The sequence below is a fragment of the Podarcis bocagei genome (genome assembly GCF_964188305.1).
Source record: "Podarcis bocagei genome assembly, chromosome: Z".
In the NCBI taxonomy this organism is placed as follows: domain Eukaryota; kingdom Metazoa; phylum Chordata; class Lepidosauria; order Squamata; family Lacertidae; genus Podarcis; species Podarcis bocagei.
In genome coordinates this window covers 6,427,065-6,499,153 of record NC_138140.1, presented here as the reverse complement: position 1 = coordinate 6,499,153, position 72,089 = coordinate 6,427,065, and the positions used below count along the sequence as shown (strand labels likewise).

Here is a 72,089-nt window from a genome sequence, read left to right as displayed (position 1 = left end):
TGGAGAGCTGCTGGTGGTCAGTGTACAGACTACTGAACCTAAACTGGGCCAGTGGTATGACTCAATTTAAGGCTGCTTCTTATGTTGCTACAGCACAACCACTAAGTTTTGTTTGAAGATTTTTGGGAATGGCTGTAGCTCAGTGATAGAGTATTTGCTTTGCGTGCTGGAGGCCCCAGATTCAATCCCTGGCATTTCTAGGTTGGGCTGGGAGAGAACCTTGACTGAAGTCCTGGGGAATCTTCTGCCCATCAGGCAATGCACTGCCAGCTGATCCAATGGCCTGACTCAGTATAAGGCAGCTTCCTATGATCCTATGATGTTTGATTAGCAATACCCTGAGCATTACAATCTGAATAAACTCTGAACAAGGTGATTATGAGCATTGGCAGCATTTCTTAGTAGTCTTTCCAACATTGCAGCGACAGAGCTACTGGCAAAGGTTAGGGGAAAGCAACTGAGTGCTATGGGATAGCTTAGTCAGTGAAACCAACTGCCACTCTTCCACTTATACAAACATCTTGGAGACTTTTGAACAAAACTGAACCGGGCAGGTGCATTTCTTCATATGCAGACATTTATGATGAAGTGAGCAAAAGATTCCTTTTATTAACCAGCCACAATCCCTGCTCTGGGTGTGAAAAATGTCTCATTCTTTCTTTGTAGCCTGGAGGGGAGATTTAGCTGCTGACAACAGGCGCATACAGAGACAACCCCTCCTCTGTGCTGCTTCTCCAAGCTCTTTACCACACACAAAAAACACTGACATCTTAGGTGGCATTGTGATTCCTTGTTCATTGCTCCTGCCAAAACCAGCTGTGCTGCCCCATTGCCTGTGGCAGGTGAAACAAGGCAGTGAGGTGAGAGATAGCACACCTAGAGACAACCATGCAACTGTCACTGCATTAGCTCTTTCCTCTTCACAAGCTAAAGGCTGGGTCTTTGGGAAAACTAATGCCAAAACAGGAAACATTTTTTGCTTGCAGCCCAAACTAGTGGCGTAGCGTGGGTTGTCAGCACCCAGGGCAAGGCAAGTAATTTGCGCCCCCTAACCTGTGGATTTGCACCCCCTAACTCTAACCCCCAGATGTTGCGCCCGGTGCGGCCGGCCCCCCCTGCACCCCACGCTACGCCACTGGCCCAAACCTAGGAACCTTGGACTCTTATACTGTGACAGACCATCCATCCCTCAAGCTCAGTGTTGTCCACACTGACTGTCATCAGCAACCCAGGGTTCTTTCCCAGTCCTACTTGGAGATGCTGGGAACTGAACTTGGGAACTTCTACATGCAAGACAGGTGCTCTACCCCTGGAGAACCTCCTAAAGGACACACAAAGGCCAGGTTCCTCTAGGCCTCTCCATCTGGCTCTTGGCATTCTGCCCAGGACATGCCTCTTCCCCCAGGTCACACTCCTCAATGGGCTTGCTCTGAATCTTAATCCAGTTTTTTTTTACCTAGCTGGAATGTGTACTGTGCTAATACACCTTCACTTGCCTGGATGAAGAGTGAAGTGTTGTCTGGCCACACCCAGTTTTGCCCTGGCACATGGCCCCAAAGAGGTTGCCCACAAGGTACTGTGGCCCTTAGACTGAAAAAGCTCCCAAACCAGGATGAAGAAGACACTACTGGTAGAATCAATGCTTCTACCACAGTGAACCAAAGTTGTTGGGATCTGGCCTATAATATGATTGACTGGTTTCCATTTGACAGCTAGCTAATCCCCTCTTGGATTCCGGGAGTGCTTGCAATAATCAATAATAGGAAAGTCCATGTCCTCAAGTTTACAATTTAAATGACATGACACAATCTGGCACCATCTGTTGCCCAGGAAAGGAACAACTGCAGTGATCTTCCTGTGAAATGCCCTGAGTATAGGGCAGTATATACATTCAAATCATCATCATCATCTCCCCACCACCATATTATCCTGTATGATAATAAACACTTATAAGAAAATTGTAATGAAGTAGTGCCTGGGTTTACTTTTTTCCTTCTCTATCTCAATTATTTTATCCTTTTGTATTGTGTCATTCCCCTTCATGGATCACTGCCTTGCCATGGCGAAGGGGCTTGAATAACTCAGAGAAGCTATGAACTATGCCGAGCAGGGCACCCAAGATGGACAGGTCATAGTGGAGAGTTTTGACCAAACGTGATCCACCTGGAGGAGGAACCGGCAAGCCACTCCAGTATCCCTGCCAAGAAAACTCCATGGACAAAGACAACAGGCATATAAATGGAAGACAGAAGTGCCTGGCGTGCTCTGGTCCATGGGGTCACGAAGAGTCGGACACGACTAAACGACTAAACAACAACAATTGTGACATTTAAATTGTGAGGACTTTCCTATTATTGATCATTGTAAGCATTCTGGAAGCCCCCTCTTCTTTTGGCCAAAGAAATGCTTTAAGCAAATAAATAAACACACTTCATGCCTATCATGGTCTGGGATATTGAAAGGGTTTCAGAAGCCTTCCAAGGGATAAATAAAACCATCTGTTACTCTTCATTTTGCCTGCTGTCCCTCAATTACATCAGGATCTGAGTCATGATTTGCTATCCTATTGGGTCCAGAGAATGAGCAACACCTGACTTTTAATAAACTGTGACAATCTGCTATCAGCTGTAGGCACTGTAGATCAACCTTGTGTGGATAAGTGACTCAGTTTCTGGGAGTGATGAATCACGAGGGGAGCAAAGATATGAAAATCCTTTCAGTCCATACAAATAAAAATAAGATGTGATTTTTAAAATGCTATGTTTGGGATGTATGAGCCACACTCCCATAATCCATAACCCAAAATAAACCAGTTTTATTTAGCATCTGCGTGACAGCAAAAGAGGACCAATATATATGTGTGTATTTATACACAGTGCACAGTGGCGTGTCTCACTCACTCTATTCTTCCTCTTCAATTTTCTTTTGGATTGGGAGGGTAGTTTTCTGTTTATAACCCCCATATCACGATGGAATGAACACAGAGACTAAACTGAATTAGAAGGGGTGCATGGCTTTTATAACTTGGCACTTTAACTTTATCGTACCACAAACATGCATGCCAGCCATTATTATCATGGCCTTCAAGATCTAAAACATCAAGGCTTTTCACATGCTCTTGATCTGTCTCCTTCTATCCACAGCTATGTATCTACCCTTTACTCACAGTTGCTCTCCCTCTCTTTCTGATCTGGGATAACCTTCAGTAACCCATGCACCATAAACAGGGAGACTTGGTTTCTTATTCTCTTTGAATAAACTCCTTATATAAGTTTGGCCCCGTTTCCTTTTCCCATGAACCTTATGGGGACACTCCACTCTCTAGAGCAAAGTTCCTAACTTACTCAAAATGTGCTCCTGCTGAGTTGGCAAAAGTGTTAGATTCTAAGGCAGCTCTACTGGACCAGCAGGAATAGAATCTAGTTCTGCAGAGAGGAGATGCCCCAATAACCTGCTCTTTCTGAAGGGCTTCCTCCCCTATGTTCTAACTTAATTATCAGAGGCAGTATGTCTCTGAATACCAGTTGCTGGGAATCACAAGTGAGGAGCATTGTTTCATTCAGGTTCTGCTTGCAGGCTACCCAAAGGCACCTGGTTGGCCAATGTGAGAAGAGTGCACTGGGCAATATGGCCCTTTCACCTAATCTAACAGGGATCTTCTTATGTTCTTAATATGGAAGTTGGTTTGACTATTTGTTTGAGATACAAGTGCCAAGCAAATGTGACAATGATGCTCTGCTTGTGGGCTTCCTGGAGGCCATCTGGCTGACCAACAGGATACCAGACTAGATGGACCTTTGGTCTGATCCAGCAGGGTTCTTCATCTGTTCTCCTTAGAGTCAGGGCACAGAAAGGAAAGTACTTCTAATGGTGCCAGATGGATTTTTCTATGCACAGAGCTGCTGTTGCTGTTCCTTCGGCAATTATCAGCTCTTTGGCAGCATGGAGTAACAATGCTAGAAGCAAGAAAAATATCTCCCTTTTCAAGTAATGCTATGCAAAGATCATCTGTTTTATTTGGGTGTAATAATACAGTTCTTCTGATCTTTTAAGGCCCTTTGAAACTGCACACCTCAAGGAATGTGTTTCCCAACCCCACCAGCCCACTGCTTTATAAGATAAGGGAAGCAGAATATCTTCCCCCAACCCAACTGCTTTAGGAGAACCTAAGTGTTTCTCTCTATCTCCACTAGATGGCATCAGAGAATCTCTTTCTGTCCCCTGCCTCTTTGCCCTCCCCCACAAGGAAATAACATATGTATACCATACCAAACCCATTTTTTTGCCTCCAGAAAAGTACCTATTGTGCTGTCCTCACAATTGATTTCTGCTGAGTTGATAAATTGTTGCTCTCTGAGGATTTGGGACAGGGTGGTGGGGCATAGAGGATGAAAGAGAAAATGTCACTACTATTTCAAGTTCCTCTTGAAGAGGGGGGGAAATCAGTCCTTGAACCCAATCATGAATTGCATTTATTAATCAGATTGCAGTAGAAAATCTTGCACTACCCAGTGCACATCTATCCTGTAGCGCATCACTGAAAATTTTCCATGATGCACTTGTAATCATGTTCAGGAGGTGCCAATCTACAGCCTTTGGCTATGTTGTTAAGCATAGTTACCCACTCAATTACCCCAGAGGCCAGAAGACCATCCGGGAACTAACCATGCAGTATTGGTGGCTCTGGCAGATGCTGTCTACATTAACATACAGTACTTACAGATGAGCAGATTTCAGTGTGATCTAGCTGTTTGAGTGTTGGACAAAGGAGAACATGGTCTGCAATGATGAACACTCTGCAGTGTTGCTACATAGGTGACCTTGGGCAAGTCACCCTCTCTCAGTCTAACCTACCACACATGGTTTTTGTCAGGTAAAATGGGTGTATGATCCTTGTGAACTACCCTGAGCTCATTTGATGAAAAGTGGGATGAATATCCTGCCTTTCATAAGATCATAGAATTGTAGAATTGGAAGGGACATTGAGGGTGATCTAGTTCAACCAGCCACAAATCCACCCAACAGTTACCTCCTTCAGCCCACATTTGTTTCCCATTTTTTCTTGTTGTGGTGGCAACTTTTGTGTTTTGCTTTTATCCTGCCAGTTGAGAGAAGATATTGATGTGGTTGAGGACAAGCATTAGCATTAAATTTATGTTGTGAATTAAAAAACAGGGACATAAAGTAGCAAGAATTTTGCTTCTTCTGGGGTTTCAAAGAGGTAGTGTTACTATGCCAGCTCCATGAAAAGTGCCAGGAATGTGCCCCAGTAATGGCTGTGCTGTATATCACAGGGAGTGTTTAATGCAAAGAAGAAAAAAGGTGTGGGGATAAATGAGACTATATTAGAGTCAATAAAACAGAACCCAGTTAAGAGGCAGTCTTTCTTGCAAAGAGTTGACTGGAGAAGTGGCAGATTAGAGCAGAATCCAAGGAGTTAATGTCACACAACGATGAGGGAAGACCTTGCCTCATAGGTCCATAAATGTAGGATGTTGGCTTATGCAGGATCAGACTGCTGGTCCAAGTAGCTCAAGGATGGGGAAACTATGGCCCTCTAGATGCTGTTGTACTCCCATCTGTCCCAGCAAGCATGACCAAGGGTCATGGATGATTGGAATTGTAATCTAGCATCATCCAGAGGACCATATGTTTCTTAAACCTCACCTAGCTGAAAAAATGTCTACATTAATTGGCAGTGAATCTCCAAGATTTCAGGCAGGGGATATTCTCAGCCCCTACCAGGAGTTGCCAGGGATTGAACCTTGCTCCTTCTGTATATAAAATATGTCCTTCACCACACAGGTGTAGCCCTTCCCTTTATAACACAGGAATATGCCTTATAGTGAATCTGACTGTTTACCCATTGTGGGCTTCCAGTTCCCCTCATGCTGGACCATTGGTCATGCTGGCTGAACCTGATGGGAGCTGAAACCCAAAGCACTTGGAGGGCATCAGTTTGGGGAGGGCTGGTCTATTTCAAGTGGCAGTAGCTTTCCAAGGTTTCAGACAGGAGTCTTTCTCCACTCTACCTGGAACTGCCAGGGATGGAGCAGGGGACCTTTTGTATGCAAAACACCAGCTCTATCACCAAACTACGGCCCTTCCTCACAATAACATAGGAAAATAGGAAGCTGTATCACACCAAGTCAGACAATTGGTCCATCTACCTCAGTATTAGCTACACTGCCTGGCAGTGGCTCTTCAGAGTTTCAGATTGGGTTTTTCCCCAGCCCTACTTGGAATTGCAAAGGAGTGAACCTGGGATCTTCCACATGCAAAGCAAAAGCTCCATCACTGTGCCATAGCCCTTTCCTTGATTATTCTGGGATGGTGAGGTGCACTAAGAACTCGTGTCTTGGGTTAACTGGGAAATATAATATAGTTGGGATGTTGCAGATGCCTGCAGGAAGCCTGCAAACAGGATCTTTCCTGGGAGAGTGGTTTCAGATCAAACAGAAAGGGAGATGAGGCTAGGCATATTTCAGGCATCTTGAGTAGCAAGTTGCACAGACTGTAGAAACCAGCCCGTGGACCAACAGTTATATCCAGCCAATAAGGTGCCTACTAGTTCCATAGATTACCTGGCATGTCTGGGGTGATAATCATCAGACCTATAAGGTGATGTCACAGCACAACCAACATCAAGTCACTAACTCTTTCACTAAGAGCATAAGAAGAGACCGATGGGGTCAAGCCAAAGACCCATCTAGTCCAGCATCCTGTTCTCACATTGGCCAACCAGATGCTCCCAGGAAGCCCCCAAAACAGGACCTGTGTGCAACAGAGCTCTCCTCATTTGTGATTCTCAGCTGCTGGTACCCACAGGGATACCACTTCTGACTGTGGACGTAGAATATAACAATTGTGGCTAGCAAGCAATGGTAGCTTTATCCTTCATGAAGTTGACAAATCTTCAGCTTAGATCTGTGCTTTCCCATGTTCTCATCTGATACACCCTCCTCATATACCGCTACAGACTATATGAATATTGGAGCTTTGATGTCAGTGGAGCTAGTGTGAAGTTTCCAAGGTGGTGAGGAGGGACTTTACGAAGTTGTGTCTCCCTCTCTGAGGGCAGAACTCTCACTCTGGCTTTGGAGATGAAGAGCCAAAACATTCTATGGTTCTTAGGAGCCTATCCCAGGGACGACAGAATTTCAGGGTTAGTGCGCTATTTCACTCTGTCCAACAGGTTCATCTATGATATATCAAAGGTGGTAATTGATTATTTTCTCCCCCACCCCTTAAAAAAATATTTTAAAGATAAAAGAATTGTTCTAGAATTCTTGTTGTAAGGTGGCCATCTTTTTTTGTTGCTTTTATTTTCAACTTTATTTCAGTCTAAAATAATATTTAATCCTCCCACAAAACAAAGTATGGGGATATAAATACAATTAATGAACTGATAAAATATTCCATGGGTTCTATACATCTCAGGAGGCTGATGGTCTTCACAGATAGGACAATGTGGAAGTGTATAATCACATTTCAGATAATAAAGGTGATGGAGCGTAGAAGGATGGAGAATTATTCCATAAACATTGCCCTTTGAAGCTAATGAGGAGACCAGACCTGCTTCTACATTTAAACACTTTAGGACAAGGCAATCAATTCCTGGGTCTGAAACAGTTCAACAGGATGGTAGGACAAAGTACAACAACTAACAAAAGAAACTATATTCATTATAACCTGCTTTGATTTCTGTAGGCTGGAGGGTGGTCAATGCTGTCTCCATATTTCTTTAAAAGCTACGGCAAACGATCAAGGAATTAGATCAGCTGCCAAAGCTGAACTTCAATGGCCTGAAAGATAATAGGGAAATTGTTGAATCCATTGAGTTGTGTTGCCCTCAGACACTCAGGTCAACCAGCAGGATGTCTCCCACAGTAAATTGCTAGGCTTTTGGAGCAGGCTTTGTTTGAAATCATTACAACAAATGGATAAAGGTGGACCAGTGGATGTGATTTATTTAGATTTCCTTTCAATAAGCTTTTGATAAAGTACCTCCTAAGAACCTGTTAAGGAAAGCCTAGCTGATTGCTAAGCTGCAAGAGGTGAAGTCCTTTCTTTATATATATATATAAAATTATATGGCAGGGGTGACGAAGCAATACTAAATGTCCAGTTCTCAGCATGGAAAAATAGTGAATAGATAGCTGAGAATCATTTATTCAGTGGAATGGCCAATGGGCAGCCATTGGTGGAATGCCAACCTTTGTTCAACAACTTTTGAAGTTAACTTAAAGGAGTGGTGGGCATGTTGGGGGGAGCCAGTGATGGAAGTGAGCCAGGCTTATAAAAAGTACAGAATAATACCCTTTGTGTGGATCTAAAATGGAAGGTTCTAAATTATATGTAACTTTTCCCCAAAGGGGCGGTGGGGAAAGGGAGGGAGGGGATAATAGAGTCATAGAATTGTAGAGTTGGAAGGTTCCCAAAGGGTCATCTAGTCCAACCTCCTGCAAATGCAGGAATCACAAGAAAGGAGAGGGAGGGATGGAGGAATATTTTTATATAAGTGGATACATTTTCCCAACAAGTACCGCTTGTCAAAGGACAGAAAAAAAGCACCCAACTTTAGGTAAGTAGAGCCTAAGGAAGAAGAAAGGAATTATTAAATGGTGACATTTATAGAAATCAGTGGTCTGGCTTCTGCATGCAGTCTGTGCCTTCTTATGCGCATTGCCCTCAAAAGGTCTGACAGAACAAACCAAATGTGTTCAGAGTGAGGTAATAACACTAATTAGGAGGAGGATGGATCTGGGGGAAGGTGATGCTTTTTCACTGCAGGTTTTGTTCAGGGTGTGGAATAATGGGCTCAGTGAGAAGACTGGGCTTCATCAAAATATTTCTTGAACTGTATTCATGATGAGAGCAGATTACATGGGCAAGGGAAGGTTGCAAAGGGGAGGAAAAATGAGAACGAGCTATAATTGGAGCTGGGGAATCTGTCAGTAACCAACCTGCAGTCTTTGGATTAGTTGAAAAGGAGTCTGAATGCGACAGGGCCCAGTTTGATTAAGGGTGAGCAGATTTCTTCTGTTCTGCTATTTTACAGTGCTGTGAATTTGCTATGCTTTTATCCGAAAAACAACCACAAAATGGAGAAATTGCTACTGGCTGGGGGGGGGGAGAGGTGGATTATTGTGTTTGAGATGAAATTTATTTTGGGTTTGGCATATTTCGGAACAACTCATTCCCTGCAGGGTGAGGGTGGTATTGATGTCAGTGCTCATCAAATGCTTGGCACACTGGAATGACTTCTATGCCTCAGGTGTAATTGTAGTATTTGTTTGTTTGTTTATTCATTTAGATTGATTGATTGATTGATTGATTGATTGATTGATTTCTACCCTGCCCTTCCTCCCAGAGGTATTATTTTTGTTGTTCTTTGTGGTGGTATTACTACTATTATTATTACTGCAACTCCCATCATCCTTGATCTTTGGCTATGCTGGTTGCAGCTGATGGGATATAGACAACATTTGGATGATGAAAGGTTCCTGTGCTAGGAAACTTTTTCCCAGGGGAAAATATGAGGTATGCATATGGTGTGTTGGGGGAAAAGAAGCATGGTGGGAGAGAGCGAGAGAGAGACTAAAAGCCATAAGTGGATTCAAAGAAAGAAGGGAGTAGAACTTACCAAGTCCAGGAATATTTGTGGTGTTCTGATACAAGGCTCTGGCAGCCAGCCAGCTAGCTTTACATGGATCTGGAAAATGCAAAAGTAGTGGTGAGGAGCTTATGGTCCTCTAGGTGTTGTTGGACTACAACTGCCATCATCCCTCACCATTGGCCATGCTGGGAGTTGAAGTCAGTGCTGGCCTTACTACTAGGCAGAGTGGCAAGTGTTTGAGGTGTGAGTGATGGGAAGTAGTGGCAGCTTATCACAGCAATTCCTCCTGATCCCTCCAACCATTACCCTCAGTGAGATCAGAGCTACACGTACCACAGGTCTACCATACACCATTCACTAGAGGACATTGCCCCAGTTGCTAGTGTTGAAGTAAGATTCACCTGCCTGTCTAGACATTTTCTCTACATTGAATGAAGGATACCAACTTGTCCTCTAAAATGCTCTGAAATCTGCCATTAGGGAGAGAGAAGGAGCTGCTTCAGGGAGTAGATGTTGGTTTCCAGTTGTGTGACCTGAGCAATAAAGAAGGGGCTGGTCTGTGATAGTTGAAGATCAGAAAGGAGTAACACACAATTTGAAGAATTGACTCCTTTAAGGTTGCCTAAAATGGATATAAAGTCACCACCAGGATAACTTAGTGACTGCTCCCATCATGCCTTGCCCCATATGCTGCCACGTTATGATCATTGTTCCCACCTAGCCTGACAGACAGCATGCCTTGGCAGTGAGGAACTGTGCAAATCCTGTACAAAGTATGGCAAACAGGATGTGTTTGAGGGAATGAGACTTTGAGGGAAAGTTCTGTGACTTGTGGTGTATGTGGGCACTACAGGGTGAAGCTGTGCAAGTGTGTACTGTAAAATAGTAGTAGGGAGGATGCAACCCTCCATATGTTGTTGGACTCCAACTCCCACCAGCCCTAGCCAGCATCAGGGATGAAGGGTATTAAGAGTTCAACAACATCTGAAGGGCCACGGGCTCCCTGTGCAAAAGGAATGAAGGAAATGGAAGGACAGGTGAAGAGACATAACCTGCATCATCCTTTATTTGCAACTCCTTGGAACTTAATGGACTTAATGGACAACATGATTCCCATGTTGCCTCTGTGCTCCTTGGAGTTTGCTGCAGCAACATTTTAAGAATTTCAATCCAACACAGCAAGCCATGCATGACGACTGCTTTCAAAGCCCAATTTCCTTGTATCCTCTCTCTAAGAGAAGAAAGAGAAGACAGAGCATTGGCAGGGATGTGTCAGCAGTAATTTTCAGTTCTGCCTGTGTCATCTGTTATGTCACTCTGATAGGCAGGCGGCCTGGAGGAAGTGCTCCTGGTCTGTTGGACCAAGGTTGCTTTTGTGCCCTCCATTGCCTTCCCCTGTCAATCTGGGGATGCCTGCTAATCTACCCTTTCTCTGCACGTCAGCCAAAGCTGAGTCTCCTTGTGGGCATCACCCTTCCCAAGGAAATCAAACTGAATTAAGGAGACGAGGACATAGAGAGGTGCTCTATGCTACTTTCTGTGCATGCAGAATATTTTCCTAAGAATATTGCACTTGCCCTAAGATAATGCTGGGGGGCATATAAGAAAAAAAATCTAAGCAACTATGCATCTTTAAACATGAATTTGTTATACCTGTGGTCAGGGGTGCCAACTTGAATAAAATATTTGGTGTGCCCAGGTAAGCCTTGCCCCACATAACTGATCACAAGATGCGGTGCATGCACACCATTTGAATGGCAATGCCCAGCCCCCTCAAATATTGTATTGGGGGGGGCGGAAACCTCTCGGCCCCTAGGAGTTTACTGCTATGCCTGTGGTGGGGAACCTCAGGGGCCAAATGCAATCCTCTAGGTCTCTCTAGCCCTCCCCAGGATGAACTCTTGCTTCACATCATCATTGAGCGCTTTTTCCTGACTGGAATATGTCCTTGAATTCTGATAACGACTTGCATGTCTGGATGGATGTCAGGGACTGGCTGGATGATGAGGAGTAGTAGGAGGCACCAGCTGGGAAACACCCCCCCCCCAGGGAAGTCCCAGAAGAAGTCTCAGACCCCGGGACTGGTGGTGGGACAGAGGGTGAAGGTGGGGAGGAATGGTTGGATGCTGAAGAGGCAACAGGCTTTAGTGAGCAAATGGAGTCAGATGCAGAAAGCAGTTCAGACTCAGAAGATGAAGCAGAGGAGAAGGGGTCAGAGGTTGCAGAAGCATGCGCGAGCAGCGAAACCCGGAAGTAACGCACTCCACTACTTCCGGATTGCCGCAGAGCACAACCCGGAAATGCTTCACCAGAAGCTACTTCAACCCAAGGTATGACTGGAGTTCCTCCACCCACCTTTGCCTCTGGACTGGCCAACCATTGGAATATAACTCTCTTAAGGGAATGCATCCCTTAGGCTAAAAAAGTTTTCCTACAACTGTTCTACACAGTTCTTCCACACATGTGGCTTTCCCCATGAAGCACTGGTTGGATTTTGTGAATGAGAAATACAAATTATTGGTGCCTCATCTATGTCTAGTGATTTTACTTTAATGCCAATGTCAACTGAGATCTATTGTCCAATGTTTGTTTGGAACTATAGACAATTGCCCAATAAAAACTGCATAAAGAGCCATATAACATCTTGGCCAAGCTCATATCTTGGCCAAGAAAGCATAAGTACTGACAAAGCCTGTAACCTTCTATCATTCATGGTCTATTGAATTGATCCAATGAGACAGGAAAGGGTCAGGAATTCTGTTGGCTGTGACACTTTGCCAATTACATAGTGTTCCACTTGGGAAGGAAAACGGAAACACTCAGTGTGCCAATATCTTTCAAGATAACATTGAATGGGAAATCCAAATGAACAGTTCTGTCCGTAGTGCAGAAATGGTGTTCTAGCAGTAGGGGAACCAATGTCTTCACAATCCATGAATTTTAGGAGCATCTCATGACTGGACATCTTAAAAAAAACTAATGAGCAACTTTAAATCAGCTTCTAATTTTACAAGGAACATGGCCAATCCATCTTGATCACTCTATTATGTGTTGTTTGTTTGTTTGTTTGTTTGTTTGTTTATGCATTACCATCACAACTTTGTGAGGTAGGTCAGGCTGTGAGATGAATTTCATGACCAAGTGAGGATTTAAACCCCTGATCTGCCAGATCCTAGTCCAACATTTTAACTTCTACACTACACTGATTGCATCAAAACCACAGTTGGCCACACTTGCGAAAAGAGTAAAGGTATCTGTATTTTCCCTCACTAGGGCTAATACCAGCTTCTGATGGGCGCACAATTAAGGTAGAAGGGGGGAGTTTAAACAACATTTCCACTAATCCACCATAAAGTTTGTGTGTTGTATCCAATGTTAGTCTTGGCCATTGAAATTGATGGGTGTGACTAACTTAGGTTCATTCATTTCAGTAGTTCTACTCTGAGTAGAACTTCGTTGGATAGACCCCCCTTTTAGGTTAGGTGATCCAGTGATGAATTTCCTTCAACACACATAATTTGACCAAAACTTCCTAGATATAAGGCTTTCTTTCTTTTTTTGCAACCTGTGTCCTTCTGTATCTTGAAATTATTAGTAATGATGCAGAATCATGTAATTTCCTTTTGCATATAAATAACAAGCAAACAGTATATTTTGCAAGGTTAAAATCAAATGAGAGATTATCCAGGCAGTAAACAGTATATGAATGTACCCATTAATGCTTGGGACTTTTTTATTATCCAGGGAGAAATACAAACATAAGATGCAAACGGGAATCATAAGTGGACTGGCCAAACAGAACTAGGACAACTTGAGCAAAATGTCCCATCCGAGATGTTTCCTATAGGAAATATAAAAAGGTAAAGGTAAAGGGCCCCTGACAGTTAAGTCCAGTTGCAAACGACTCTGGGGTTGTGCTGCTCATCTTGCTTTACAGGCCGAGGGAGCCGACGTTTGTCACAGACAGTTTTTCCGGGTCATGTGTCCAGCATGACTAAGCTGCTTCTGGCGCAACCAGAGCAGTGCACAGAAACACTGTTTACTTTCCCGCCAGAGTGGTGCCTATTTATCTACTTGCACTTTTTGGCGTGCTTTTGAACTGCTAGGTTGGCAGGAGCAGGGACCAAACAACAGAAGCTCACCCCGTCACGGGGATTCAAACCGCCAACCTTCTGATCGGCAAGCCCAAGAGGCTCAGTGGTTTAGACCACAGTGCCACCTGCATCCCTTATATGCAATATAGATTGTCAATAATAGTATTTTGAGCTGTGACTACAGAGTTTTGCATGTTTTCATTTAGAAGGACTGTGAGAGCAAGTGGGTGAACACACAATCTTTCTTTCTTTCTTTCTTTCTTTCTTTCTTTCTTTCTTTCTTTCTTTCTTTCTTTCTCTCTCTCTCTCTCTCTCTCTCTCTCTCTCTCTCTCTCTCACACACACACACACACACACACACACAGAGTTTTAAACGTCATAGCCTAGGTTGAAGTTCATTGAGCACAGACAAATGGGGGCAGACATTTTACACCTCCCCTTACACTGAAATATGCATCCAGTTCCTAGATTTAGAGCACAGTTGGGGAACCTTAGGCCAAAGCACTGAATGTGGCTCTCCAGGCCTCTTTATCTGGCCCTCAGCACTCTTCCTAGCAACACTTTTACAGGCCTTACCCCTTTTCCTCTGACTACACCTTTCACCAGCCTTGTCCTGCACCTTCTTAGAGTGCTTTTGCCTAGCCAGGGGTGCCAATAAAATATTGTGGGGGCCCAGGTAAGCCCCACCCCGCATAATCAATCACATGACACAGTGCACACACACCATTTGAATGGGAATACCCATCAACTTCGTGGGGGCCTGACCCTCTCAAATATTTTACCATGGGGGTGGAAGCCCCCACAGTCCTTAGGAATTGGCCCCTATGTGTGTAGCTGGAATGTGTTATTGAACTGTGACAATGTTCTGTGGTTATCAGGATGAGGTAGGGAAGAGAGTGGTAAATATTTGGCAATGTAGCCTATTTTACAAAGATAAAGCTCATATCTATTGCTCTGCCTTCTTTTGCTTCTGGCCCTGTCCACCACTGGCACGTGCCTTTTGGAAGGTTAATCATGAGGGTGTGCAGTCCTTGGGTTGAAAAATACTCCTTACCCCTGATATAAGGTAGGTATAGAAGGCCTGCCCTGTGTGTGCCTGTTGTGATGGTGCATGTACTGTAAAGCAATCCTAGAGAATCAACAGGAAGACTTTTAGCTCTTTGGAAAATGCCATACCTCAATGGCAGAGCACCTGCTTTTCTTACAGAATGTCCTTAGGTTCATATCTTAATGGAAGATTATATGCCTATACAGACATACCTCTTGCTACGTTTGCTTCAGGTTACATCTTTTCAGGTTGCGCTCCGCAGTGACCTGGAAGTACCGGAAAGGGTTACTTCCAGGTTTCGCTGCTTGTCACAGGCATGCGCAGAAGCGTTGAATCGCAACCTGCGCAGACGCGGGTTGCATTCTGCTCATGTTGCGAATTGGGCTCTGGAATGGATCCTGTTCACAACCAGAGGTACCAATGTATATATGAGGACTGAGGCTGAATCCTACAGCTCCATTTCTTGACAATGTTTGGGTCCCTAAAGGCTATCACTCCAACAGCTGTTCTCCCATGAAACACAATGTCACATCAGAATCAATCCTCCTCCTCCTCTCTCTTTCTTACTTTTTAAAAAAGTTGCATATCTCTTTTAAAAAGAAGCAATGTGTCATTGAAGAAGAGGGAAGGAACACACACATGCACACAAGTTTTACAGGCATTTTTTTGCAAGGGAGAATTAAGAAATAGGATGAATGGAAAGAGAGGCAGTTCCCTGCTGAGAGCAATTTCCATGTATGCCGAGATACTCAGCTCAATTGCTAGGCAAGATGATTGCATGAATTAAGACCAATTTTACCAAAAGAGGGGGAAATCTCTCTGTTTTGCATGTTATTCCAGCTAGTTGCATTCTGCCCTCTCTCCCAAACCACCATCCAAAGGATCCATGTTGTCTTGGAGATCTACTTCCAGGTGTGCCAACTTGAATAAAATATGGGGGGGGCAGGTAAGCCCCGCCCCACATAATCGATTACATGATGTGGTGAACGCACACTATTTGAATTGGAATGCCCATCAATTCTTTGGGAGGGCTGCCCCCTCAAATATTTTATTGGGGGAGCAAAGCCCCCTTGGCTCCTAGGAGGTGGCTCACCTCTATTCAAGGAAGTAAATGAGTATGCATTTGCTATATTAAACCAGGCTTGGCCCAATACGTTTTGGCAACTCTGTTCCTATTGCCATCCCCAGAAGACTAGAGCTTCCAAGACTCTAACTCAGGTCCCTCAAAAGATCAATGGGAAGTGTTGCCTCAACCAATCCTTCACTTCCATGGTCTCCCTCAGGCCACTCCAGGCCAACACTGTATAGCCTGGTTTTAAAACAGCCTGCATCCTCTCTACCAGCAGCTCATACTTCAGCTCTTCATCCATGTGCTTCCTATGTGTGTCTCTGTGTGAGTACATGTGCAAGCTGGTAACACTCACCGTCATTTTAAGTGTTTGTACTAAAAACAAAACAAACAAAAAAACTAGTAATTTCCAGGTTTTGCAGGGTCCTTCATAGAATAATAGAATTGTAGAGTTGGGAACCTGACCATCATCTAGTCCAACCACTTGCGCAATCACAGCAAAAGAATCCCTGGCAGGTGACCATCCAAGGAAGGGGAGTCCACCACTTTCTAAGGGAGTCCACTCCACTGTAAAACAGCACATTCCACGGGCTTTCCTGCCCCCCTCCATCAGAAAAATCTACTACCTAGAGATGGTCTGATCTGATAATTTCAGTTTATCTTAATTTCTATTTTTTAAAAAAAAAAAAAAATAGTTCCTCACATTTCTACACCAGTTTGTACTTTTTTATGTATTCAGAAAACACCATCAGCATTTTAGTGCAGGTTTCCCCTAATAAATATATTTCTGCAAGCAATTTCCCCAATATTGTTCATGCATTTCTGTATCATATGGTCATGAACATATGCCTTTTCATGCACACTTCCCCTAAGACAAATATCTGGTTGGAGGGAGAAGTGCATTGCAAAATTCAGAAAAGTGTGAATTTCAAAGGATAGCCATGTTTTGGTTTTGTGCTGTTTCAAGAATGGTAATTAAAATGTGGAGCCCCTTTTTTCTGCATTGCTATGCATTTAAGGGAAGGCCCAGTGTTCAGTGATAGAGCATCTGCTTTGCATGCAGAAGTTCCCAGGCTTGGGAATATATCTAGCCTGAAACCCTTGGAGACCTGCTATCCATCACTGTAGATAATACTGAACTAGGTGGACCAAAGTTCTGACTCAGAATGAGTCCTATTGTTCCTATGGAGTGCAACAGCTCTGATGTATAGGATTGTGGACCCTTGAGATATATCTTTCTCTAATATGTGGTGATCTCTTGTTTTGTCTGCCATATACAGATTGGCAGAGGTCCAACTGCTCCTTCTTATTTATATAGATAGAATTGTGTTACTGAAGTAGAAAAAAAGAGAGAATCTGGTCAGTGAAACCTCTCTAGGAAATGGATTTTGTCTTCCCTCCAACCAGAAGTTGATTAGCTTTTTGTCCCTTTCGTATTACAGAAATTCAATTTTATCTTTGCAAGGGTAGAGTTTGCACAACACTATAGCAGCAGATGGTAGGGAATTTCTCTTTCTGTTGCTACCTGAGCATACATTTTCCTTTTCTCCAAAGCAACACAGGGCAAGGACAGGGGAATTAATGGCGCATTACTAGAGGATGGCAAACAGAGGATCAAGGCTAGGGATTCCAGTGAGGCAGCTGGCACATGTGACATTTGAAGTGGGCCATAAAGTCTGTGTAAGTGGCAGAAACAATGTAGGAAGCCATTTTATACTTTGGCCATTTGGATATTCTAGCTCAGTATTATATACAGTGATTGGCAGTGGCTCTGCTGGATTTCAGGCTGGGGTCTCTTCCACACCTACGTGGAGATGCTTGGGATTGAAACTGGGGCCTTCTGCATACAGTGTGGTGTAGTGGTTAAGAGCAGTAGTCTCGTAATCTGGTGAACCGGGTTCAATTCCCCGCTCCTCCACATGCAGCTGCTGGGTGACCTTGGCCTAGTCACACTTCTCTGAAGTCTCTCAGCCTCACCTACCTCACAGTGTGTTTGTTGTGGGGGAGGAAGGGAAAGGAGAATGTTAGCTGCTTTGAGACTCCTTAGGGTAGTGATAAAGCGGGATATCAAATCCAAACTCAAATCCAAACTCGTCTACAAAGTCGGGGCTCTACCATTGAGCCATGGCTCTTACCCAAGATGTGGACCCAGCAAATGTACTTGAAGAATGTAAGAAGATTGTATCTATCAAATTGGACCATTGGTACATCTGAGTATTATCTACACTGGCTCTCCAGCATTTTAAGGCTGGGGACACTCCTAGCCCTACCTGGAGATGCCATAGGATGAACCTGTAGTCTTCTGTGTTAAAAGATGATGCTCATCCTATGAGCTCTGAGGTGGCAGAGAAGTGTTTCTAGCAGTTTCTGGATGGCTAAAAGGGGAACATTTTCAAGGGTGTGTGTTAATCTGGTTAATATGAATTATGTTGTTTCAGTTAATACTGAGTACAACTGTACTGCCACTTCATATTGATAGATGCAAAGGGCAATGTGCTAGGATAGGATAATTGGAAGGACAGGAGCTCTCTCTATCTCCAGATACAAAACTGCACCTCTTCAATCATAGAATCATAGAACTGTAGAGATGGAAGGGACCCTGAGGTCCACTGCAATGCATGAATCACATCAAAAGAATCCCTCACATATTGTCATCCAGCTGCTACTTAAAAACCTTCAATGATAGGAGAGTCCACCACAGTTTGAGGGAGTCTGTTCCCCTGCCGAACAGCTTTTACTGCCAGAAAGTTCTTCCTGACATTTAGTCCGAATCTCATTTCTTGTAACTTGAATCCATGAATTTGGCTCCTACCCTTTGGAGCAGCAGAAAACAAGCTTGCTCCATCTTCTGTGAGGCAGCCCTTTAGATATATGAAGATGGCTTCCCCATCTCCTCTCAAGTCTTCTATTATCCAGGCTCCCTCAACTGTTCCTCATATAAGGCTTGGTTTCCAGACCCTTTGTCATTTTTGTCACCCTCCTCTGCACACCTTCCAGCTTGTCAATATATAGCCAATCTGCCTTTGAGCATGGGAATAACCAAGGAAGAACATTATTTTTACAAAAGAAACTTCCGGTTGAGCACCATTTTTTTTAAAGCATGGAAGGAACTGAAGAAAATGTGTCTTGTATATTTGTAACCTGCTTGGGCTTTGCTGGGACTGACTAGCTGTCATCTGCACATGTTCTAGCCTGCTAAAACTAGGAAACCCTAGTTTTGTTTGTGTGGATTTGTGTGTCTGGGTAAAGAGGGAGTGAAGTGGCATTGTGATTCCAATTGGAAATTGCAAGGCTACAGAGAGCCAGGGCAAAGCCAGTTGCTGGCCCGCTGGCCCACCATCAAGCCCATGGACTGTCTGCCATCACAGTTCTCTGGGGATCCCCTTTGAGACATTGCTTTCACCAGCAAATGAAAACCAGTAATTCCACTATGGCACGCATGTTCTCTAGAAGGCAGCTTTTGTGAGAGGAGGAGGAAGGGGGGGGCCTTACCCAGAAATGAATGCAATAAATTTTTAGGCAATGGTCAAGGGATGCCAGATGGAAACTTTTGAATTGGTCTATCCCAGTTGCCTGTTTTGTGGGCTTTGGGAGGAGGAGTTGAAAGATGAAGAGGTAACAGGGCTTGGTGAGAAGGGAGAGTCTGTGGCAGAGAGTCAAGAGGCAGAGTGGAGGCAAGCTGCTGAAGAAGCCAGGGAATCTACCCTCCTGCTGACTCTTCCTGACTCCACCTCCTGACAGGAGAGTTCCCACTCCAGAACTTTAACCACTAATATCACATTCATTGAGATAAGACTGAACACACCACAACATAGTGCCTCTAGCTCACATCCGAGTCAGTCCAAGTGTTGTTGTTATAGCACAAATCTCAACATGGGGCTCATCTGGATTGGAACCATAACATACAACAAAGGATTAAATCATCCCATCCCCTTTGTGTGTGTGTTCAATCAAAATTGGCAATTAAGAGCCAGGGTGGTGTAACATTTAAAGTGTTGGACTAGGACCTGGGAGACAAGGGTTCTAAACCTAAGTCAGTAATGACACTCACTGGGTGGTCTTGGGCCAGTCAACATTTCTCAGCCTAACCATCCTCACAGAGTGGTTTTGATAATAAAATGAGGATTAGGATAACCACATACACCAGTTTGAGATCCTTGGAATGAATGTGACATTCATGGCTAGCTGGCTGCATTATTTTCTGTCTCAGATACATTCCAATCTGTAGGCGATTTCTTATTCATCATTGCTAGCCAAAAATTTATCTCAGGCAGTCCTTCACCTTGCAAACACCTGTAAGTAGCATAGGTTACATCCTGGCACATGGGGATTTGATAGGATGGAGGATTACACTTTCCTTCCCCCACCTCTGTCCCCCTGATGTGCTGGGTAGCAATGTGCCAAAGTTCTCTTGGCAGATGCAGATCTTCCAAGTACTATTGCGATTGCATTCCAAATAAAAACTTTGGAGAGTTCACCTATCTGCGCCCTGTAGTGCCAATTTTTAAAATGTGGAAGTTCCTTTTGGTTCTCATTTTTCTGTACAGTGCTATTCACATTGGTTAACTAAATAAAAAAAAATACTTTAAGAGATAGAAATCAATAGCTTACAATACAGGAAGATAGAAAGCTTCCACATACCAAGACAGACCATTGGTTCATTTAACTCAGTTAATGGGGTGTACTGGGTGTTAGTGGAGAGGTAGGTGGGAGACACGTCATGCACCTTCAGGGATAGTTTGTCCACCTTTGGTCTCCACCCTGCACTCAGCTCTCACTTGTGGCTCTGAAAAGCTGCCAGCGTGTGACAGCAACCACACCCCAGGAAATGGCTTTGACCTGCCACCTAAACCAAGTGAAGGTAGCTGATGGGTCTCAAACCCTTGATGAGTTAGGGACTCATCAAGGACAGGCTCAGGTGGATTGAGTGGAGAAGACCAATAGTGGGGCAAGAAGGCGGTTTCTTCATGTGCTGTAGGGGGGCAGATGGGGCTCCTCAACCTGGGAAGGTAGCTCATCTAGAAGAAGGAAGACTGATCCTAAACCTCTACTGCCTTGTGGAATATCTTCAGAAGAAGAAAAGGCTAAGGAGTAAATCCTACACAAGTCTAAAGTTGAGTCCCTAAGATGGTTGGATGGAGCCTAGTACACCTCCTTCTGGCAACTCCTGCAGCCAAGCCAATTCTAAACATCTTGCTTTGCTCTCCTTTGGACCACATCAGCAAGACTGAGAGTCTTGCCACCAGGGAAGCCCAGGACCTCCATACACACTACCCAGGCTTGTGCCCCAGAGAGGTCACTTCAGTGCTGCTAACACTGTGGTTTGAATTCATCCCCAGAGGCGCACAACATCAACATCTACACAAGAGATGGAGAACTTGGGACCCTCCAAGTGTTGTTGGGTTTCAATTCCCATTAGTCCCAGCTCCAAACCATATTTAGGGATGATGGGCCAGTAGATGAGCAACATTAGGAGGAACACAGGTTCACCTCTGGTCTACCTTGACTGGTTTTGTCTCTCCAGGGATTCACATAGAGTCTTTCCCACTCCCAGCCATATCTGGAGATACACTTAGAACTTTTGCATGCTAAGCAGACACTCTACTATTGAGCTACAGCCCTTCCCCAAAAAAACATAGGAAACTGCCTTACATTGGTTCATCTAGCTTAGGAACTAACTGGCAGCTGCTCTCCAAGGTATCACATGGGGCTCTCTCAGTATCCTACCTGAAAATGCCAAGGATATAGTCCACGTTGATGTGAGATGGATATCCCCTTTCTGTTTTACCCACTCCATCACCTGGATCCCATCTGGCAAGATGTCTCAAAGCTCTGGGATGAGAACAACACAGGTTGTATTGATCTAAAATATCAGCTTCACTCTCTTGTTGCATACCGTCTCCTACCACAGTATTAATTGCCAAGCCTCTGGCCCAGCATGTCATTTGTTATCCAAATATAGCCGCACTACAGACTGTCATGAGGGATCCATTTTTCATTAACTCGAGTGACCAATCCCTTGATAAGCTGCCTTCAAGCTTTGGGATGACGTTCAGTTAAACACTGTCTCGTAGATCGTAAATCATTGCCGTGTTATAGAAAAATATCCTTCTCAGAGCTGCGGGGAGTAAAGCTCTGGCTGAAGGTTTTTAATTGAATAAAACAAACACAGATGAAACCCTCTTTAGATACTCTCAAGCCATTTCTGCTGGATTATATTGAACTGAAGCCACAGAGGCCAAACTGAAGGAAATGTATTGCAACATGTTTTCCCTCCTGTTTCCATTTCCCTACCTGCAGAATGGTTACAGCAACACCATGACAATATAAGATTAGCCCCTCAGGATCAGGCCAAAAGCCTATCTCAAGTCCAGTAATCTGTTTCCTATAGTGCCCAACCAGATGCCTCTAGAAAACCCATAAGCAGGACACAAAAGCAACAGTCCTTTCCAGACCCTCCAAGTGTCCCTATGTTCCCTGATTTAGAGAAGCCATCCAGGTTTCTTATTTGATCCTGAAATGTCCCACTTTTCCTTAATATGTCCCTATGTGAATTAGAGAAATGTTGGAGGGTACGGCGTTTGAAGGCAATTCTCTATAGAGAAGCTTTTTTATTGTTTAATTATGTTGGAAGCTGCCCAGGGTAGCTGGGGCAACCCAATAAGTTGTGTGGGGTGTAAATAGTAAAAATATCATTATGGAAAGGGAAAGGGAAATTTCATCAGAGAAATGTTGGAGGGGATGCCTTTCTTGCTGTCTTTCCCCAGCAACTGGTGTTCAGGGTCTTCTGCCTCTGATGCTGGAAGTAATTTGGCCATCATGAATAGCAGCTACTGATCTGCTCTGTTAATTTGTGCAGTCTCCTGTTAAAGTCATGCAAGGGCTCTGTCTTTTGTGGCTTTATGGAGTGGTAGAGCCACTGCTATGTCCAGAGTTCTACTGCTCATGGGGCAGGCAAAAATCACTATGTTTCAGGGACTGGCTGGATGAGGAGGAGTGATGGCAGCCAGCTGTGTGTTAAGATCCCAAGGAGTTTCCCAATAATAAAGACACAATCGACATGGAATTTAGTTTTAGGTTATTGGCATAATTTTGGTCACAACTTTATTGATTACAGATAGTGAGTGGTTTGTTTAGGCATTGGTTCCCGACTAGCTGCACCTGACCTCAGCAGGACAGCACTGACGACTGGGCCCCACCATATCGTCAGTACAGGTAAACACCGTGGGGGAGCATTGGTATGGTCACGTGACTCAAGCTCACCCCAAAATGCTCCCAGGGACTCTTGTGTGGCCCTACCCCCCGAAAGGGGTCGGCAAAAGCATGGCAAGTCCCTGGATTCCTTTAATGGAGTACCTGTTGCACATTGGAGGGGCCAGGTTCTCTGACCTCCCCTCCAGACCACCTTGAACCAATGCCTAACTGCCAAACCTTACAAAGTTGTGATGATTTGCTACACAGCAGGCGAAACCCAAGTGGCACCAGCCAATCAGCCAAATGGGAAAATTCCTTCTGGGCCCCTGCCCCAACAGCAGATGACCCACGACGGCGTAGATAGGTCATAGCAAGACCCTAAATATAGGGAGGGTGGGCGGGTGATCTGGTGCACGAAGTGAAAAGTGGAAGCTCTACGCAATGTGCAGCGGTATATATAAAAGTCCCTCGGTTAATACACAAAAAATCCTATTGGCCAGATCTGCCCAGCAACTGAGGGACCACCAATCGGGTTGTTGTGGCTATCCAATCGCTCCCCCACACACAACAATGAGGTCAGTCCTGATGTTCTCACCACAACATGTGCCCTCTGTGAGGAGGACCCGATTTGCCAAGGAGGTGCCTGAGTGACACTGGGAAAGAAGATTTTGAACCTGATGCAGACTGGTGGGACAGGAAGGAGCCATCGACAGAGGGAGCCAGCAGGGAAGCATTGCAGCCAGAGAGTGTGGGTGCAGATTCTGACAGGGAAAGAGCAGGGGCTGCATCTTCTGCTCTGCAAGACAGTCCTGTTCTGGGCCCCTACCCTCCCGCTTTCACAGCTCAAGAACAGAGGGCAGAAAAAAGAGCAAAGCAATTGAGGAGGGCTGAGTCACAGCAGAAGAATGCTGGGAGGGAAACATAAATGAGGGGAGATGGGGCTAGAAACCTAGCTCCTACAACTCACTTATCTAAACTGTGTTTGTGTGTGCTGGCTCTCTGAGTGTTAGGCAATAAAAGTTAATTGCCATCAAGTCACTTGCCCGCTTCTGATTTACAGCATCAGACAATGGTCAGCAGGGCTATTCTGGCAGCCTGACACTATGCTGGCATTCAGAGGGCACAGCAGCTGGATTCAAATTGGCCCAATGCTGTCACATAGTGGCAGTGGAGCTGGATCAGCTCCTCCCCATCCCCAGAATGCCCCAGTAGTGATGCTCTAGTGGCTGGAATGAGGACCTCTGGCAGCACTCTGCAGGCAAAGGCCAGCTGGGCAGAGCAGAAGGACATCTCTGTCCAATCCAGTCCCCCAGTCTGGCACAAAGCAGGTTTAGATTACACCCTAGGCAGGTGCAGGGGCATAGCATGGAAGGGGCAGAGGGGCCATGGCCCCAGGGGTGGATTTCTGAGGGGGGGGGTGAAATAGGCACCCCCATGCAAGTGCCCCCAGTGCAGTGCAGCCCAGCGCTCTTCTCCCAGTGTTGGCTGGCCGGGCTCCCCCCTGTAGGAATGGGCAGGCAGCGCAGTGCAACCCTTATTGGCTCCGGTAAGGGACAGGGTCATTCTGGCAGTGTTAGAGGTGAGGACTGGCATGCCAAGGGGGGCTCCTTCACCCTCTGCATTCCCCAAGTGCACAACCTCCAGAGCGCCTTCCCTCCTCCCTAGTACATGTGTGTCATGAGTTCACACAACGCCACTTGGCTGGTGGCCTTCCCATATGTTGTAGAAATGGATTCCATAGTTTAACAAAACGCACTGTGAAGAAGTCATTCCCTTGGTTTGTTTTGAAACATCTAGAATCCAGTTTTATTGGATGACTCCAGGTTTTAGCAGTAAAATCAGCAGCAGGTTGGAAACAACCCCTGTTTTGTATCATTATGCTTTTTATATTCACCATGGTATAGCCAGTTTCCAAAGGGCTGTGTTGTCCCGTTTGAAATGGCAGCATATCAGAGCACAAAAATAAGTTGGCTGGTGAACCTTCGGAGTAAACTAAGGAGGGATAAATAACCAATGCCACCCAAGAGAAATAAACTAATTTGAATAATGATGCATTAAAATTGACCTCTACACAGTTTTTTTATTTACCGTATATTTATTTTAAAGGTTTAGATACCATTTGATTGTAAAAACAAACCCTCAAAGCAGTTTACAAAACAGATTTAGCAGTACCTGATTCAAAGCCATCCATTTGGAATTGTCCTATTCATCTGAGCCACAATCCAGCTCCAAGCATGTTCCTATGAAACTGAATTCAGACGAAGAGACTTATTTATTTATTTAAAAGCATTTTTTAAATTGCTAATTTATTTTTTTTAAATATTCAAGGAGTGTACAAAAAGGCAAAGTGAAAAATAATAAAACAGTATGATAAAAACAGAGATTACAACCTAAAAAATACTACTGGGGAGGCCAAAACAGATTAAAAACAGGCATTCAGTAATAATAAATCAGTCTTATGGCATGGCTTATAATTGCTAATTTCATTTAGATGGCTATTAGGACACATGGGCTGCTTATATTAATTTATAAGTTTACATTTAAATTGATGGAATATTTTTACTGCCAATGTGAGCTGGCAATGTTCCTTCCTTCCTTCCTTCCTTCCTTCCTTCCTTCCTTCCTTCCTTCCTTCCTTCCTTCCTTCTTTCCACAATCTGTCTCTCTCTCTCCCTGTTTGTGTGTGTGTGTAAAAGGTAAAAGGGATGTGTGTGGTGCTGTGGTCCAAACCACTGAGCCTCATGGGCTTGCCAATCAGAAGGTTGGTGGTTCGAATCCCTGCAACGGTGGTGAGCTCCCATTGCTCTGTCCCAGCTTCTGCCAACCTAGCAGTTTGAAAGCACACCAGTGCAAGTAGATAAATAGGTACCACTGTGGTGGGAAGGTAAACGGCCTTTCTATGTGCTCTAGCTTCCATCGCGGTGTTTTGTTGCACCAGAAGCAGCTTAGTCATGCTGACCACATGACCGGGAAAGCTATCTGTAGACAAACAGGGGCTCCCTTGGCCTGAAACCAGGGTGATTGCCACACCCTCCTTTGACTCGACTTAACAACCCAGGGGTCCTTTACCTTTAACATATACACACTAATAGTAGTAGTAATAGTAGTAACAACAACAACTCCCATCATCCCTAATAATGGAGGCTGATCCATTTGGGCAAGTGGGACACTGCCCCACCAAACTTGGGGTGCTCACAGCAAGCCCCCACCTTCCAGCTCTCTTACTTAAAACCAATTCAGACTGGTAGCACTGCCTATCTGCTTTCTCCTCCTTAGTCTTAGCATTGTCTCTTGTAGAACTAAGCAGGCGAAAAGTTGGGGCTAAAACTTGAATTAGTAGGCTCAGTCTGTCCTTGGCTCTGGCTCCAACTACTCTTGGGCTCCCTGTCTTACCCCCTACCATTCCCAATGGCCACTAGTCACAACTGATCCCTAATCACTGGCTACACTAACTGGAGCTGATGTTCATATGCTATTTCTGGGTTTCTAAAATCTGAGTCACTCTGATAGTTCTTGGTTCATACTTTACTCTGAGCTGCTTTCTTCAATCAGAAGAATGATCTAAGAGATCATGGGGTCCTGAGGTGACACCATTCATGAACTCTGAAATGACCAAAATGTAACAGTGAGGTCTCCACTAGTGAATACAGAGTCACTTGGGAACGGAGTATGGCAATTAAATCTAAATTTTGTCTCAAATATGAGATTCTGAAATACTGCAGATGAGTGTTGACCTGGACCAGGTATAGTCAAATTAAAGGAGAGATATGTCCCCTTACCCTTTTGCTTCCTAGTCTTCAGAAACAATAGCTAGTTTTAGAAGGCTGGAGAGGGGATAATAATTCCTACTTCCAGTTTGCATATTTTCCAATGTAACTTCACTTCAACATGCATATTTCACTTCACTAAGTGTCAGCCTGGACACTGAGGTCCAGCTTTGAGGGCCTTCTGGTGGTTCCCTCACTCCGAGAAGTGAGGTTACAGGGAACCAGGCAGAGGGCCTTCTCAGTAGTGGCGCCTGCCCTGTGGAACACCCTCCCATCAAATGCCAAGGAAATAAACAACTATCTGACTTTTAGAAGACATCTAAAGGCAGCCCTGTTTAGGGAAGTTTTTAATGTTTGATGTTTTATCGTGTTTTTAATATTCTGTTGGGAGCCACCCACAGTGGCTGGGGAAACCAAGCCAGATGGTGGGACGTGTGGAGAGATCAGAAGTATCCAGTATAATGGTTTAATTGACATAGAAGTTTAAAATGGTATAATCTATATTTTAGAAGGTTTAACATGGTTTTTTCCCATGAGCCTATATTGAAAGCAAGGAGAGCAGTTTGAGCTCTTGCTAAGTTAATGACTAACTAACTGATTGTTGTTCTCTGGTAGCTAACATGTGAGAGCTGTAACCTTGGATCATGTGAGAGGTATTGGGTTGCAAAATCTCCATTTTGAAGGGAGTTGCCTTTGGGTCTTTCCCCCCAAATTCAATGGAGTGAAGATGTAAAAAGGAGCTCTCCTGAAGGGAGAGCTAACAGCCTGGAGGCTTGGAGCAGGCTGGAGAGAAAGAGAGACCTTTGCTTTTAGGTCTATTTGGATCATTCCATATTTTTTTAAGATGCTGAGTCTGTGCTGGGCAGCACAAGAGATTGTACTGATATTTTGGATGTTTCATTTGATGTATTCTATTTTATTTTTAAGAGTTCTGTCAGTAAAAGTTTGGACAATGATTTATTCCAAAAGGAGTCAATTATTATGCTTCCAGTTGCTTCAAAGTGCAGAATATTAATATCTGCAACAAGAAGATGGTTCAGCCTTGCCTCATTTCACCTGGCTCAGTTTGCCTTCTAGTCAGCAAAGTGCTGCATTGATGCGTTCATTTGGAAGCATCTGCTTCTGGATTCCGAGCGGCCATAGATTCTTGCTTTTCTCCTCCTTGCTTCCTCCAAAGACATATAAAAACCCCATCTGTCTCCCCTTTGCCATAATCAAAGCCTGTATCTCTGAGTGGGAAAAATGGAAGCCATGGCTGAGAACAGCGGTCTCCCTTCTGAAGTGCCATTCAGCAGCCAAAGTAAGCTATGGTTGGATGTTGTGACAGCTTCTTTCTTGCATGATATACAAACAGTTTGCACAGACACAGCTCTGTGTAGATCACGGCGGTGGGGGGTGGGGTGGAGAGAAAGATCAATGGCAGGAATTTTCAAAAGGAAAAGAAAGTCACAGGTTTGCTTCTCCCCTCTCTTAAGTGGCTCACCTGCCTGCTCAATCACCACCATCTGAACTTGCTTGGAAGGTAGAAGGTGGAACCTCATGATTTCTGCTCTTCTTTCAGTGCACGTGCATGCATTTCAAGGCATGCTCTTCCCATTCTTGCCAAAACAAGCCGCCCTTTCATTCTCCAGTGGGGACACATGTGATTAGTAGCTTTGGCTAGAGACTCAGGGAACACAGCAGGTGATGTGTTGTGACAGATGCCTTTTGTGGCGGTGCTTGTTCAACACAATGCCCTGTCTGCCTGGCTGTGTTTTCCCGAATCTGCTTGCAGGATCTCAAGACCTAGGCAGAAGGCAAGGCTGGTGATGGGGGTGGGTGACAATAAAACCAGCAGGGCTGCAGAGAGGACAGTTGCTAGCAGGAGCACCAAGTGGGGAGGGCCATGGGGGCCAAGGCTCCCACAAATTTCTAAAACAGAGGGCTTTCCCCCAACTTCTGTGGCATGCTGCAGAGCATGTGCAAGTGATGTCAGCACACTGCCAGGTGTGCACATTTGACATCAGTACACCCCACACCATGCATAAGCAATGTTACCATGTCCTGCAGCATGTGCATGCAATGTCAGCATGCCCCAGGGTTGTGCACATGTTGTAAGGCATGCACACACAGTGCACTGATATCACACAGCTCTGGGACCCCTCTATCATGGGGGCAAGGTGACACACATAATTGTTATTCTCCCCACCAGCTCTTTCTGGGGAGGGCCATCATTGGGGAAGATCCATAAGCTTAGAGGCAGAGCTCATGCTTTGCATTATGGGTGGACAGGTCAGCCAATCTCCATTTTCTGTCAGTTTTGGATGTGCTCAGCTATATCTCATCTATTTGTGTGTGTGTGTGTAAAATACCAAAACATGTGTTTAAATTCTATGCATTGTTGTATGCCCTGTTGCTTAAAATACACATTTTGTACACATTTTACCCCCAAATATGCATTTATGTGTGCTTTCTCCCTGAAATACATATTTTATATGCATTTCCCCCATAAACCTCCCATAAATTCCCCCCCTTTTTGAAGTGAAACCAAAATTTGTAGTATTTTCACATTTATATACTGAACCAGTTTGATGCAGTGTTTAGACCAGGGCTCAAATCTTTGCTCAGCCCTGAAATTCACTGGGTGGTGAACTTGGGCCTGTCACAATTTCTCAGCCTAACCTGCCCCAAAGGGTTGTGAGGATAAAATGGGTTGGAAGAGAACCATGTATGCTGCTGAGCTTATTGGAGGAAAGTTGGAATATAAATGTGATAAATTTAAAAGAATTCTTGCTTGCAACCTTGCATAATATGCATACCTTTGCAAGCAATTTCTCCTAGTATAATGCACTTTTGCATGTTATTTGCACAAATATATCTATTTTATGCACACTTTATAAGCACAGTTTTGTGCATATTGTTGGGTTGGAGAACTGTGCCACAAAATTTGGAGAAATGCAGATTTCAAAGCATAGCTGTATTACGGGTTGATGTTCACATTGAATAGGTTGCTATTCACATTAAAAATGTGAGTTAAATGAATTTCTCCCCTGCTCCTACCTCAGAGGTATCTCTCGTTTTAAATACTGACTGACTTGCTCCAAACCTTGAAATATACGAAGGAACAAAGAAAGAGGGATGAAACGACTAGAGCTGATAAGCCAGCCATGTACCTTTCCCACCTAGAATCATAGAATCATAGAATCATAGAATCCTAGAGTTGGAAGAGACCACAAGGGCCATCGAGTCCAACCCCCTGCCAAGCAGGAAACACCATCAGAGCACTCCTGACATATGGTTGTCAAGCCTCTGCTTAAAGACCTCCAAAGTAGGAGACTCCACCACACTCCTTGGCAGCAAATTCCACTGTCGAACAGCTCTTACTGTCAGGAAGTTCTTCCTAATGTTTAGGTGGAATCTTCTTTCTTGTAGTTTGGATCCATTGCTCCGTGTCCGCTTCTCTGGAGCAGCAGAAAACAACCTTTCTCCCTCCTCTATGTGACATCCTTTTATATATTTGAACATGGCTATCATATCACCCCTTAACCTCCTCTTCTCCAGGCTAAACATGCCCAGCTCCCTTAGCCGTTCCTCATAAGGCATCGTTTCCAGGCCTTTGACCATTTTGGTTGCCCTCCTCTGGACACGTTCCAGTTTGTCAGTGTCCTTCTTGAACTGTGGTGCCCAGAACTGGACACAGTACTCCAGGTGAGGTCTGACCAGAGCAGAATACAGTGGCACTATTACTTCCCTTGATCTAGATGCTATACTCCTATTGATGCAGCCCAGAATTGCATTGGCTTTTTTAGCTGCTGCGTCACACTGCTGGCTCATGTCAAGTTTGTGGTCAACCAAGACTCCTAGATCCTTTTCACATGTAATGCTCTCAAGCCAGGTGTCCCCCATCTTGTATTTGTGCCTCTCATTTTTTTTGCCCAAGTGCAATACTTTACATTTCTCCCTGTTAAAATTCATCTTGTTTGTTTTTGCCCAGTTCTCTAATCTGTCAAGGTCGTTTTGAAGCGTGATCCTGTCCTCTGGGGTGTTAGCCACCCCTCCCAGTTTGGTGTCATCTGCAAATTTGATCAGGATGCCCTTGGGTCCATCATCCAAGTCGTTGATAAAGATGTTGAATAAGACCGGGCCCAAGACAGAACCCTGTGGCACCCCACTAGTCACTCTTCTCCAGGATGAAGAGGAACCATTGATGAGCACTCTTTGGGTTCGGTCAGTCATCCAGTTACAAATCCACTGAGTGGTAGCATAGTCAAGACCACATTTTACCAGTTTCTTTACAAGAATATCATGGGGCACCTTGTCAAATGCCTTGCTGAAATCAAGGTAGGCTACATCCACTGCGTTCCCTTCATCTACCAGGCTTGTAATTCTGTCAAAAAACGAGATCAGGTTAGTCTGACATGACTTATTTTTCAGAAATCCATGCTGACTATTGGTGATCACAGCATTCCTTTCTAGGTGCGCACAGACTGTTTGCTTAATGATCTGCTCCAGAATCTTCCCTGGTATTGATGTCAGACTGACTGGGCGGTAATTATTTGGGTCCTCTCTTTTCCCCTTTTTGAAAATAGGGACAACATTTGCCCTCCTCCAGTCTGCCGGGACTTCGCCTGTTCTCCAGGAATTCTCAAAGATGACTGCCAGTGGTTCTGAGATCACATCTGCCAGTTCTTTTAATACTCTTGGATGCAGTTCATCTGGCCCTGGAGACTTGAATACATCTAAACTGGCCAAGTATTCTTGTACTATCTCCTTAGTTATTCTGGGCTGTGTTTCCTTTGCTGAATCATTTGCTCCAAATTCTTCAGGTCGGGCATTGTTTTCCTCTCATCCTCCCAACCCCTGGCCGCCTCCTACTTTAAGGTTCAGCATATGCTGGGAACAAGCCCCCAGGGCAGATGAAAGCCAAGCATTCCTGTGCTTGTTGGCACCATGGAACAGATGGTAATAGTAAAATGAAGTGTGTTAATTAGTGCTATTATTTTGAATGGAAACATATTGCACGTGGTGTGGCTTTTGTGAGCAGCCTGGCCCCCACAGAGTGAGTGTGAAGGTCCCTAACTAGTTGGGAGACAGGAGGAACTGGCTGGTGGATCAAAATGCAAGAGTGGGGCTTCTCAGGTTGAACACAGTCACAGAACCCCACAATACAAGAATGCAATGAGGTTGACTTCCAGACCTAAGGCAGACTCCTCCATCATCTGTGTTTGGTGGGGAATGTGCCATAATAGGCAAACTGCTGCAGTGGAATAGAATCCCATAAAGGGCTTCTTCCCAGAACATTCTCTGACACATGAGACACATACTCCTAGGGATCAGTTAGACAGTGTCACTGAAGGAATGCGCAGCTAGAATAGGAAACCTTCCTGACAAGGACACAATGGCCAGGTAGTGTGCTGGGGTCAATTTGGAAGAAACTGCAGTTCAGTGATTCAACACATGGGACAGCTTTACACAGATCTAGCAGTGGCTCTCCAAATGTTGTTTGCATCCAGTCCCCATCGGCACCAGTCAGTATGGACAATGGTAAGGGATGGTGGCAGTTGTAGTCCAGTAGCATCCAGTAGACCACAGGTTATCCATCTCAAGTCCATTGTTTAGGACAGAGCTCTTCACCACCTGCTACCTGGGATGCTTTGTAACTGAAGTGACAAGGGACTGAACTCAGGACATGCAAAGCTGGTGCTTTACCACTGAGCTATAGCCCTTCCTACTGGAAAACACAATCAAAGCAGAGTTTTGGAGGTACTTCACTAACTGCCAGTGAGTAACTGCGCAGAAGCTCCAATATAACAACTAGAGAGACAGCAAGACAGCAACTTGCTTGAGGTAAAGCTCTGTATGCAGAAGACCTTCGCTGAATTAATCAGAATAGTCATGAGCAGCTCCTGCAAAAAAACATGATAATAATAATAATAATAATAATAATAATAATAATAATAATAATAATAATTCATTGAGCATATTACTCAAAGCAACCTGAGTAATGCATTCATCAGATTCTGCTCAATGAACTCTGGTGGCTTATTTCTGTTTTCTCATCTAATTTCCTCAACCGGAAGTCTGCCAAAAATGGTAAATGATGCTATTAAATAAAGGAGACCAAGGTGTCAGTGGGGCTGTAGCCAAATGGCTGAAGATTCTTGACAACACAGCCACTTAGCGGTAACTTAAGTCAAGGGCTGGTTTTGTTTCTGGGTTTTTTTTGGGGGGGGGTTCAGTTTAGGAAGTGATGGGTTTTGATTGGACTGGGGAAATGGGGTGGAGAGATGTATTTGGCAAAAGGTGGGAATAGACTCAGAGGTGGCTTCATTAAGATGGATGGATGGGAGGTGGCAGCTCCTCTATGCTGAGCTATTCAAAGTGAAATGGGATAATTGCCACCGTTGCAACGAGGCTGATCAAGCTGAGAGAAACAAGGTTTAAATTGTACCAATCACTCCTAATCCGGCAGAGTTATTAACAGAGTTCTACCCTGGTGAGACTGCATCTGCTAACTTGAGATAATGATTTATATCACAATTTATGAAAGTTCCAATTTATCCTAATTCAATAAGTGAAGAGGCAGCAAGCTCTGGGGAGCCACAGATGCCGATTCAATCACGGCCTTTCTCCCCTACCTCCAATGACTTTCTCCAGCAAGGAGGAGGAGGGGGAAGAAGCAGCACTTCCTTCACATTACACCTTTCCTCTTGGTAAACCCATGAACAACCAAGTATTTGGGAAAGGATGCATTTCTAGGGTTTGGATGTGGGTTGTTTTAGGGTAAATGTTTTGGCATAGGAACATAAGAACCATCAGGTCACAGGTCCATTTAGTCCAGAATTCTGTTCTCACAGTGGCCAACCAGATGCTTATGGGAATTATACAAGCAGGAGCTGAGTTCAACAAGGAGAGAATGCAAATTTCAACTAGTAGAAACGCTATTCAGCTTACATTATTTTTATGATTTAAGAATAAGGATGGAGAATCAATGGCTGTGTGTGCATGTGTGCGATGAGGAACCTGTGGTGACTCTCCATCAGACCTGATCAACAGGCCTTAGAAGGCTGACTGATAAGAATTAGGGCCCAACAACTTCTGGAGAGCCACAGGTTACGTATTTCTGGTTTTAGAATGTAAGGTTCATTATGTTGGATGTTAGCATCCAAAATGCACATGTAAAGGGTTGGAGAACCCTGTGATGTCATACACTTTGTGAAAGTTATTTCAGTTGGTTCAGTTATCAACAGTTTTATGAGTCTTAACAGTCAAAGCGGCAGGAATGATGTGTTGTGCTGCTGTCTGCCTCAAAGTCAGAGTATGTCAGTTTGTAAATAGTTACAGGTAGGTAGCCGTGTTGGTCTGCCATAGTTGAAACAAAAGAAAAAAATTCCTTCCAGTAGCACCTTAGAGACCAACTAAGTTAGTTATTGGTATGAGCTTTCATGTGCATGCACACTTCTTCAGATACACTGAAACAGAAGTCACCTAGACCCTTATATATAGTGAGAGGGTGGGGAGGGATGTTACTCAGAAGGGTGATGGGAATGGGTGATTGGCTGATAGGTGTGGTAAACCTGTTGAGGACTGTTAACGACTGCAATTGGTCTTACAGGAAAAAGCAAGGGGTGAGAAGGTGAGAAATGGCTTAGTCATGTATAATGAGATAAGAATCCAATGTCTCTGTTCAGACCAGGTCTCTCCATGGTTTTAAGTTTGGTAATGAGTTGCAATTCAGCAGCTTCTCTTTCCAGTCTATTTCTGAAATTCCTTTGTAGTAAAACAGCTACTTTGAGATCTTGTACAGAATGTCCTGGGAGATTGAAGTGTTCTCCTACTGGTTTCTCTGTCTTATGATTCCTGATATCCAGATTTATGTCCATTTATCCTTTGGCGTAGGGTTTGGCCTGTTTGTTCAATACAGAGAGCTGAAGGGCACTCTTTCAGTTTGTAAATGTTAGTTAGTCTGTAACAGTTTAATCTATGTAAAATACTTTAGCAACTAAAAGAAACATCCACCTGCATTGTATATGTATTTAATCTGAAAGTGCAAGTATATTAAGTAAAAGTTATATGTTCTTTAAACTTTACACGAGAGTGTCTTGCGTAGGTTTTATAGGAGGGAAAAAACTAAAGGGTCAAACAACCCAGAGCTGCCTTCTGCATACTCTGCAGATGGGAACTACAGTCTAATTTCCACACACTATCCATTATGCATTGTCACATTTCTCCTAAATAAAGGAATTTGGGTAGTTTAGTCTGGAAAGGACTATAAGAGTTCTTTGATAGCCCTTTGCAAATGGCTATCACGTGAGGGAGAAAATTTGTTTTCGCTTACTCTGTAGGGAAGGTTCCAAACAAGAAAAGGATGTTTATCAAATCAGTAGGATGAACTTTCTGATGGTACAAGCTGTTTAGACAGCAGAGCAGTATTTCGGTTCTGCTGACAGGAGTGTCAGCAGTTGGTGATTAGTCTGCCATTTCCCTCCCAGGAACCCCCTCTAGATGTTTTGGATGATGACTTCTACCAGCCCCAACAAGATTTTACTTGCTCATCTTACTTACATTTGGGATTTGTAATTGAGCAGTATATTCAAATGGGGTTTAGGAGTCCACCGCCTACATCAATTTTGTGCTGTGTTGAATGTGGAAAACAAAACTGAATGTTATTGGTGTCGAAATGGAATGCTGATTTAAAGAAACAGTCACATTTTTCTGGAAGCAGAGACTGTCAAGAGGGAGTATAATAAAACCCAAGATTGCAGAAGCACCGCTGAATATCTCTTTGATTGCCGGTATTATGTAAAAATTACTAGACAAGCAGTTGATAGAATTAAGAGCTGGGATGTGTGGCATGTTAAAGGAGATTGGGTCAGAGAAATATCAGACTGAAGAATGTACAGGACCTGTGGAAAAGGATGGTGACCCAGGACTGCTTGAACCTGAAAAAGTAAAGTCAAATGCACAGCAGCAGATGTTGGAATGGAGTGGACATCCACATAGCTGTCTGGAGGATTTGATCAGACAAAGGATGCCGTTGTGCTGGAAGAGAAACAACCCGAGATGGCAGAACACATAAATGATGGTGTTGTGCCTCTGGAAGAAATGCATGGAATTATAACCAGAAACATTAATAAACAACTATAGATGGCAAGGCTGAGAGAGAAATGCCCTTGTGTACAAGCTAAAGTAAACACAGAAGATGCTCCCAAAATTTTGGTGATTGACTTGGGGAAATAATTGAAAAAAATGGGAGGAAAGTGACTTTTTCTTTTCTCTTTAAACCAGAATACAGAGTCATGGCCAACAGCAAATCGGACTGGAATATATGGAATTGGGTATGAATCAATGAAGAGAGAACAAATAACTATGGACTATCATACTGTTGGGATTTGTTTGAACCCTTGGAGAGAAACTCATCATACTGGATCGGAAAATGACTATGATTTAATGATAATAAAAATTGAAGAGCTTCGATTGGACTTTTTGGGGGGGAAGGGTGAATGCGAGAGGACTGGTAATGAAGACTGGAAAAAAATCATCTAGCAGATGGAGAAATAGCTGGACAGTAGTACAGCCAGATGTTATCCTGGAGTGCATAGTCTGAATATTTTGAATAACTGTTACATACGTAATTGGCAGACAGAGAACTGGAAGCCTTTCTTATTTCTTTTTCTTTAGTTCCTTTATTTCTTGCTTTTCTATGACTTTCCTTTTTCATTATTTATATTTACATTTTGTTTTCTAATTTGAAGTTCTCTATCTTGGATTAAGGAAGATACACATAGGAAAGTGCTAGATCACAGGTAGGTAAACTAAGGCCTGGAGCCTGGATCCAGCCCAATCACCTTCAAATTCCGGCCCGCGGGAGGTCTGGGAATCAGTGTGTTTTACATGAGTAGAATGTGCCCTTTCATTTAAAATGCATCTCTGGGTTATTTGTGGGGCATAGGAATTTGTTCATTTCCCCCAAAAAAATATAGTCTGGACCCCAACAAGGTGCGAGGGACAGTGGACCGGCCCCCTGCTGAAAAAGTTTGCTGACCCCTGTGTTAGATTGAAGATGAAAGCCCCTGTGTGAGGGGCAGGGTGGAGAGGATCTCCTAGAGTGGGAGGCTAAGGGGAAGAGGGGGAAGCTCCCAAGTGGGAGCCGGGAAGGTTCACTCTTCTGTGTGTGGAATAAGGGTTAAGATTTCGTTTTAATAAATCTGATAGAGAGCTTTATAATTTCCTTTTATTCTTCTGTTATTTTCTTCTCCATTTCATTTCATTTCATTTCATTTCCCTATTCCTTCTTTTTATCTTTATTTTCTAGATTAGTGTGACTTTTATTGTATTTTATGTTGAAACTGTTAGTAAAAAAGTATTGAAAAAGCAAAATGAAACATCTGAAGGGCAGCAGGCTATCAAAGGCTGGACAAGAGAAATAAAGAATTGTTTGAAACAACTTTATTTTTGAGAACCTCTCAGGAAAAATTGTGAAAAAACTTCTAGGTTTAGGGAATAACCTGGATTTAAGGCAAGCTGTAAAAATTACCAACTTCGTAATACTAAGGGAATCTCCAAATTAAAATTTTATATCATTACATGGATTAGATTATGCACTTTAATTCAGTATAGTTGAATAGCAGTCAAATAGTAGAATTCTACACAAGCCATTTAAATATTTTAAAATTTTATTTGTTTAAGGTGAGAGCTTTTTATTTTTCTGCTATTAGCAGCATTGGCAGTGGAATCACACCACTGAACTAGTGTGCTGTTTTGCAAATGAATAAAAATAAAAATAAAACAAACTCTTGTTTCATAATTTTTTTTGTAAAATATTCCAAAGTACTGTTTATTGTTCTACGCCACCATGATATGAGCAGGAAACAATTTCAGAAGCACAGAATCAACAACATCTAGGTGGAATCCTCCAGTGGAAGGGGATTCTGTTACTAATTTTTTCTGTATCTAGTTTTTTTCCTGTAAGTTGCCCCAATGTCAAGGATGCGCAGGAGCCTGAGGAGTGGACAGGTTGTGGGCAGAGGAGACAGGTTGGGAGGAGGGTGTTTTGGAAAAGGGGCCAGTAATTTGTGGAGTTCTGTGCCACCTGTGCAGCAGCTGCCAGTAGTGGAGAAATGGGGTTAGGAGCAGGAAACCAGGTGGCCAGAGACAGGGTGAAGGAAACATGAGAAGAACTGTAGGATGTTCGAGAGCCACAAAAGCATGCAGAACTCCAAGAGAGAGTCATGTCTGCAGAATCCCGTAGGTCACCCCCTCAATTGTTGCTTGGTGTTTGAGCGCATCATGTCAGTCAAGGGGTCTGGAGTGGGTGGAGCTAGGCTGTTGCTCCATCAATCCAAGACAGTGGTGGAACGCTTTGTCACAAGAGACTAGGGCCCTGCGGGACTTGACGTCATTCCACAGGGCCTGCAAGACAGAGCTGTTCCACAGGCCTTTGGCCAAGGCACAGTCTGACCCCCTCCTTTGGTAACCCTCATAGAAGTCTAGTCCAATGGTTGCCATTAATTTGATTCTGAATTAATTTTAGAACGAATTGATTTTAGAATGCTGTGCTACTTTTATTGTTGTGTGGGATTCTCAGGCCGCAGTCAGAGGTAACTGGCCACACTCCAGGCATTCAGCTTGAGATCCTTGTTGACCTCCCCGTCTGCGTCTCCCGGCAGGATACAGGCAAGGTCACTATCGGCGATCCCACTCAGCGTGAGAGGGACACACCTCTCCTCCCTCCTCCCTGCTTCCCTCAGGGAGGGGAAAAGAGACAGACAGAAATCTATTTACATGTCTTTATTTCTGTCATTGCAGCAGTGCAGAGAAACATGTCTGCACTCTCCAGTCTCCAACAGTAGAGAGAGAAACTCCACCCCTGTACTTCCAGTACAGGTCATGTGACACTCTGAGCTAACATCCGGTGCTCAGTACAGTGAATAGACTGCCCCTTTGTTCCAATAGTACAGTCCCAAACATCAACATCCTGTTTTGCATTCCAGCAACTTGCAGCTCGCTCTTGCATTGCTGCTTTTTCCTGACAGTCTGAGCCCGGCTTCAGCTAGGGAGGGCAGGATATAAATAAAATTTTATTATTATTATTATAGCACACAGGTCAGGTCAGAGGTTGCCTAGATAGCTAGTTATTGGGGAGTGATGTTGTATATTGGGAACTGATGTAACTGAGCACTTCACCAATAAAGATCTGGAAATCCAGTCACTTGTCCTGGTTGGTCTGGGTATGAATCTGAACACCCAGACACACAACTAAATACATTAAAAACCTAATTTGCTGGGTTGGCAGAAGGGATTGCCAAACCCTCTGTGATATGCAGATATTGAGCCTAGTTTTGCAGAAGTCCAGAACAGTTCCTAAAGATGTAAAATAGGGATAGAAACAGAGTATTCTGACTTATACAATATATTGTGGCCAAAAACAAAGACAAAAGAAGCACCATCTTATGCTTTGTATATATCCTAACTGTTGAAATAAAAGAATCACACAATCATAGAATTGTAGAGTTGGAAGGGAACCCCAATGGTCATCTAGTTGATCCCCTGCAATGCAGGAATCACACCTAAAGAATCCCTGACAGGTGGTCACTCAACCTCTGTTTAAAAACCTCCAAAGAAGGAGAGTCCACCACTTTCCAAGGTAGTCAAACAACTCTTACTGGCTGAAAGATCTTCCTAACGTTCAGTCAGAATCTCCTTTCTTGTCATTTGAATCCACTGGTTTGAGACCTATTCTCAGGAACAGCAGCACTACTATTCCTTCCCTTGATCTGGACACTACTTCTGTTAAAGCAGTCTACAACAGCATTGGCCTTTTTTGTTGCTGCATCACACTGCTGACTCAGAATCACATTTGCTACTATGCTTGCTTTTATATCAGACCCTGGCCACCTCTAGAATGCAGCCCCTGAAAAGTTGTCTGCAGTGAATAGAGACATTGGCCTGAAAAGGTTTCTACAGTCCTGCCTTGGGGTTTCAGCCAGGAGTCTTTCCAAGACCTACCTGCACATTTTATGGACTGAACTTCGAACCTTTTGCATGCAAATCAGCTGTACTGCCATACTACCAATGAGCTACAGCCCTGCATTGGGCAGAACCAAGGCCTTAGTATCTTCTTCAATTTGAAAAAGCTTCACAGGCTCTCCCTCACTCTCAGATGCCTCCTCCCCTCCCTCCTCCTCCTCTCCCTTTCAATCCAAGTTTTGAAGTAATTGCTTTCAGCTCGTCGTGTGCCAGATGTCACCACCGTTAGACATTCAATCTGTAACAATGAGGGAGACATTAAAAAAAAAACCCCACCAGTGACTATTAAATATTTATCAAGATTATCTTGCTGACCTTTATTTTTATAACTGTTTGCACACTCACAAGGTGCTGGCAAGAGAGATAGAGAGAGAAGGAAATAGCTTCCAATGCACCCACGCCTGTTTTCTGCGCTCCATGGTCTCTTTTCCCTTTCCTCTTTCTGAATCCTCCTACTGTTGAGTATGGAAAAAATCCCACCAGGCTGACAACTTGGCAACATCAGAACAGGCTGTACACTAAATGGGAAAGAGCATTAATTACTACTATTACTTTTAGTGAGAACATATTGCAGTAGCAGAGGGAGGAGGCATCGTGTCAGAATTCTCTGTAGGCCTTGAAGAGGCAACATAGCGGTCAGCAAAGCAGGCAGAAGTTTCCTGATTCTCCCAGATGTTTGGTTCCCCCCCCCTTGATGTGCCCTTGAAATAAAGTTCATCCTCCCACCCTATAGCAAAATCCTGCCATGTTTAAATTGGGGCACTCTGCCTCTCTTCTCCGTGCATTAAGACTTAAAACTGAGAGAGAACTGGAGAGATTTAAGTTGACCCCTCCCCCCGCTTCTTTCTGGTTTGACCGTCATACCTAATTGAATTGCTTTCAGTCACTGCCAGACTTTGATGACTGCCTTAAGAATAAGGCTGGCAAAGTAACAGAGAATGACAGCTGTTTTTTGCAGCTGGTTCTAAACTATGGAACAGGTCAATGGGCAAAAATGAACTGGAGCTTGAAAACAAGGAAAGCATAAATTTAACTCTTGGCTGTGCACTGCCTGACAGGAAACTTGCACAGTCTCTCTCTCTCTCTCTCTCTCTCTCTCTCTCTCTCTCTCACACACACACACACACACACACACACACACACACACACACCAGTTGGTTAGGTCCCAGAGAGACCTGTGGATAAGAGCAGTCCTTTTGAGATGTGTTGCCAATACTCGCTTCCAGTAGCACTTCATGAAGGAGAAATTCAATTCAAGGCAAAAATTGTCTAATTCACACTTTCCAAAGCACAACCATTCTTTCAAAATTTGCACTTCTTTAAATTTTTCAATGCAGTTCTCCAGCAAGCCAATGTGCACAAGGGTAAAGTGTACACAAAAATACATATATACATGAAAACAACATATGAAAAATGAATTATGTATGGGGAAATTGCTTTGCAAAAGAAAAGTGGGCATGCTGGGAGGAATTTACATGAAAATACTTTAATAAAAATAATTCACAAACTGACATGTAAATGTGAATTTAAGATTAGAAAAAATGATTTACTGAAACAGGGTGCGGGGCTGGGGGGAGCTGGGGGGGGGTGTCATGTTGGTGCTTCCCATTCATACAGTCCATTTCATTGGGATGTTTAAGACTACACAGGCCTCATTTGATTTCTGTAAGGTCTTAATGATGGTTATTTACCTTAGAGTTGCAGGGGGTTTCTAGCCGGTTCTTCTTGCAGGTAGCATTCAATCATGTACCAGCAAATTCAGGTTGCACAACCGAAGTTGATCTGGTGTTCTTGCCAACAAATCTTCTCTCACCTTCAAATCACATTTTCTGTCAAACGTGGTACACTGGAAAGTGTGAGATAACATTTGCTTGATGCAACATCATTTTGATTGTGAGTCCTGAAACCATATTGGCTTTAAGTCCTGGAAGACATGTTCCATGTCTTGCAGGCTCTTTTCCTTCTTGCCTGGGAAGGTGGGTCCCTGACTGATTCTAGCTACAAAAGCTGATGCAAAAGTTGAGCAGACTATTGGGCTGAGGTACTGTTTGGTGGATGGGAGGGAAGCGTTCTTACATTTATTGATATTAATTTTTGTATATTTATTTTAGATATTAAGATTTATGTGGAAATTGTTCCGTTTGGTTGTGTACTTTTTGATGTGTTTTATTTATTGTTTATGACTACTTTTGTTATGTTTGTAATGATGTAATTTGTTCATGTTACAAGCTGCCGTGAGCATGGTTTTAACTATGGAAAGGTGGCATACAAATAAAATTATGTGTGTGTATGTATTCATATATGTATGTATTTAACCTCTCCTCAAAACAAATTGGAATGAATACTCGTTAAATAGCTAGTGTCATCCAATGTCTCAAAATGGCACTGCAAACACACACAACACATAAAACTGGGTGGTAGTGTGGAAGAGAGTGCAGAATTGCAGTGAAAACTGGAAGAACAGTCAAAGTAGTGGCAATGGGCCCTTCAAGCATGCTGAGCTTTAGGTGTTGCCTGACGATAAGGACTTAAGAACACAAGAAAGGGTCTGCTAGATCAGGCCAATGTCATCCTCTTCTCACAGTGGCAAGTCACATGTCCATGGAAAACCCAAAAGCAGAACCGAAGTGCAACAGCACTCTCCCTGCTTGTCAGTCTCAGTAACTGCTATTCCGAGGCATACTGTTTCTGGTAGTGGAGCTAGAACATTGCCATAATGACTAATAGTCACTGATAAACTTATCCTCCATGGATGGTACCAGTTTTCCCAAAAGTAATACATCACCCGAATATAAGACCTACTTCCAGTTTTGCCTCTTGATGTAATATAAGCCCCCCCCCTGGAATATAAGGCCCCCGAAGCTACCATAAGGCATCTGACTCCTCTAGACCGTAGCGGTGGGCGCTGCCACGCAGCTCAGTGATTAGCCGCAGCGCAGCTGGAGCTGTTCAGGCAGTGCGAGGACTCTTTAAATCAGAGAGCCCGCGCCGCTGCCAGGAGAAGCTGTCACCTGCTGCTCGCTCTGCCCTGACGGAGTCTGGCTAACTCACAATTAGACAATAAATGTGTACCGTATTCTTCTTCATGGAAAAATAAGACATCCCCTGAAATAAGGCCTAGAGCATCTTTGAGAGCAAAAATTAATATAAGACACTGTCTTATTTTGGGGAAAACAGGGTAGGATGATGTTATGTACTGAAGTTCTCACCCTGGGCCAGCAGGGGGATACTGTAGATAGTTATGCAAATGAAGGATCGAAAAGTGACGTTCAGTGATTGGATAGTTTGTATGCAAATGAAGGATTGAAAAGTGACGTTCAGTGATTGGGTAGTTTTAGAAAATGGCAACAGTTACATTGTTCTGGAGCTCTACTAAAGCAGGCCGACTGAGCTCCTCAGTTTAGTTCTGTTCTGACATCTGAATAAAGAAGAGCTGTTTGAAGAATCGCTGTGTCGTCTGATATGTTCGCCCACAACTTAACAGATGACATCCTTTAAAGTCAGCTCAGGCCACTTGGGGACTTGAAGGGTGAGCTGTGGTCTTCCAAAAATCCTACAGCAAAGCAAATTATTTTCCTCCAAGTGTTACAGGCATAGCACTGTGGCCATCCAAATACGTTTGCTAAATCTGAAGGGAGGTGAAGAACATGCAGGATCTTTTAGCAATACCAGCTCCCTCCTACTTTGGAGAAGAGCTATAGCTTAGTGGTAAAGCATGTCTTGTGCATGCAGTAGGTCCCATGTTCTATTCTTGATATATCCAGGTATAGCTGTGGATGTAGATGACCTGAAACCTTGGAAAGCCCCTGCCAGCCAGTGCAGGTAATACTAAGTTAGATGGACTGTACAAGGCAGCATCCTATGCCCTTCCTTCCTTCCTTCCTTCCTGCCTTCCTGCTTGCCTGCCTTCCTTCCTTTCCTTTTTCCAATAATGTTCATTATGTTTCTTGCAAATATAACACATACTGAAAAACAAATAAAAAATAAAATAAAAAGAGAAATGAAACAAATAAAGCAAATAACAACAAAAGATATAACAACAAACACATAAATACAATACAAATTAATAATTGATTAAACTTCCAACCTCATAAACATATTACTTGACTTCCTCTAATCCCTCCCATCTGAATTTCCTTGTAACTAAATGTAGCAGCTTTTTAATATCATTATTCAAAAACAATATTCCAATTATAGTCAAGTTTCTTAACTTTTCTTAACCTTCTAAATCTCATTTATTTAATTAAATCCTAATTTAATCCTAGGCCTAATTGATACTTTCAGGTAACTTCTAATTTTTAATGTTACAGTATCTATTCAAATACTCTTTAAATTTCTTCCAATCTTCTTCATATTCCTCTTCTTTCTGGTCAAGATTCTTCCAGTGCGGTCAGCTAGCTCCCTGAAGTCCATCATCTTCATCTGCCATTCTTCCACAGTTGGTAATTCTTGTGTTTTCCATTTCTTGGATATTAAAATTCGAGCAGCAGTTGTGGCATACAAAAATAATTTAACATCTTTCTTGGGCAATTCCAAACCTATTATTCCAAGAAGAAAGGCCTCTGGTTTCTTAATAAATGTATATTTCAACATTTTTTTCAGTTCCTTATAAATCTTCTCCCAGAAGTCTTTCACCTTGGGACAAGTCCACCACATATGGAAAAAAGGTACCTTCTTTTTCTTTACATTACCAACAAAGGTTAACACTGTTGCGATAAATCTTTGCTAGTTTTACGGGGGTTAAGTACCATCTATACATATCGTCATAATATTAATATTAATTAATATTAATATTAATTAAAATAATATAATATTTTCCTTTAACATCCATCCTTCCTTTCCTGACTGGATGATTTTAAGGAGAGGGCCCTCCTCTAAACCAGGCATCCCCAAACTCGGCCTTCCAGATGTTTTGGGACAACAACTCCCATCATCCCTAGCTAACAGAACCAGTGGTCAGGGATGATGGGAACATCTGGGGGGCTGAGTTTGCCTAAGCCTGCTCTAAACCCTCAATCTCACTCAGATTGTTGTAGCCAAGAAGCTCCATTCCAGCTGTGTGAATGCACTTCAATTTTAAAATTTAATGTTGTAAATTTGTTTTTATGTTGTAAATCCTATGGGCTACATTGTATGATCTTAGAGGAAAATTTTCTTTTTATTCTGTGCTGTCCATTGTAAAGGCCTTTGGCTATATACAATAATACTGACCAGATCACTTGGATTGTGCTCACTATGTTAAACTTTCTACTGGTGGGCCTTAAATGATTGAATACTTCTCCACAACCACACATAAAAAACTATACACTCTTCCAGCATGACATGGAGAAAGCTAACTGGATCCCTTCTCCCTAACATGCTAGTGTCTACACGGAGGGATTTTTGTTGTTGTTTTAGTGTTCACTTTTGACAATGTTCACTTTTGACAATACGAAGAAATGCGTTTGGTTGTATGCATGGAAGGTCACTTGACTTGAGAGCTCCATCCAAGATCAAGGTCAAGTTTGAGACTCACAGGCAAAATCCAGCAGTGTTGGTTCAAGAGTTTAAAGACCCAGAGTGCTTGTAGGACCTTGGAAGTCTCCCAGGATTCTTCTATGATAATGTAAGCAGGTACCTAGCTCCAACTGAGGTCTTACATATTTTGGCAGGACTATAGTGCAGTAAGCCCCACCTCCCCAGAGGAGCTTGTTGGCTATTAAAGGCACCTTTGCCTTATTCTGCTGTCTTGGGATTTGCAGGACTGAAGAGAAAAAGACACTGCAAAAGGATCCTCTGAATCAGAGGAGAGAGGCAACCCTATTCTGGTTCTGAGGGTTCTGAAAATGGTCCTGACAGATCCTCCCCCAAGGATAGAACTGTAGCTTCATCCTCCTCTGAGTCAGTTACACAGTTCAGGTTCTCTGGGTTGTATGCCATGATACTGGGACAGAAATCCCATGATAAATTTCTATCTTAAAGCCCATGTTGAATGGGCACTCCAGTGCACAGATCCTAAAACACAAGGAGAAATGGGATGCAAACACACACTGTGTACAAGAATGTTGTGTGCTGCAGAAGTGGTTAGTGGTGGGTTAGAGGGCTTGGAATATAGAGAAAAATTAGTAGTAGGGGATCAGTTCAAAAAAGTTTGAGAAATGATGAGTTAGGTGTTTGGTGCAAATGTTAAACATAGTGGGCCTGAGTCTTATTATTTGATGCAGCCATTTTTTCCTGTGCAGTGGCAGACCAGGAATCAGTAATCGAAAAAGGGCTGCTGCTGAAATCAATTGCAAAAGCCATTAAGCATATATATACACACACACAGCAAACTCTCCAGCTAACGCCATTCATTCCTTCTCCTCAACAGCTTGTTGTTCTATTGGCTCTGATTGTCTGGTTGGGACTCTATATCCGGAAGATCCATTGGCTGCACTCAGGCATGACAAAACCAGTCACCTGTTAAATTTAGATTTCTTGAATCTGCCAACAGCCTGACACATTGATAAACAGCCGCGGTTTTTAGAAAAGGTTGGGAAAGCTCGCTCACTCTCCGTTAATTGCTTTGTGGTACTGAACCATAAAAACAGCATTGACTCAGTTCTGAGCAATCTTCCCATAACACAGGGGAATGGTGGCTCCTCATAACAAGACGAAGGGCTCTCCATCACTCTCCAGACGGTGGGGTCAGCTGACCCTTTGAAAAACAAAGGCAGTTCAAATTTACTGCCAGCACAGCTGCTGTGTCAAGAGAAAGGAGGAGCAATGGCCACCAGGCCACTGTTAACAAAGAAATAGACTTTCCAGATGGTGACTACCAGTCCATCCCATGATCCATGAGAAAGAAGAGGTGACTACAGGAAGTATTCACTACATTTATGAGATAGTTAGAAGGCAGATTAGGCTTTTGAGAGGCCTTATGGAGTGATGGGGTGATGTAACTTTACAGGTAGAATCATAGAATCGTAGAGTTGGAAGAAGAAGAGTTTGGATTTGATATCCTGCTTTATCACTACCCTAAGGAGTCTCAAAGTGGCTAACATTCTCCTTTCCCTTCCTCCCCCACAACAAACACTCTGTGAGGTGAGTGGGGCTGAGAGACTTCAAAGAAGTGTAACTAGCCCAAGGTCACCCAGCAGCTGCATGTGGAGGAGTGGAGACGCGAACCCGGTTCCCCAGATTACGAGTCTATCGCTCTTAACCACACTGGCTCTACTTTGGGAAGGGACCCAAAGAGTCATCTATTCAAACCTCCTGCGGGAAATCTCAGCTAAAGTATCCATGGCAGATAGCCATCCAACCTTTGCTTAAAATCCTTCAAGGAAGGAGAGTCCACAATCTCCTGAGGGAGACCATTCGCTGTCAAACAGCTCTTACTGCCAGAAAGTTTTTCCTGGTATATTTAGTCTTCTTCCTTGTAACTTGAAGCCATTGTTTTGAGTCCCACCCCCCAGAGCAGGAGAAAATAAGTTTGTTCCTTCTTTCATGTGACCACCCTTCAGATATTTGAAGATGGCTATCATATCTCCTCTCAGTCTCCTCTTTGTCAGACTAAACATACCCAGCTTCTTCAATGACTCCTCTTAAGGCTTGGTTTCCAGACCCTTGATTATCTTGGTTGTCCTCCTTTGCACATGTTCCAAATTTTCAACATCCTTCTTAAATTCCTTCTGGGAATGGAGTTGAGAGACGACCTAACCTGGGGAGAGAACAGCAAAGACCTGGTGAAGAGAGCACAGCAGAGGTTATATTTTCTGAGAATTCTCCAGAAAAACAATCTCTCAAAATACCTGTTGATGGCATTTTACCATTGCACTGTGGAGAGCGTACTAACTTATAGTCTGTGTGTGTGGTTTGGGAGCTGCATGGCCAGGGAAAAAACAATGCTATCCAGGGTTGTAAAGACTGCAGAGAGAATTATTGGGTGCACTCTTCCCACCTTAGAGCAAATCTATGCTGCCAGGTGCCATAAGAAAGCGGCAGAGATAGCACATGATAGTACGCACTCCGGAAATGATCTCTTTCAGCTTCTGCCTTCTGGAAGAAGGTATAGGGTTATAAAGGCCAGGACTAGCCGCCTGAGAAACAGTTTCTACGCTAATGTAATTCTGGTTCTAAACGCAGCATAAGGGGTCTCTGTAGTACAGTGTATTTTAAAATGGGGTTTTAAGAGTTTTTAGGGGTTTTTGAATGTTTTATGTAGTTTTTATGCAGTTTTATGTAGCTTTGTGGTAGTTTTATGTAGTTTTTCAATTTCATTGTTCCGCAAGGGACAATGACAATAAAGATATCGTAATCGTAATCGTAATCGTAGTGCCCAGAATTGGACACAATATTCCAGGTGTGGCCTAACCAAGGCATAACAGAGTGGTACTATTACTTCCTTGAAGGGATGCGGATGGTGCTGTGACCAAACCACTGAGCCTCTTGGGCTTGCGATCGAAAAGTCGGTAGTTTGAATCCGCGTGACAGGTGAGCTCCCATTGCTGTGTCCCAGCTTCTGCCAACCTAGCAGTTTGAAAGCACACCAGTGCAAGTAGATAAATAGGTACTGCTGTGGCAGGAAGGTAAATGGCGTATCTGTGTGTTCTGGCTTCCGTCACGGTGTTTCGTTGTGCCAGAAGTGATTTAGTCATGCTGACTACATGACCCAGAAAGCTGTCTGTGGACAAACGCAGGCTCCCTCGGCCTGAAACAAGATGAGTGTCTCACCGCAAAACCACCTTTGACTGGACTTAACTGTCCAAGGCTCATTTACCTTTTTTAAAAATTATTACATCCCTTGATCTAGATGCTATACTTCAGTTGAAGCACCCTAGAATACTCATATTAAGCTTGTGGTCTACTATGACCCCTAGATCCTTTTCACATGTACTGCTAGTAAGCAAGGTGTCCCTCATCTTATATTTGTGCATCTGATTCTTCCTGCCTAAGTGCAGAACCTTACATTTGTCCCTATTGAGATTCATTTTATTAGCTTGTGCCCAATTTTCTCCAATCTGTTAAGGTCGTTTTGAATTCTGATTCTGTTTGGATAGGGAACAAGGGGGAAGTAGCTGGTGCCTCTAACGACACCTTTCTTGTCTGTTTGTCAATGAGGAAGACTTTACAATCTTCAACAAGATTGAACTATACATGCAGCAGAATGAGATGGTCTAATCCTGAGCAGGAAGGGTAGGTCATATCACATCATATTGTTGGCCCGGAAGGCCTGGGAACATGGAACACCATTCCCCTACCCACTGTATTATAATACCCTTCTGCAATTAAAAGTCAAACACACCAGAAAGTAATGCTATAGCCTAGAACCAGAAGTCTGCCTGACCACCTCATTCTTTTGCATACTCTCCCAGTGTCCATATTTTCCAGAGTCAGTCACAGAATTACGGAAGCCATCCCAGCTTCTGATTTGATAGTGGAATATCCCTATTTCCAACACCAGTGAGCTCAGGGAGGGGGATGAGCTAGCACTTGTCCTGAGCAGCAACATTTGTGGCAGTGGCAACTCTGAAGGAGCATCACATTGCCTCTCCATGGCTGCTGCTGTTGGCCTCCTCCAATGGGCAGCTTGTAGCAGCTGCTAGAGAGCAGGTGAGGAGGAGGAGAGGCTGCCACCACCGGGGGGGGGGGTTGAAGAGTCTCAGTTGCGGAGTGAAAAATGTCAATATTTTCATCTGACCAAAACTGCTGGGCATGTTGTTGCATGTGTAGATTAAATCTCAGAGCTTGGCTCGCTGATTTCTTCTGGAGATGGACCATGAGACTTGTTGCTTGTGAAGTCACAGAGGATGAGGGTGGAAACAATACAGTTTAATATTCTAATCCAGCTTGCTTGCATAGACAGTTGAAAAGTCTTGGGTTGATTAAGTTGGTCAGTCATGAAAATGTGCTAATGATAAAGCACAGCCTGAACCCAAATGGACCATTTATCAATGTGATACAGACTTTTTTTGCAAAAAGTGAACAAGTGACAAGGAGAGTGTACTTAGTAGTAACACACTGATTCATTGCCCCTTAGGGAGTTTGCCAAAGTTACCTGCTATTCAACAAAGAGATTCAAATGTTTTGAAGGCAGTTCGAGGGAGGTCTGTTGCTCAGTTGTAAAACATCTGCTTTGCATGCAGAACACCCCAGGCTAAATCCCTGGCATCTATAACTAGGGTTGGGAGAGACCCCTGCCTGGAATCCTGGAGAGCCACTGTCAGCATACACTAGGAATAGGAACTTCCGGCCCTTTAAATGTCACAGCACAACAATCCCCACCAGCCTCATCGAACACACCCAATGGAAGTTGAAGTCCATCAACATCTAGTGGTCCACAGGATTCCCACCCATGTTGTAGACACCAGTGAGCAAGAGGGACCAATAATATGCTTCACTATAAAGCAGAATCCTAGGCACCTAGTGGTAGATAAACAATCAGACCAAGGTGAGAGATAGTAATATCAATTGCTTATTGTTAGAGTTGATGCATACCTGAAAGCACATCACTCAGCATCTGATCACACCAAAACATCCTACACATTGATTCACTGAGAGCACGGGTGCCAATTTAAATAACATATGGGGGGGCAAGTAAGCCCCATCCTGCATAATCAATCACAGAATGTGATGCACATATGCTATTTGAATGGCAATGCCCATGAGCTATTCAGCTGCAATTTTAACAGATGCAGGATTTGATTGCCTTAAGGGATGATGGTGTTGTCTCACATGGGCACTCCCAGTTGTTGATGATATTGTGGTACTGTAGTATCAGCCTGTGTTGTCCTGCCCAATATTTGTGAGTTAAAGGGTCACTCACTGGGTGCCGTTGACTGTATATTAACTGAAATTATTCCTTCCTCATATACAGAGGAGTATTGACCATGCTGAAACAGGACTGCAACAGGGTTCTGCAACATATTACTGGTAGTTCTGACTTCATATGATTTTCAGCAGATGATTCTCAGAAGACACAAAATGCAGGAACCTTGCAGAAACTTCAGAGAATGGAAGGACTGAGCATTTGCTGGGTCCCTTAAATAGCCAAACAATGCACTGCATAGGACACTTTAGGAAGAGACTTTAGAAGACAATTCCCATTCTCCACGCCTCCTTCTTTTGTAGGTTAAGGAGGCCCAATGAGGATACCCCAGCAGGCCCCCACCCCACGCCAGCACAATATACAGCCCTTAATAATGCACTGGACTTACTACTCCAATTAAGAGCAAAAACATTTCAGCTTACCAGTGCCTTATTTCTGCTCTTGCAAAAAGGATTGGTAACAGAAGCTGAAGTTTACTTAATTAATGCCTGAAATCTTAGTCTTCAGGCAGGATTTAAAAGTTGGTGAATTATTTTTATTGGTTGTTGTTTTTTAATTCTTGAAATAAAATGGATGTTTGGTTGTTCATATATGATGATAGTACTGAAAATAAATTGAACTTTAAAGTGGTAAAAAAAATAACTTTGGGGACCCCAGCCATCTCAAATATTATATTGGTGGGGGCAAAGGGACCTCAGTCCCCCAGAGCTGGCTCCTATGATGGAGAGATTTCATGGTTCAATGGCAGAGCACATGCTTTGCATACAGAAAGTGTGGTGTAATTAACCTCATATAACCTACATTATAAAGTCAAATTGATGCCTCAAGGGGTTAATGCCATAGAGTAAGCTCTCCTGCAAGCCTTAGCTAGGTCACTCCCCCTCACCTGGCAAAAAAAGTAATCAAACATTTTGTTCCCCTCTCAGTCTACCTGAGAAGCTCAGTGTGTAAAGAGGTCTAAGCTGGTTGCTTCAAGCTTAGACTGCATGGCTCTTAAAAGCCCTTATTGTGTGCTTATACCAATAATTTAGGAACTTTCATGACTATAACTAAGCCAAGTTTTACTGCCTGTGTTTTCTGACTGAAAAGCACATGAATCTGACCTTTGGAGAGTTTGTAAGCCACGGTAACCATTTTTTAACTTACTAGATGTGTGGTCTTTTTCTATGTTGGGGGAAGAGGGAACTTCTGGAACTGACAATGACATATTTTAAAGGTCCAACAGCCTATATTTCCATGTTTTACCTTGCTGCATATTTTGTGATTTTTAAATCTCTGCTGGGATTTAATCTCTCACTAAAGAGTACTTGTCCCAAACCTGGATCTTGGCATTCAGGGAATTCTATTTTTATATCTCCTCCCCCCTCCTTGCCACCAAACAGCAATTCAGTGGGGAAGGGTCACCGCACAGTGGGAATCTCATTTGCTTGCAGAAGGTTCCAGATTCAACTCCCAGTATTACCAGATTGAGCTGGGAATGTCCTCGGTCTATGTCCTTCAATGTCCTTGAGCATTAAAAGTTTGGTGGTCCCTGCCCTATCTAGTGTGCTAATTTACTGCTTTAAAGGAGGAGTTATTGATTTGGTAAAATATATCACCACTCACTTGCAGTCTGAAATGGTACAGTCCATTCTATCTCCCTAGAATTCTGCCACTCCGATCCCAACTCATTCTAGTCCATATGTAGTAGGGCAGGTTCTATTTAGGCAAATATGCCTTTCCTTTATCAATTCGATCTCTTGGGAAAATCTTCCCTTTCCGTTCACCTCCTTGATTTCTGTCACCTCTTGGCACTAGAGTCTATAATTCTCCATCTCTCTCCACATTGATGGATAGCTTTTTAATCTCCCCTCTGTCCTCTCTGCCACTATGCCAGGTCAAAGACTGTTTAAAGGCCCTGGCAATTAAACCAGATAAATAAAATCACATTGCTTATAATTACTGGGGACAATTTGGTTTAATTAGATGTTAAGCTAGCTCGCCTCTCTTCTTTACAGGCCCAGATAAATACCTGAACCTTACATTGGAAGGCGGTCACTTGGAAGCTGTTACGGCTTTGTTGCTCTTTGTGTAATTAATGACCATTAAAATCACTAATTAGGTCGTAAGTTTTAAATAAGTTGCTCTAATTATCACTGGGTGCACAGTGAACTGATTCACTGTGGACAAGGCCTTCAAAAGATGAAGAATGCCATTCAGCGGCTTTGAGGGTTATTTCAACTTCACTATTTGTAGGTCTGCAAAACAAGAGGGTCTGTGTTAGTAAGCTAGTGCAGGGATGATTTGCACAGTTCCTGGGTGAGGCACAGGAAGTAGGGCACTTAAACAATGTCAAGAGGGGTAATGCAGTGAGCAAGGTGGAATTTAAATGCTGACTGAGGAAGGGGAGATAACTGAGGATTGCCAGTAGGCTTTGTGTCACTTCTCTAGCTCTTAGCTGGGGACAACAATGGCATAGTATGTGGCAGGGCCAGAGGGGCAGTTGCCCTGGGCACAAAATTGTTGGTGGTGAAAAATATCAACACACGGTGCTGCCTCAATACAGCTGTTCACTTTTGTCACTGGACTCCATTGAAAACAGCTTCTCCATGAGAACCAGAAAGTGACCTCTCCAGACAACAGAACAACTCTTCTTTTTTTATGTCTGCAGCAGCACTCTCCTGGGTGATGTGGGCACCATTAGGCAGTTGAATGTCCATGCATATTCTGTCTATTTTCCTCCCTTCCTCCCACCCACCACTTCCGCACCGCCCCAGTGCTGGCAACCCACGCTATGCCGCGGGGGGACAGTGTTTGGCACTTTCTTAATGCTTGAACGAGAAAACATTGAGGAAGGATCATGGTGTTCCAACACCAGTTGGCTAATGGCACACACCCGGCATCCTCCTGTAGCTGAACATTGTAGCAAGCAAACAATATTTCAGGCAATCTAATTTGTCGTTATTAAACCTTCCATATATCTTGGCAAATGTTCATCAGAAATATTGCACATAGACTCTCTTGGAGAATTGAGATCCAACTTGCAACATCTAAATTAGTAGCTCTTCAGCAAGGACACACAACTGCTGTTGGAAGAGCCACTTCATATTACTTGCACCATTATGATAATGATGGGTGAGGAAAGCAGAGATGGCAGAGGGGAAACAAGTGCTCAGTATAATTGGTTTAATTCACACTGCAATGGGAATGGCTATGTGTATTGGTGAAAGGGTTTGATTGGAAGACTCCACTGAAGCTAAATTAAAAGCAAAAAAAAGGACCCCATAACTTTCACCAAGTTGATAATTAATCAGTGTTGTTTTCTGCTAGCTAACTTGTGAGTGTTTAACCTTAGATCAGGTGATTAAGGTAATGAATTGTAAATCATTATGAAGGAAGTTGCCTTTGGTCTTTGTTCTCAGACTCTATGGGAGTAAGAATGTAAATGAAGGTCTCCAGGTAAATAGCCTCAGGCATGATGCAGACTGGAATACAGGCGGTGGGAAGAGACAGTCCTCTGCTTCTAGGTCTTGCGTATTTCATATTTTGTAAGATGCTGAGCCAATGCGTTGGACTGGTATATGTCTTAAGGAACTGTTTAGATGTATCATTTGATGTTTCTGTTTTGTTTTGAAGAAAGTGCTGCAAGTAAAGTTTTAATGACACTTACGGCACTGGTGGAGTTTCAAGCTCCGGCACCAGGGGGCGGAAAGCAGGCGGGGTGGGGCTGGCACATGTCCCAGGGGTGTGGCATGCCGCCTGCAGGGGTGTGGCGTGTGTCCTGGGGGCGTGGTGCACCACCTGTGGGGCATGGCATCCAGCGCGGGTAGGGGGGCAGCTGCAATGGAACCCCACCGGGATCGCACTGCTGGGGGCAGTGCACTCCCCCACACTCCTCTTCCTGCGCCAGTGATTTATGGGCCTTGACAATGTTTTATTTCTGAAAAGGACTCAGTTTTCATGCAACCAGTCTCTTCAAACTGCACAATATTAATATCTACATCAACAAGATGAATAGGTCATCATGGCAATGGAGGCCTGCATCCCATCCTGCCTTAACAGGAAACCAGAAGTGAAATGGGACTAAAAGGACCACGTCACTCATGGACAATTTTCTTTGGACAACATTCCAGCGGTGGGAGGGGTCAGAGAGAAAAGTGGCTGAAGCAATAGATGTGGCTCTTGCCTTTTTACAGTAGGCTACTTGTCAACAACAAGGGACATGGGTGGCGCTGTGGGTTGAACCACGGAGCCTAGGATTTGCCGGTCAGAAGGTCGGCAGTTTGAATCCCCACGACGGGGTGAGCTCCTGTTGCTCGGTCCCTGCTCCTGCCAGCCTAGCAGTTCGAAAGCACCTCAAAGTGCAAGTAGATAAATAGGTACCACTCCGGCAGGAAGGTAAATGGCGTTTCCGTGCACTGCTCTGGTTCAGGGGTCCCTTTACCTTTACCTTTACTTGTCAACAACACACTTTTGAATTCAATGCAAGATTCCATACACAAGTACACCTATTGTGCTACTCAATTCTTGCAAGCAAGATGCATTATTAGAGTGCAAAAACACATTCCAGCCAGGCTAAAGAACTTGAGAAGGCTGTAAAGCAAAACTTGTAAGAGGTGTGGCCCTGGGGTGAGGGAGGGTAGCTTGACGATGGGCATGACCTGGCGATAGTCTTGGGGGCTTGATAGGAATGCATAGGGAGCCATATTTGGCCCATAGAACTGAGGTTTCCCACCCACAAGCTAAGTAATGAAGGGTTGAAATTAAGCTGGCATCATGTGAGATGATGGTAGTCAACAAAGCTTTCTTTGGGGGAAACTGAAGAAACTGTCACTTCAGTCTCCATTTCCCTAAAGTAAATAAAGCAATCTGTATTGCAACGTATTGTGTGTCTTTGCCAGGACACACAGTCAGAACATCTTCTTCTACCTTGGGACCACTTCTGGTATTTCATTTTGGGAAGAAGCTGGCAGGAGGGAAGAGGGTTTTCAGAAAATCTCTCTGACCTTTCAAAGAGGTCCCTGTGAGCCAAAGATGTTTACAGGAGTGAAGAATTCAATTACTTGCTACGTGATACTGTTGCGAACTTAGGCTAGATCTCAACACAAGGGAGAGAAAGATTGTTCCAGATAGATAATATAATTATATCATCACTTGGCTCCTGCATCAAGGCTCCCAGCTAGGATCAAAGCTGCTCTGACAATAGGGCAAATGATGAATTTGCACCATGCACAGTCCTAATGGAGTGTGGGTATGGGTGCATATCAGAAAATAGGGTATACTTCCAGGCTGCTGACGACCCTAATAACTAGGGATGTTGAACAACAGGAGTGGGAGTTTCTCCCACATTACTTTTATGGTCTAGCTCCAGCCAAGCTAAGATTTTTAGCCCTAAACAAACAATGTATATCTATAGGAGACCAGGTTTGGGAAAGCTGGTCTAGAACAGTGTGCAAATGACCTTTTGAAATTTTGCTCCCTATTTGTAGGCAGAAATTGGGAAGGGGGCATTTCACCAAATTCCTCCAGTGGAAAATGCCCCAGTAGCACAATGGGTCAGTGTGTTTTTCTGTTAATCGAGTCACTCAGGTTCTGCTGCGGGCAGGATTCCTGCATTTTAGGGAGTTGGACTAGATGACACTTGGGGTCCCTTCCAACTCTACAATTCTATGATTCTCCAACAGTTGCTCATGGGCCAGGCTCACTATTAGCTATGGCAATAGCACAGATTCTTCATTCCCCCCCCCCCTGATTTCTTCCGGTTCCTGCAAGTGCCAGCAGCAGCATCGATTGTGCAGCCTGCCTGACCCCCAGTATGCATCCCCTCAACAGTGCCTTGCACCTATCATCATCCATGAACATCATGGTGAGGAATAATAAAATTGTGGAGAATATTCAAAGGACAATTCTGCACATTTAGCGTCAGGAAAGTAAAATAAAATTGCAGAAATTTTCTCAAGAGGAAAAGTATTATGACAAATTTTGGATCCGTTCTATATTAAAAAAAACTGCTCAGTTGTGTGGCCTGGTTGCGTAATTTTACAGCCATCTATTAAAGTTTTATCAAGAATAAAGGAGAAATGTTAAACTAGACTTTTGTACATGCATTTGTAAAGCTTTGTCATTCATGTAGTTTCATTGTGATCAATGAGGAATTATAGGGAGTAAGGAGCTGCCAGTTCAGTCTGGATGTTGGCTACACCTTCACAGAATCTTATTTTTTTTTATATCCTGAAATACAGCTCCCATAATTTAGGGATGGGGAACCTGTGTTCCTCCAGACGTTGTTGGACTACTACTCTCATCATTCCTGACCATGGACCATGCTGCCTGGAATGATGGCAATGCTGGATGGAAGTTGGGGTCCACTGTATTATTTTGGACCGATTGCTGTATAAACCACCTTGGGAATATTGTCGCTGAAAAGCAGTATATAAACAGAAGGAGAAGGAGGAGGAGAAGGAGAAGGAGAAGGAGCAGCCGCATTCAAGTCCAGCTTTATCAGATGCACAGATGTGTTCAGTGGTGTGCAGTGAAATTTCTCATAGGGGAACTGTTAGGGCCAGAGTTGCCAGGTTGCAAGGGCGATGGGGTGTGTGTGTTGTTGTGACATCATGCATGTGAGCATCACACCTTCCTGCCTAAGCCAGGCAGAAGCTTCTCAGGCTTTGGGAAGGAGGCACCAGGGGAACATTTTAGGGACTAGCCTAGTCCCCCTAGTCCACTGACCGCACGCCACTGGATGTGTTGTTTACAGAGGGAAGCAAAACACATTTCTAAAGACTACTCTTTTCTGTTCTGGCTGTCTGTAAGTATATATGGGTCAGTATATTTCTATTTTGGTCTGCTTCCCAGTCATAGTTCCCATCTATCCCATGTATACAATTTCTGCATCAGAAGCATGTTGATGTTTTTAAAAATAGCACATGACCATGTTATGCTTGTATTTTTTAATCATATTTTTGGTCCATATTGTATGCATCTTGGGTTATATTTTGCATATATTTTATGGGAATCTATGTATAAATGAAATGTAATGAATTAATATTCCATGCACATTTTTTGCAAATTTCTGTATTTTTTTTCATAGATGACCAGCTGCAAATTTCAAATACGTGGTATCTGGCCAGTATCTGGCTTTACTCTATGCGGTGTTCTAGATGGTATGAATCTGTTTGGTCTACATCAATGAGCAGACAGAATGAAATTCATAATCATCCTCAGCCAGCTAGGACCTCAGATTGCTTCCTTGTGTCAGTGAACACTCTCCACAATTCCATGAAAGCTGGAGAGGTTGCATACATTGCTTGCCCTTGTTAGTTGGTCTGTCAGCTCTAGGTCCATTTGGTGCAGTAGAGCAACCCATGTAATTACTCAACAAAAGTGCAATTGATTTTTTTTTTAAAGGTGAAAGTAGTGCTCTGCAAAGGAAACAATGACTCATCACTCATCCAGCCACCCAGCCACCCCTGTGATGGTCAGGAAGGACTGCCAGGCTTAGAAGGAGAAACATTTTCACTGGGAGGGTACAAAAATAGCCAGTGTGTTGGAATGGGACCACTTTTTTCCACTTGCTATGCTCTTTTTGTGAGTCAGTCTATTTTAAAAGGGGACTGGTGTCAATGCCTGTGCAAAACTGAAGTAGTTCTTCATGCTCAGAAGAACAGTTTCGCAAGCAGTTAAAAAGTCAGTTCATATAAGCTTCCTCATTTCCTCTCCCTCCCCCCAGCAATTTACAACTTGTGCCAAGATAATCTGAATTCAGCCCTTTCCAATGAGGGCCTTGATACTCACATCATACAAATCCCTCCTCATCCTCATGCTAACGAACACATAAGCTGGGACCTCTAGGGGAGAGAGAGATATTTAAGTAGTATCACTGGGGAAAGTGTTCACTTGTTTCCTTGCCATTCTGGGATTCTGAAGATTAGTGAAATTCATGGAGGTTTTCAGTGGCTACCTTCTGTCTCCACTGCTGGAAATAGTATGTTTCAAAATACCTGTAGGTGGGAATCATGTCAAAAGAGCACTGTTGTGTTCAGGTAGTTTTATGGGCTTCTCATGGGCATCTGGTTGGCCGCCGTGAAAACCAGATGCTAGGCTAGATGGGCCCTTGTCCTGAAGCAGCCGGGCTCTTTCTGTGCCTTCATGTTCATGCAATTCAAACACCTCCACTTGTGAAGGAGGTTCAAAGCAAGTTATAAGGCTGGGGAACTTGTCGCGGAGCAAGGAGAAGTTGTGAAGTAACACTCCCTGCACTTGCAAATAAACAAGGAATCAAACAAGCAAAAGGCTTTACCATGTTGTTGTTTTTCAATGCAGTTTGGAAATTGTAGTCCAGCAATATCTGGAGGGCCACAAGTTGCCCATCCCAGTGTTAGGTGGGAATGATCCATAAGCAATAAACACAAGATTTTCTAGGATCAGACAGAATAGTATCTGATGGTGAGCAAGCTTTCAAAACTCAAAATGTTTGCAACATTTCTGTCAGTTATAGATAAAAGTATTTCCCTACAGCTAGATGAGAATATAAAGACCACAAATGGCAAATTGTCAGTCACTGAGCTGCCTTTGAAATGCATCTGGAAACGCAATTTCGTATCAAATAGGGATGGGGGAGTTGTAGCCTTCCAGATGTTATTGAACTATAACTCCCACCATCTCTGATCATTAGCTGTGCTGGCTGGGGCTGATGGGAGTTGGAGTCCCCCAACAATTGAAGTCTGTTATGCCCATGCACATTACGGCCTGCTCAATTCAATATGCCTTATTTCTATATGCAATTCAATATGCATAGGATGGGGGGGGGGTACCTTGAAGGCATCCTCTGATTTCTCAGTTACGTTTAGAGAATTCAATGAACTGAACAGTTACAAGGAAACAAGATGAGCAATTTTTATTCACTCATTTCATGAGAGCAAACAAATATAAGGTAAATTAGATTCCAGAGGAAGGAAGGCATATCAAATGAAAACAAATTTAGGGATTTTTTTTGTTTCATTTTTTAATTGAATTAAAATAAATAATTTGGAGTCAAGGAACATCCTCAGAGGTAAGGTGGATGTAAACCATTCTTAAGGATAAGTGAACATTCAAGTCTAATTTTGCAAAATTGGAATCCTTCATTCTTACTGAATCTCTGCAAATCAAATCCACCTCTGTGACTTTTCTGCTTGCTTCGAATGACTCATCCTGGTCTCCCATCAATGCACTCAATATATTTATTTTTTCAGAAACAAAGCATAACTATTTCCAGTAAATTCCCTTAATTAGTTAATGCTTGCAAAGTGCACTGATCAACTGCAGTGCGATATAATTGCAGAGTACTGCTAATATAATTGAGCTGAATTGTGTCACTTCTTCAGCTTGCTTGAAGCTATGAGAAAATCACCTTTCAATATAAAGCTTTTAGCAGATGAGGGAATCAAGGGGGGAATAAAAACTTGAAAGGCCTCAGTCCTGATTACACTTATCCATATGTTGCATTGGCTTCACAGCAGTCAGTTCATCACAGCAACTAATTAATCCCATGCCATATTCCCATAGCATTTCCATATATGTGATGTCCAGTTGATGTGATATATAGAATGTTTATCAAGATTTTAACTAGTGAAGAGTAAGATCCAGATTTATGTTTTTTAAATAGTACTGCTATTGTCTGTAAATAGTTTCCAAGACTGGGTGTAATGAGTGGAAAAGGAGTTAATTAAATGAAATTAAACTCATGAAGTCTCAAGGTAGGATTGAGACGCTCCCCTTCCTGAGCCCTGGAGAGTCTTTGTCAGCCAGTGTAGAAAATACTGAGTTGATAAGACCAAGGGTCTGACCCTGTATGTGGCATGGGAGCATGTGGTGCTGTGGTCTAAACCACTGAGCCTCTTAGTCTTGCTGATCAGAAAGTCGGTGGTTTGAACCTGTGTGACAAGGTGAGCTCCTGTTGCTCTGTCCCAGTTCCTGCCAACCTAGCAGTTCGAAAGCATGCCAGTGCAAGTAAATAAATAGGTACTGCTGCAGTGGGAAGGTAAACGGTGTTACCGTGTGCACTGGTTTCCGTCATGGTGTTCTGTTGCACCAGAAGTGGTTTAATTCATACTGACCACATGACCCAGAAAGCTGTCTGTGGACAAACGCCAGCTCCTTCAGCCTGAAGCAAGATGAGCCCAGCACTCCATAGTCACCTTTGACAGGACTTTGCCATCCAGGGGTCCTTTACCTTTACCTTTTTTTACCTGGATATGGCACCTAATTGCTTTAATAGGGAATATGTATATAATCTTGCATGCAGATCATTGTGTCATGACCATGCATGTGTATAAATCACTGGGGTTTTGGGGGGTTAAACTTTTTTTTATTCAAAATTAAAACAACACATATTATCCAGAAGCATATCATCCTTATTTGTTTCTCCATTTTTCCTCCCTCCCCCCATCCTCCCACAGAAAACCCACCCACCCCCACCCTCCCGGCTTCCCTCAGTTCCAGTCTTTGATTTCTCTAAGAATGCTGTTTTCTGCATGTTACACAGTTGTATAGATCCTCAAATTATTTAGCTGATTATCATCAATAAAAAAGTTTGTGGATGTTTATTCAAAGCCAGCCAAGGAGTCCAGTTCACTTTGTTGTCACTTCAAATACTTTGTAAAGGGTTCCCATTCATCTTTGAAGTCACAGTTATCCTTTTCCCATAGCTTATATGTCAATTTTGCCATTTCTGCATAGTCCATCTTTTTTTCTTGCAATGATTCTTTAGTTGGGGTTTCTTTAATCTTCCATCCTTGTGCTATTAGAACTCTTGCGGCCGTTGTTTTTCAGCTTTTTTGGCAGATCTTTCCCTACAATCCCTATAAATCACTGTTTGAATACACTATGAGCTTTATCCAAGTTGCATCATACTTAAAAGCAGTTCCATTGAATGAGATTGCTAATTTAAGTTCCACTATTTTAAATTACTCCACTGTAAGCTTGCCTAAGTGGGACGCGGGTGGCGCTGTGGGTAAAACCTCAGCGCCTAGGACTTGTCGATCGCATGGTCGGCAGTTCGAATCCCCGCGGCGGGGTGCGCTCCTGCCGTTCCGTCCCAGCGCCTGCCAACCTAGCAGTTCGAAAGCACCCCCGGGTGCAAGTAGATAAACAGGGACCACTTACCAGCGGGAAGGTAAACGGCGTTCCGTGTGCTGCGCTGGCTCGCCAGATGCAGCTTGTCACGCTGGCCACGTGACCCGGAAGTGTCTGCGGACAGTGCTGGCTCCCGGCCTATAGAGTGAGATGAGCGCACAACCCTAGAGTCTGTCAAGACTGGCCCTCACGGGCAGGGGTACCTTTACCTTTACCTTTACGCTTGCCTAAGGGTGAAATTCAATCCCCACCCCACATCAGTGTGGCTTTGTTAAGTGGCAAGATTGAGATGGGATAGGGCCTGATTGTGATGGCAATCAGACCAGATCAGAATCTAGCTCAGCCCCTTTTCTCCCTTGGAACATCCCATTTCAAAGCTTTCTGATCTTGCTGGGTGGTCTCCTGCCCACCCATGCACCTGGGTGAGATTGGCACCAATGGAGTGATGCAGGGCTGGCACAGCAATTAGATGGGGTGAGGCCATCATGTCAGGTGGTGGAAGCCTCCAGGGTGGTGTCCCATTGGTGCCCTGCATGTCCTGCTGCCTCTGCCACTGGTGGAAAAATGGTGCAGACATCAGTGCTGATTTCATGTGTGATTGTGCCAATTCGCAGCAAGGTCTCACCAAAACTGCACGAGAGCTAGCAGAGTGTGTGAGATCACACATGATATCAGAACAATCTCTCCCAAAATCAGTGCCAGTGCCAGAGGTGTTGGGACTGGCAGTGCAGTCAGCATCAAGTCAGGGCAGCACTTCGCATTTGTGAGGCCAGCTTAGCCTTCAGAACTGAGAGGGGGGACACTCAGTTCACACCCACCCACCCCAAACCCAGGAATATGGGGGGGGGGGGGTTGGATTGCTATATAAGTCTCAGTTCAACTCTATGCTTTACACATTTATATATGTCATGGGTAGGCAAACTGGCCCAATCACCTTCTAAATCCAGCCTGTGGACAGTCCGGGAATCAGCATGTTTTTACATGAGTAGGATGTATCCTTTTATTTAAAATGCATCTCTGGGTTATTTGTGGGGCATAGGAATTCGTTCACCCCCCCCAAAAAAATAGTGTGCCCCCCACAAGGTCTGAGGGACAGTGGACCAGCCCCCTGGTGAAAAAGTTTGCTGATCCCTGGCATATGTGTTGCTTGCAGCACTGCCTAAACCAAAGTGAGCTCTGTAATGTGTATAACAAAAGCAATATCTATGTTTTCCTTTTAAAAAAGTGCTCCCATCCAGTTCCTTTTCACTTAATTTTTTAAAAAACAAGAACCATCCCATTACAATGCTTTCAGGAGACCAGAAAGCCACAATAAGGCCTTCAGATATTAGATGTACTCTTAGCCTATCAAATATTAGATATGCATAAATATTAGATATGTTTGGGGTAGTTTGGCTCCCGTAATGTTTATGCGAATGAACACAGCAAGACTTCACAATGGAATGGAAGCTGGTGATGATGATGGAAAGAAAATCGAATTGCTTGCTTGCATTCGTGTTGGTTCTCTGCTGTTATCCCCCACAAGGATTCCTTCTGTTAGGCAAGCTGCAAATTTGAGTTTAAAAACCAACAGAGGTTGTTGGGGTTTTTGTTTTGTTTTTTTTAAACTAAGAATGTGCAAGATCCTCTTGAGAAATTTCTCTCCTCTCAGCAAAACTATTTTAACTTCTTAGCTACAGCAAAACCCAAGGTATACCTACCCAAAATGCAAATTGTAGACCAAATACAATGATGACACTACATTTAAACACCCACATAAAGGTAGACTGGTCTGATCTTGAAAAATGGTGGCTGAAAGTAATAACCCAGAATACTCTTGGTACTTTAAACTTTGGGGGATTCTAAGTGGATAGCCTTCCTCCTATATCACACCTCTTTTATTCTCCACCTTCCTTGCAGGGCTGTTTGTAAGGCAGAAGTAGGGAACCTGTGGCCCTTCAGATATTGCTAAACATATGAAGTGCCACAGATTCCTTGCTTAGAATCCCCCAAAGTTAAGTAAGACACCAAGAGAATTCTGGGTTATTACTTTTGGTCAGCATTTTCCAAGATCAGGCCAAATGCACAAATTTGTCAATTTTGACCTAAGTATATGTCCAAAGACATAGGCTTAAGGCAGGATTTGGAGAAAGGGATTGGCCTGTAATTGCAATAATAATGGAAAATACTCTATTCCAAATGATTTTAACATGGAGGCATTCCTACCAAATATGAATAAATGAACCAAGCATTGAATAGTTCTTCCAACATAAAAGGGAAAGGAAGGGATTAATTTTGGCTAGCCTGACTGACATCCAGTGCTGTTGGAGGATGACCTTGAGCAAGGCCATCATTATGCACCTTCAGGCACTAGGCAAAAACATTGGTTTTTAACTAGGCCTTTGACTAATTGACATCCAATGCCCTTTTAAAATGTGTGTGGAGGTATTGGGTTGCTTTTGCTTTTATTCTGATTATGTATTTTGTGTTTTTATATTGTTATTTTATCTTGTAAACTGCCCTGAGACCTGTAGTTGTTGGAAGGAAGGAAGGAAGGAAGGAAGGAAGGAAGGCCTCCTGTAAGCAAAGAGAGATGGTTTTGAGCAGGGGAATGGTCCAGATACCCTCCCATGTGTGATCTTCAATTGGGTGGCCTAAATCTGATTCCCATACAATTTGAAGGCCTGTAGCGCGCGCGCACACACACACACACACACACACACACACACCCTGGCTTCATGATCTAAAGATTTCTGTATATTAGGGGACTTCCTGTCTGGCTGCCATGGTGAATGGCTGTCCCCATACCAGCAGAGCCTTTCCGTGCGGCTAATCGAGGATAATGTGGGAGTAATTATCCTCCCAAGAAAACCCCAGGGCCGAGGGGTGAGGCTACTCCACGCACAGATCGTCTGATACCCGCCACTCATTCTGAAGAAATGCGGGGGGCAGGGGGTGCTGGGTGCAATGCACTGCACGTTTCAGCAACTCTCCACAGCTTTCTCCATGAGCAGTGGATACCTGCTTTTTAAGATAAAATTCAGACTTAACTAACAGGCATGCTCTGAACTAGGGGAGATAAAGTACTCTGCTAATTGATTCAGGCACTGGGTGCCAAGGATTCAACCTGGAGAAGGACTTTCGTCGTAACTGGAGTGGTATGTTGGGGGAGGTGAGCTTCCATTATTTTCTCTTGATATATTTTGCATTTGATGTTTCATTCAGCAAATCTCCCCCAAAGGACAGTCTGTTTGAATTATGCAAGTGGGACTGAAACGGTATCTTGCTATTGTTATTGTTATGGTTCAACTACAAAATTGACTGTGTGAAATTTTGACTATGACTCTGGCAATGACTCTTAATGGAATAAAAAAAGAATTTATGATGGGAGCTATGGTGTTTTTACTGAGGCATCAGCTTGTTAGCAGCTGGAACAAGACCACAGAAGGGAATTCTGGATATCTGCCTGGTGCTAATGGTGGAATGCAAGCTCTCTCTTTTCCTGCTTGGCAGGGGGTTGGACTCAATGGCCCTTGTGGTCTCTTCCAACTCTATGATTCTATGATTCTTGCATGTGATGCACTAAGAATTGCCTTTGTGTGTAGAAAGTGAAAGTGGTGTCAAGGAGAACGCTGGATTACAACAGGGAAATAAAGAAGAAGAAAATTAAAATATTTCTCACAAAACTACAAAGGACTAACCTGCTTGTTAAATGAACTCAGAGGCTGTTAAAAATAAATGAAGGATCAACATCGGAAATGTTTATTGGGACTTTTTGGACTAATTAAGGAATGCACTACAATATTAGATCATCACTCCCTGAACTTCAGAGCATGGGAAGTCACCCAAAGATATATAATTTGGCATGATTATTCAGCTTTTTTGATTGTATGATAATTTGGAATGTTTTAATGTGGTTTTTACTGGATTGTTAAAATGGAAAATTTAATAAATACCATTAAAATAAAATAAAGATTGCTGTATATTAGGGAAGCAGCACTCTCCAGGTCATATGCTGGCTTGCTGCATAAGGACTCAAAGAAAGTAAGTGTGCATAGACCCTCTCCCCTACACTCCAAACAAAGTGCAAAAGCATGAGCCTGAGCTACTTGAAACCAGTATGCGTACCTTTTAATTTACCTGGCAGTTTCTCCTCTGAGAAGCAGGTCATGGATTGTATAAATGCCTACATCCTCCCAATCCTTGAACTGTTGATATTTATCTGTGTGTCTGAAGGCTGGATGATCCAGGAACAGGACCAGTGGTGAAGGGTCAGGGGCCAGTGCTTTGCTCCATGTTCTCCACATGATTAGTATTGATCTAGTAAATGGATTGTCTATTTTTCTTACCTCCTTCAAGGACAAAGGTAAGAAAGGTGTGGAGGTGTGGAAGGGAACATCCTGAGTTGGACCCAAGGGTACTCTGTTCTTCCCTTGAGCAATGGGTTCGAGAACTTGATTCTTGTACAGTACAACATTATGTTAGGCATTCCCATCCCTCCTTTTGTTCTATGTCCATATAAAGTTTTGTTGCTTATCCTAGATTTTTTGCCTCCTGACACAAATGTGTTCAGTTAGTTTTGCCATCTCTTTAGCTGAAGAAGACGGATGGCAATAGGCAAAACTTGAAAAATATATAAAAGAACTTTGGTAACACTGACATTTTCACAACGGCTGTTCACCCAAGCCAGCTAAGGCTGAAATGTATCCATTTCCTAAGTTATTGTTGAATGCCTTTGTCCCCCATAGTTTCTACGTCCCAGTTGTCTTGTGTCTGCAGTGAGGTTAATACCTGAGTACTTTAATCCTCCATGTGCTATGGCAAATGGAGAGTTAACTGGTAATCAGTCTTGTAGTGTTGTCTAAATTTATAGGAAGGAGCACAGATTTAGAGTAGTTGATTTGCAGACTTCCGGTGCTTGCCACCATGGTGAACAGCAGCTCCCACCATAGTGGATGCCGGGCATGCAACCAATTAAGGATAATTTGAGAGTAATTATCCTTGCAAGCTCCCCCCCCCCCCGGGTAGGAGGGGTGAGCTTTCACTCGCATATTGTCCGGGACCTGCCTCCCGCTTCTACGGAATGCAAGGGGCACTGCACGTATCGGAAACTCTCCAATGCAGCCACCATGAGCAGAAGTTTTTCTGCTAAATGAAGCAGCCACTGAGTGCCAAGGTCTCAATCTGGAGAAGATTTTCATCATAATTGGATTTGTATGTTGGTGGAGAGGAGCCTTTGTTCTCTCTTTATATATTCACTATGTCATTTTATGAATTGGCAACTCTTCACTGAAGAAAAATTAGCTACTAATGGAATGTAATTAATAATAGATTGCAAATATTAATGGAATGCAAGGGGGAATAAAAAATAATTTTATAATGCTTATGGATTAATTGAAAGAATGGAACTGTGTGGAAACATTGGGATGTTTTGTGACAATACCCTCTAATGAGGACTATAACTTTGATTTATTACGGTGCTGGCGTGATATTAGCTTGTTATTGGACAGGAAGGAAATAAAAGAAAGTGCTGGAAGTCTGCCCGGAGTAATGACCAGACACCAGACCTCTTTCGGTTTTCAGAAGAGCAAGATGGCGAGAGGCCGTTACGCAGCAAAATTGAGTCCTTGGAGTGGGGGGGATGTCGAAAATGATTGAATACAACAAAAAAGGAAGGACGAATGTTAAAAAAAGTCTTCTACACAGAACGTTACAAGACTTAAACTCTTCTTGCAAAATAAAGGATATGGAATAGTCAAATTCAAATGACAGTCATCACAGCAGTGGCTGTTAAAATAAATGAGCAACATCGGAACTGTATTATTTGGATTAAATAAGAGGATTGGAACAGGCACAAGGAATAATAGCATCTTCCAAAAATCAGAACATAGGAAGTCATCCAAAATGTTTAATTTGGAATCGGATAACTGGCTCTTTTAATTGTATTATGATTTGGTATTGTATTAATGTGGTTTATATTGGATTGTTATTAATGAAAAATTAATAAAAATATTATTATTTTTTTTAAAAAATAGAGTAGTTGATTTGCAATCCTGCTACCTTGTGATACATTTTTGTCACTTAAGTGCCTCAAGGACTGTTACTGGATTTTGTAAAAATAAGAGGGTGTCATCTGCAAACATATTTGCTTTGTGTACCTTATCCCACATGGTGACCCTCTATACAAGTGTCTTTGCATAGTTGGATGGCTAATATCTCTATGACCAATGCAAACAAAAATGGTGACAGAGGATAGCCCTGTTGCTTGCAGTGTAAGAGAGCTACAGCCTGAGCATTACAGCCACTGATTGAAATGATTGCCTTGGAGTATTGTTCCTTACTGAGGTGCAAGAACTTCGATCCAAATTTTGATTTGGTTAGTAGTTTGTCAAAAACAGTGAATCAACTCTATCAAAAGCCTTATAGGCATCAAGAGAGATTAGTTTGTCAGCTTTTTTCTTTCTATTCTACTCATGTATATGTTTAGTATTCTTCATGGGACATGAGGTGCTTCTTGCTGGCATGAACCCTGCTTTGTCTGGAATTATGTATTGAGAAATAAACATGTTTAGCTACCTGATCATTATTGCTGTAAACAATTTCACATCTACATTAATGAGAGCTATTGGTCTATATGACTCAACTCCAGCAGGGTCTTTCCCTGGTTTCAAAAGTAGCATCAGTTTTGAAGAACATCATATTTGTGGTACACGTCCCCCTTCTAGGATTGAATTGTATAGTTCAGTCAGTCATGGGACAAGCTTATTGTGAAAAACTTTAAAAAAACTCTCCTATAAAGTCATCCAATCCTAGTGACTTTCCAGATTTTAATTTCTTAATTGCCTTTCTCCTGAGAGATGGGTTGGTTTAGTTACTATCTGTGCTCATCTGACAGTGGCTGAAAATCTACCTCTGAAAGGTAATCGTCTATTAATTTTTGAGGTGGGTAGTCAGATGAGTAGAGAGGAGCATAATATCCTCTGAGTAAGTTGCTGATCTCTGTTGTGTCATTGCATACTGTCCCTTCAGGATTGAAAATCCCAGTAATTAGATTTCTACTTCTACATTTTTTGACAGCATTTGTTAGTAGTTGAGATGCTTTGTTGCCAAATTCATAATAAGTACTGAGGCATGTAAACTTTATAGGCCAACACTAGCACTTTGAATTGAGTGAGATTCAAAATAAAATACACAATAATATACTGATGGATTTTGATGAGGTTATAACTAATGTGAAAATGTGGGGAACTGAACTTACAACTGGGAAAATGAGAAATGGAAAGAAAACATAACTGAGAGGTTTGCTTACCTTATGATTTCCTCCAGATTTCTCTGTTGGTGTCTGGAGGATACTTCAGATTTCTCAAAACTCAGAACTTGACTTACAGGTGTATTTTTTTCATAAAGGTAGAGTAATGTGTAACCAAATTCTACCAGCAAGAGTGATACCCACCTCTTTGAAAGCTGCTGGCAGACCCAATATCCATCACCAGCCATCCACAAGCACTGATTATGTCCCTGATTTTTTTTACATATAAATGTATTTCAAGTTATAGAATGACCCTGCAATGTTCTCTGCAGCAGCCATTTGGATTTTGTTGTCAGGCGACTTAGTTCCACTCTGGCTCCCACATTTAAGCCGCTAAACAAATGAAAAGCCAAAATTGTCACATTTAAATAGAGTCTGCACATAATCACATTTCAGAATGGTCCTCTGATGCAGGAAGACCAAGTTATGAGCATTATAATATTGAATTTTAAATAATATATTACACAAAATAGCTTCCAATTTGATTTGGGAAGGGAATATATTTTCATGAATTATTGAATATCTGATTATTGTAGAACGCTCTTGCTATCAGGCATGGAACCTGTCATTCTCCTAAACCTGTGATATATGACTTTCATTATCAATATTTAAAGCAACATACAGTATGTAGGGCTGCTGACACAAGAGATGTGGGCTGTACCTAATGTTAGAGAGGGCTCATTGGAATTAATGGGCATGACTAACTTAGGAATACTGTCAAGGGGTCTACTGTGAGTTGAACTTAGCTGGCTATAACCCATGGATTTATCGGCTGTGATGCCTATTAGACACCACTCTTTATTAAGAGGAATGGAGTGTAAAAGCAATTCTCATCTGTGTTCCAACTCTATGATCACACATAGAACCAGTATAACTAAATGGGTTGACTTCTTCTTCTACATTAGAAGCATGGAACCTCTGACCTTATTTTTTCCTGCCAGGCCTGCACCATTTGACCCACAATGCCAATGTAGGCAAGCCATGTCCACCTGTCCTACACCTGTCAGGTGTAGGGCAGGTAAAGATGTGTCTCTATCAAAGGGATTTCTGTGAACTGTGCAAACCCCAATGATCAGGCAAATGTTAGCTCAGACAGAAATGGGTTACTTCACATAATTGTAACACTAGGGACTCAGCTATACAGCTGCAAATAAAACATTTTGACTGTGATGTAAAGTGCAATATACAATTGTTACACCAGATGGTGACAGTGAGCCATAGCAAGTTCAATGCATTTTTCAAAGTGATTTTTTAAAAAGCATTTTAACAATGCTTTTAACATGTGTGTAGATTCCACCTAGGTTATTAAGAGATGGGAACCTTGCCCAGCTATCAGACTTGGTCCATGGAAAAAGATAATGTTCTGGCCCCACATCCAGCTCTTTATCCATGTACTGCATAACTGCATTCATTGCTTGGCTTTTGGTCTCCCACTTGACAAATCTGAACAACTGTGTGAGGTCTCACAGGAAAAGGATGGAGGTAAGCATAATAAAGCTTGTGAGGCACTTCACAACTTGTAAGTTACTGTACTGTACTGTACTTGAGAGTCCCATGGACTGCAAGAAGATCAAACCTATCCATTCTTAAGGAAATCAGCCCTGAGTGCTCGCTGGAAGGACAGATCGTGAAGCTGAGGCTCCAATACTTTGGCCACCTCATGAGAAGAGAAGACTCCCTGGAAAAGACCCTGATGTTGGGAAAGATTGAGGGCACAAGGAGAAGGGGACGACAGAGGTTGAGATGGTTGGACAGTGTTCTCAAAGCTACAAACATGAGTCTGACCAAACTGTGGGAGGCAGTGGAAGACAGGAGTGCCTGGCGTGCTCTGGTCCATGGGGTCACAAAGAGTCTCCTCCAGCACCATAATTCAAAAGCATCAATGCTTCAGCGATCAGCCTTCTTTATGATCCAGCTCTCACTTCCATACATCACTACTGGGAAAACCATAGCTTTAACTATCCGGACCTTTGTTGGCAAGGTGATGTTTCTGCTTTTGAAGATGCTGTCTAGCTATTTACTTTTGCAACCCTCTAAATATAGGTTGCATTGAATATTTTGCATTTTCAGTTTTGGGACCAAAACAGATGTTTCTTGTTGAGGTAGAAGTAGCCACCGGAACAGTGACACCCAAACTTCCTTGTGTGAACATTTTCCTTTTTGTAGCGCTCTAATATCCTGTGACATTTCATGATTTGGTGGCATGAAGATGCCATTGAGGACTATTGTGAGGGAGAGAATGGGATGCCATCTATATAACTAGTTGCAATTTGCTGAATTATGAAATTCTTTAAGGAAGGCATGAGCAACTGAGAAGTGAAGTAATTTCCCCCTGGCAGTGTCAAAAATAAGGTAAGGTATTTGACCTCTGCCATTCAATGGGTATGGCTTTCATTGCTTTCTTCTCTGGAATCCCAGAAGTACCTGGGCAAGGATACTTAAGAACTCAACTCAGAACAAATGCACTTTTGTTTGTGACACGCTGATGAGTTGGTTACTTTTCCTTTGTGTCTTATTATGTCACTGAATTGCCTTCAGTTGGAGAAAGGGCTATACACCAGTTGTGGAGCACCTTTTGAATGCAGAAGGTCTCTGTTCAATCCCTGACTTCTCCAGGTACAGCTAGAAGAGATCCCTGTGTGAAATCCTGGAGAGCTGTTGCCAGTTAGTGTAGACAGGGTAGACAATGTTGAGCTAGATGGACCATTGTTCTGACTTGGTGTAAAGCAGCTTCCTATGTTCTAGACATGTTGAATTAGAGAGGTTATATATCTGATACATAAGCAAGTACAAAACATGATGCTCTTGCTACTGCTACCACTTCTCTTCTCCATACTCACTGCTATTACTGGGGATACCTGAGGAATTTCATACTCCATTTCTGCACTTCCTAGACTAAATAACATAAGAATACCCCTGCTGGATTAGCCCAAAGGGCCATATGGTTGAGCCTCCTGTTTCTCATAGTGACCAAACAGATGTACACAAGTAAGACATGAGCACAATAGCCCCATCCAGCTGCTCTTCCCCAGTGACTGCTATTTAGAGGTTTATGCTGCCTCTGATTCTAGAGTTAATATATAGCTGTAAACCATGAATGTGTATATTGAAATCTAGTTCTG

The 72,089-nt window shown here is 43.2% G+C and overlaps 1 long non-coding RNA gene across 1 annotated transcript; it reads right to left on the bottom strand.

Annotated features, from left to right (window-relative positions):
• Positions 1-21,557: 21,557 nt before the first annotated feature.
• Positions 21,558-28,376, bottom strand: LOC308578621. The gene is made up of 3 exons (XR_014004040.1): positions 28,275-28,376; positions 25,197-25,272; positions 21,558-21,662 (listed from the first exon to the last, which is right to left on the bottom strand). It is a non-coding gene; the product is annotated as an uncharacterized lncRNA (long non-coding RNA).
• Positions 28,377-72,089: the final 43,713 nt, after the last annotated feature.